The following is a 72,089-nucleotide window of genomic DNA, read 5'->3' as shown; positions in this document are numbered from 1 at the left end:
TTCGGAAGTCAGCGTGCTATCCTCTCTAGCATCGTTTTCTGATGTTACGTATCTGGGACAACAGTAATACGCATCCTTACCGCTGTCTGGACCAACGAAAAAAGAATGAAGAAAGAAAGAAAACGCGGCTCGACACGCGATGGAATCACCAGCATATCGCTGTTTTATATATACCCAAGAACTGCGCTTTCTTATAGCGAGCGTGTATACGTACGTCGTTTTCCGTGACTCGTAGGTAATACGAGAGAGCGGCGGTTTTGTCAAAGGCCGCAATATCATCGAAGCGCGCATCATCGTGCCGCACGCAACGCCGCACTATCAGTTCATTGCGCATTCTGAAGCCTGATCACGCCGCCAAAGGAACCGCTAAATGCCACCAGCAACGGTCAAACGCACTCTCCATGTTACAAGGGTTCGCAATGTTTATATTTTCACCGTTATATATTTTTTTTTTTACGTCGGCAACGATGAGACGCCATGTATGCGCCGAGCCGATTCGTAGACTTTACACAACGCGTAAAGAAAACACATACCATAAATCATCCGTGTCTTGTGACGCTAAGCCTATCGCGAGCTTCGCCCAAACATGACTGTAAAAGCGCATCGCGGAAGCCGCGAAAGTCTACGCTCAGGCAGGCGCTCGCGCATGGCTAGTGATAGCACGCAACGCGCCCGGCATGCACGTGATAGATCGTCGGCGAACCGGCGGCGATTTCATCTTTCACACATTTCCCAGCGGGAAGCTTCTTTTGTTGCCCCCTCCGCGGCCTAAGGTGTCACCCGTATATATATATATATATATATATATATATATGAGCTCACCGTGGGATGGCGTGCGTGAGCGCGGTGCTTCAACAATAACCCAGCGTACGACACACACACATACACATGCACACACAGACACACTTTAGGCAGCCTCTATACTCTCCCCAAGATGTAAGCTGCGATACGCGCCCCCAGCGAGACCCACGGCACGCTTCACTACTATTGGAAAGTCACACGAGGAGGAGTGGCACCTTCCACCCAGCCTCCTATAGCGAGAAAAAAGAAAGGTAACCTACCGGGTGCCCCCTCCACGCTGTGTGTGGTGCAACCGGTCATTTCGGAAGCCACACACGGCGACAAACTTCGTCCCATTGCCTGCATGCCGCTGCTCTGTTCCGATTCGGGCCTACCCGGAAAGCGAGCTTCTGCAAAGGATGAATGGAAGGGCGAGGCGCTGGAGCGACAGTCGTCTGGTTTGCACACTCGGGCGAGAGACAGTTAATTGAATACACGAGACGACCGGTTTGCCAACTCTTGTTGTACGAAACTTGCATAAACCTTGTGACCCGTGATGAAAGTTCTATACGACTATAAGCACGGGCAGGCTTGTCCACCTCAGGCGTGAAGCAGGTTTCGATAGTGCCGAGCGCAGTTTTTTTTTACCTCGGACGCGTGACCGACCTTCTCAAGCGCTGGAAAACATTGCTTATGGCTAGTCAGCTAGAGCTGAAGAGCTAGCTATGACTTCCCCTTTCTTTATTATCTGGCTGACCCTTCATCGAAAGCCGGCTTCGGATTCATCTTATGTCATTTCGAGAGGGAGCTGAATGAGTCTTCTATTCCACCCTTAAAGCATATATCACTATGAAATAAGTTCAAACATTCATCCATTTTGTGGTACACAGGAGGCGGTTGATTTCACATATAAAAAGAAGGCAGACGAAGAAGAAGAAGAAGAAGAAGCAAGACTCAATTACTTACCAGTACAAATGCCCCACAATTGACTAAAACGCAAGAAATCTGAAGACTAGAAGTGAGGACTTGCAACTGCCCTGATTTTAGTCAAAGATAAATATTCCCTCGTCATGCGGAAAGGTGAAATGCAGTACAGAACCACATACTGTTTAGTCACAACCCCCAGCAACGAATCCAGCAAAGTGAAAAGCTACTTATGTAAACACTCTTTTACAGTGAAACCGTTTTGCAGTTCACCTTCAATCACTTTTCAAAGTGAGCAAGCAAGTGCCACTAGAGTGTGAACATTGTTTTGCGCGAAGCCCGTATGCCTCACCAGCGATATTACGATTGGCCGCTATTGTCGTTTCGGCTATCATGGACAATTGTGCGCGGCGTTTTCCTCGTCTTTAATTCAAGGGCACACCGCACTCAGAGTAATCCAAACTGATGGAATTGAAGGGCTTGACAGGGACGATCAATAATGAAGCAGCTATTGTGAAGAATTAACACTACCGCCGTGGCTAATCATAATCTCAAAGTACACACTCACTGTCGGGCGTGGGCTAATAAAGGAGCTTAACGGCGAGGTAATAGGATTACGCGCGAAGATGATCGATTGGATCGCGCGCTCAAGAAACGCCTCTCATTCGTGCTTGACGATAAAAGAACGCCGCCCTAGAGAAGTTCGAACGACGCAGCCAGTTTAGTTTTACTTATGGAAGCATTTGTCTATACGCTTTAGTATGGAAGGCATATCCGTGCCGCCTTTGGCATGCAGTTCCGTACAAGTAATTCGTGATCCGTGTTTGTAACACGAAAGCCGCGTACCTTGCTCACTCCGTGTTCAGTAGACATTCGGCCTTAATGTCGAGCAATTAGCTCACCAGTGCTTCTTTGCAGTCAATTTGCACGCGGTAACATTGAGTGGATCGCTCTTTCCGCTCACGATTCTCGTGCGGCACATTGCAACTAAATGAATCTGAAGCACGACCGGTAAGAAGTGCGCTGTACTACATATCAGCTAGAAATGACGTAGGAATGTTACCAAACTGCTCGTTATCAAGTCATTGGAGCGTTCAGTTTCCGTCGAGCATCGGTACCGGGAAAGATCTCTTTCCAGGTACCGTATTTACTCGAATCTAAGCCGATGTTTTTTTTTTCAAAAAAAAAAAAACGATGTGCGAAAGTGGGGGGGGGGGGGTCGGCTTAGATTCGAGTACAATGAATAGGTTTCTTTTCTTTTCTGGCCTTGCGGATTTCGGAGGTCGGCTTAGAATCAGGGCCGGCCTAGATTCGAGTAAGTACGGTATTCTTCACTACCTCTGGTATAAGAGAATTACAGAGTTCAAATGAACGCAGTTAGAATAAAGAAGAGACGGCGAATGACAGCACTAAGACAGTACGTCAGCTTTATTCTTACCTTTTACATGAGCGGTATGAGGTTTATTTTTTATGCTAAGGATTTTCGCTTCATGAGGAAATACGACCTCATAAAGGACCGGTATATTTGCTTCGGTTTACTCAGTTCTACTTCTGGTAAACCTCTTTAATCAATGCTGATTTTGTTTCTTTTATCTCTTACATAATAAAAAAACTTGGCCAGAAGATATTCAGAATTCTTCAGCATATAAAGGTAAAGTACAAAAGCGACAGCGATAAACTACATGCATTTGCTACTGACGTCATCGACACTGCGACACGCCAGAATATTAGAAAATATTCGTGTGCTTTGTAATGCCATAAAGCAACACTTTTCAGCGAATGCTTGTACAGACGGTAAAGTCATCGGAGTTTTACTTCATATAGCAAAATAATCACCTTAGTCATTTTCATTTAAAGGATTCAGTGGCGGGCCATTTCAATAGGACGAACAAGTTAAACGCGTAATAATACAAGAAGTCCCACTCGCCAAAACTCCACACCATCTGATCATTCTGATGCATGATCGACATCCATTGATCGATAACAAAATTAACGTTTCGGCACTAGACCCCTCTCTCTCGCGTGCAAGCATAATAAGGAAGCAATCACACCTTTGTTGTTACACTCTTTTCAATGTGAGAGACGTCACAGCAGAAAAAAAAGTGGTCTTCTTTTTCTGTTATATTTATTATTTTTTTCAACATGTTTCGTCCTTTCACAACAGCAACTATGCTTTGCATAGCTATCTAGTGTCGAACACGGCGATGTGCTTACCACATGCTTCCGGGCAGAGCCGCATAATTACTTTTGCATCACCTTAATCGCCACATATTGAAATCAGGCTCGCAACCGGTGGGGGAGGGGGAGGGGGGGGGCTAGGGACCCCCCTTTTTCCACCTTCACGAAATTTTAGTGAAGTAGGTAATAATAAAAACACGTGTTAATAAAAAACACGTAATAACACGTAATAATAAAAACACGTGCAATTGCCCCCCCCCCCCCCCCGAAAAAAATTCCTGGCTCCGGGCCTGATTGAAATCTGCCGCACTGCCGCACTGGAGAGAATACTAAAAATTGTGGCGCTTTTATAATCACCGCGATTAAGCGGGCTAGCTAAAGAGCGGTATAGCCCGGCGAGATGTGAAGGTCACACAATCGTGAAGCTCAAGACTTCTAAAATTGCGCCTCTTTAACAATTTACGGCCTCAGATATTCGTCAGCTGCTATCAGCGCTGAAAATTTTTCGTGTTCACGTAGACTTAGTTTTACATATCTATAGCATAGCCTACAAAGCGTATCGCGCAGCTCCTGTTGTTACTGCGAAAAACAAATATCGGTGTAAATGCGTTATCAGCGGAAAAACCACACGGATGAATCGATATAGGTAAGCTATCAAGCCACTTGCACTTACAATGCGACTCCTATCACGCGCTCTTGTACGCACCACGCGGCACTTATGTATTTTTGTATAGGCTTCTCGAGTGGGTCATTTTCACATGAGAGTGCTCAAACACCCCATTGAATGTCCCGCTATCTCGGTAGGTGAACGAGTGTGGTACAAAACACTCACAGATAACGTAGTTGTCCGCCATAATCGCCGACCTGAGCCTATATACTCGACTCGAGCTGAGGATGTGGTGAACAAGCCCGCAAACAGGACTATGTTCTCGTCAGTTTAGAGTGTTACGACAACGGGGGCCAGGAAGAGAGCGATACTGCCCATACGCTGTGCGAGATAAGTCATGCGCAGAGTTCCCAGATGCCACCAGCTAACAAGCTAATCATTATCTCGAAAAAGTCCCCCCCTCACCCCACCCAAGAAAAAAAAACATAATGGCGCGACATGTGGGAATAAGCCCAGCAGAAGCGGGTGCTTAATAAGTTTTCTCACCCGAAAATATATTTTAATTAAAATAAGAATTCGCTTAGATACGAAGGGAACGTAAAAAAAAGAGGGGGGGGGGGGGCAACTACGGAGTAGTGGTGCGAAGGCTGAGGAGACGATGATGATGATGATGATGATGATGATGCTCCTGGGATGATTGGCACCTACCCACTCAGGGGGATCGGCCAAGAGTCGGGCGGATCATATAGTCTGAAATTTTTAAGAGCTAATAGACGTTACAGTGTCAATTAGAATGAAGGTATTTTTTAAAATAAATTCCAGTTTTAGATTAGACCGTGTTGCATAACCTCCCAAATGGCCAAAATGATTATGTCATTATGACAATTTAAAAATTATGAACGGTTGATGTGTCGAATAAGACGATTTGATTCGCATATGAATGTCTCGATAGCACTGCATATATTCCCGTCCGAGTGCCCCAGCACAGAAGCCCCAAACGACAACAGTATAGTTGAAGTAACTGGCAGACCAAGGTGCCGCATAATTATTTCGATGGTTCGTTTTGTGAGAGGAGAAGGTGGAGCTGGTGGCATTGCCCTCCTTCTTTTCATCCTCCCCACCCCTACTTCCCTCTCCCACCCCTTGCCATGCAATACTACACATGGATATGCTTGCTGTCTCTCTTTTTTTCTAGCTCTTTTTGTGTATGTTCCTTTGTATCCCTTTCTCTCCGCATTTATTTCTTTCTCTGTCTTTCTATTTTTTTCTCTCTTTCTTTCCTTTCCTTTTTTCCTATATCTCCTTTCGCTCTCTCTCTCTCTTTCTTTCTGCACTCGTTCTGTCGCCTTCTATATTTTTCCATCTTTCTTCGTTTTCTTTCTCTCTATTTCTCTCCTTGCTTTTCTTTCTAACTCTTCCGTTCTCTCGTCCATCAGAGTTATTTCCTCCCAGGCCGGACCAATCGGTGCACTTGTTCTAGGAGCGAAGCAGAAGAGGACGAAGAGAGCGCGTGCAGGTTCGTGGTGATGATAGTCTTCGGATTCAGGAGACACATTACGCCCGGCTTAAACAACGCCGCTGTTAAAAATAACTTTAGTTATTTTGTACCGCGACAATATGCGCAGCTATGAACGAAAGCACATATTCTTTAACATAGCCTCCAAGGTAGTCTCCACTCTGTTCATTGCACATTTGCCTGTACAGGAATAACATTACTTGTTGACTCCCCCAACGTGTGTTTGATTTCAACGCAAGCCGTACGTAAGGGCAGATGAAATATAGAGGAAGATGATGCTAACCAAACTACTCTCCTTTGAGGCAACGGTCCCAAAATAACGATGTCAGACCAACTTTCATCACGGTAACGATTACTACGACGATGATGGTGATAACATTCCGAGAAAAGAGGCGAAAATTTCCCGCTCCTAAACCCGGACCCCCAGGGGTGTTGCCAGAAATTTCTTTTGGTGTGGAGGGGGGGGTGGGGGGGAGGAGCGTCGTGTTTCGTTCAACTGTACTTTATGTATGTTCGTGCATATGTTTGTATGTGTACGGGTATATATACAGACGCAAAAGTGAGAAATATATGGAGGAGTTGGGCTCGGGAAGGGGTTTGACTCCCCCGCCCCCTTCTATTCCAGTGCTGACCTCGTCAATTTTGCGACGCTGTACTGGCTAACCGCGTACACGTTAAGGCAACGGTGTGTCGACGCCCCTGCAAAGACGGGGTATGAGGTCACATCATATAGCTCTAACGGTCTCGCGTACCAAACTGGGCGGGCAGTGTTGCGTCTATACTGCCGGCTTTCGACACGCGCGCGGCACGCACGGCATTTAAAGGGCGTTGGTCCAGAAGGCTCCTGCGTCCACCGGGGCGGCGGTAACGGGCTGCCGGTGCGCGGTCACTTACTTTATCTTTGCAGGAAAGCCGGCAGCAGAGGCACGTCCGTATCGCTCACGCGCCAAACGATGTGGGCCGTTTCGCGTATCCTTCCTTTCTCTTTTGTCAGTGGTCGTCCCATGCTTTTCGCACTTCCAGCGCGGGCTTAAAGTACACTCTCGCTTTGTTCTTCGCGCTCTCTCTTTTTGATCTTTCGCGACTTTTTCTTCGCGTTGCGAGGGGAGGGTTGCGCGATACGCGATCTCGCATCAGGGAATGGAACTGCGGTGTTGCGGCTGCAGCCATGAGCGAGGCAGGATCTCGCGACGGGCACCGTGGGCATAGAAGTGCTAGTACTGAACAGACGACACCGATCACGAAAATAAACCCTAAATAGAATGGCTAATTACGTTTCGGTTACTGTGCGGGATATTTCTAAATGGTTACGTGGGCTTTTTCGTCACAATTTCCGTGTAGTCCTCAAGAACACCAACAACACTCTTGTGTGGCGCTTCGCACAAGTGCTGCTTTGCCACTATACCCGTCAGATAAATGTAAGATATGTTTCTTTGACTATATGTTTCCTCGTAAGATATGGTTCCTTGATCATGTATGATCACATTGGAACCTGTGATCAAGGAACCCGTACGGGTCCCGAAACGTCTCTCGTGCTTTTTTTTTTTTCACTTTGAGTTGGTCAGTAACCACAATTTCTTCATCAGTAGGCAGAGCCATTTGGTGGACTAGAAATATCTTTTTCCTCTCTCTTCCAGAGTTATCGTGATACACTATGTATAAGTACAGCTGTAAGCGATAATTTAAGTCCCCAGCAGCAAAACAGACGTACAACAAGATGTTTATATGTTCCGGAGCATCCCTGACCAGTGCAATCGGGGCCACGGCGAAAACATGAGGCCAATGGCCTCTTGGTAGCCGTGAGATATCAGGCCACGCTCTTCCGTGGCTGCGCACTCCGAACGAAGACGGCAGTTTGCGCAAAGCACTGGCCGACCACACGCAAACAGGCGGGGCGTAAATTAGACGCCGAAAGATAACTAAGACATCTTTCTTTTTTTTTCTTTTCTTTTCCCCGCCTTTACCAGCCTACAACCTAAAACGCAGCTCTCAGATCCGGAAACGAAGCGTGCTTCTCTTCGCGCGTCCGGGTTAAGTAGACGGAAAGCAACAACCCGGGCAGCAAATTAAACGCGTCCGTGGCGCGCAGCGGAGCACGCGATCGGCACGCAAGAATTGCGCGACTCTGTTGCCGGGAAGACGCGTTTCGCATATAAAAACTTGTTTTATTATTTTGTTTCACCCTGCCAGAAACACGATAAAGAAACAAACCAAGAGAGCCGAAATACACCCGGAGGCGTTTATACGACACCTGCGCATCCCGCGTCCCTCCGGTAGCGCGCGCCTCTTGACTATCTCTCCGACCGGGCTTGGAGGAAATAGATAGCAGAATAGCGAAGCTCTTCTGGCAATGGCGATTCGGGCTGAGAAGGCGGGGCTTGAGGCGAGTGTGAAGCGTACAAAAAATGTTGAGTACTGTGTATCAAGAAGACCTTGGGAGAGGTGGGAGACGGGTCGAATGTTTGAGGAAAGCGTTCGCTAAGATTGAACAGAGTTTAGTACTAACAGACAATTTGGGAAGTTGGTTATGATCATAAGCGTGCGCAGGGTTCCCCTTCAGGGGGGGCGAAGGTTCGTCGCAGCGCCCCCCTCCCTATTATGTCAATGTATGCGGCTGCCTTTGCGCCCCTCTTCTCGCCCCCCCTACAATGTATAGGGCTGACTTTGCGCCCCCCTTCTCGCCCCCTTGCCCCCCCCCCCCCTGCGCACGCCTATGGTTATGATTCATATCAAGAGCAGCGACGGACAGCGACGGGACATAGCCCCTCTCGTTGTATCTCCCTTTGCCCTGTGTTGCTGTGCTGTTTTTAACATGAACAGAATTCGCGCGTGAGCGCCTTGGCCGATGGAGCTCGTAGACGCGTGGACGCCCGCTCCACACGCTGGTTCAGATATAACCTCACCTCCTCTCTCTTTAATTCTTTTATCATATTCCCTGATGACCTGACCCGCGCTTCCTTATCAACTGCATAAGATAGCGTTACTTTTCTTTACGATATGAGATTGAGTAATGCCCATTCATGTACTTATTTGTCTACTTTTGTAATGGTTGAAAACTTTACGATAGCAACACGTCACGTAAGAAGGGAAGTAGCCGGCGCCACACATGGGTACCAACCTCTCCTTAAATACATCCATATAATGAAAGAAACTTATCCCAGTTACATCCAGTGTGAAATCTGCAGAAACAGCAAAGCCGCGGTTCTCCTGTGTTTCCCTCGTGATTTTCTCTGATGTTTCGTGATCTTGTGTGGGCGTCTGTGATGAAGTTATTGGTAGAGTAGAGAAAGAAAGGACGTGTATGAGCACCTGTCACACCCGCCCTACTTTAGGGCCTATTCACTCTCGAGCCGCCCTTCCACGTTTCACTGTGCGGCTACCGCTTCGTCCGCGGCAGTTACGCCATCTATCGGTGTATCTGGGAAGCGGAGCGTGGCATGCGACGCGGACACTCATCTGTCGTCAGGCCCAGCCTTATAGAACAGCCCCACAGTTAAAGACACCCACCGAACACTCCTTCCGTTCACTCCCTGTACACTTGAAAAATGCATATTAACGGATTCCTCCAAGAAATGGTAAAGCTCGCCCTCACCAACGGAAATGTCTGGATTTGATCCCGGGTTTACATATACCAATGACATTATGCATATAATATAGGCTTTGTTCATCTTTCTTGCGTGTAAAATAACGACGGAAGTTCACAATGCATGTCGCAGCGTGATCTCTGAAGGCCCACCCATATATACTCAAGTGCACACTAGCGAAACAAAGACGTGCGCAGTGTAGCTGTAAGTACACATTGCCGAGGCTGAAGCGACGATGCAGGACTGCTTCTAGTTTTATATGTAAACGCTCCATGTATCGTAAGCACCTGGGCGTCTCAAAGGCTATACGCTCTACAGCACAACGCCGGCTCACGCGGGCACGTACTCTGACGGAGAAGCAAATCCCTTCCGCCCGTGCGCGAACACGTGCAGCCTGCGATTGTGCGCAGATTAGTGAAGACATATGGAAGAGCGCCCGCCCCTGCGGCAGGTGTTATCAGTGGAGCCCGTGGGCGAGTATTAACGTATTCGCTGCGCACCATTGCGCCATATCTTTGGTTGCGTATGGAATATCGTCTTTGTAGAAGCTCCGGGAAATCATATTAAGTTTAGATATTGTGACCAGATTACGTTCCTTAGATATGAATGTCACGTGTTAAAAACAAACGGAGCACATTGGTTTTGGTATCCGTAACAAACAGGGCTGATATGCCGGAAAATAATGCAACAGATGGGATGGTGATGACACTTTGAATATACCAGAGCTGGGGGTTTGTTAAACATTTACCGAACTTTTTGTTCCTGAAAAAATTCTGTTCGCTTGCTGCCAAAGAGAGGTCATTTAAACGGAGGCACACATGGTCCCCTTTGAAGGATTTATTAGCTATGTGGGTCAGCTTTCTGGTGATACAGGGGTGTATGTTTGTGAGAATGGGAAGGAATTGAGACTTTTGGGGGTAACCGAGGTAAATAAAAAAATAATAATAGTCAACTCAGTCATTCAATTGGCATTGAAAGAAGACAATCTTGGTGTGATAACAGCGGATAAACAAGATTAGCACTCATTTAACCATTTTTAATATCAAGAAACGTTGCAGCCTACATTGACTATCGCATAGTCAACACTAGTGATCGTTAACTAGTGCTAACGAGTGCCGGTAGCAGGCAAGTAAATGCTCTATTTGAAGTCACTGGGCTTAGTGAGACGCTCTGTTAGAATGCACTGCCTCCTGAATCCGCCGGTGTTTTCGGCCAGAAATCGTCACACCCCGTTCCACAACGTGGGCGTAAGACACCGACGAAGTCACTGTCTTCAGAAAAGTGTCATAAGCAGGTGGATAGCAAACTCGATCTCGAATCCCGGCCGCGGCGGCTGCATTTTCGATGGGGGCGAAAATGTTTGAGGCCCGTGTACTTAGATTTAGGTGCACGTTAAAGAACCCCAGGTGGACGAAATTTCCGGAGCCCTCCACTACGGCGTCTCTCATAATCATATCGTGCGATCCCGATATCCAACAAAAAAGTCACAGTTTCACCGCAAGGGCGAAGCAATGAATGCCATAGCAACAAACTGTAGTGTTAGACGAAGTGAGGCTGGCAGCTAAATGTTTTGTATCCGATCTCGCGTAACTACAAAACGCTGGTGTAAGAGAATACAGCCGCTCCAGGGAAAGATGCTCTCCGCATAGTCACTTCGCGTTGAGAGCACAGCACGTAAAAGGGTGTACGAGCCGCCCGCTGGGATGGCTTTCGAGATAGCGCGATCGCCAGCGATCGCGACCGCGCCCTTAGATTCAAAGTTCAAAGTGGTTAATCGCGCGACAACTGCCCCCCCCCCCCCGCCCCCCGCCTCGTGTCTTTTCATGGTCGTTAAAGACGGGCGCCGGGCCGTTTCCTGTCTCCTTCGACGGCAGGCCTCCCGAGCGAGGTGATGTTCTCGCATGCACCCTCCGAGCAACGGAAATGAGCCGGCTCGTTTGATTTCTGCTTCGGCCGCGTTCGTCGCCCCCGCTCGCGTGCTTTTACCCGCGATAGAACATACAATGCGCGAGGGGATTTTATCAATTCGGACTTCATACCGGAAGGACATGACGGCGATGGCGACGGCAACGGTGACGGCAAAAACCCGTCGAGACTGTCCATATAATTGCTATCGCAATAAAATGTTTGGAACGGGCAGACTAGAGCACTCTGCCCTGCGTGTTTCCGTACCCTTAAACAGCGTTACGGTGACAGTCACGTGCGAGGGAGTCACGTGACCTGAGCGGAAACGTCACGTATGACGCCGCACAATTGCCAAAATTCGTATGAAAGGGAAAGGTTCTGCCTGGCGTTGCATACTATCGCTATTTTGCCAGCGTCAGGGGTTGGCCCGTGTCGCCGGGTGGACCATACCGTACAGCTTCGCGGTTCTCATCACGTGATGACGTGACAAAATCATCACGTGGTGGCGTTTCACCAGCACCACTATACTGCCAGAACGAGAGTCGGCAGCAATGCCATACGCTCTAGCAATGATTCCATACGTGGCATTTCTGCTCACGTCACTGTGACTCACCCGCATGTGACGCCCTAAGTACCGCCGCTGCGCTCTTTAGGTTATGGAAAGCGTTGAGTTTCATACTAATACACTAGAGGGAAATCTGGCGCTAGTGCATATGGTAGCTGCAGCGCATGCATGGCGCTTCAGCCAGCATGGGAATGATGGGTAGTACATGGATTTGTCTATGCTCCGTTCTTTCGGCTTCGCGTGGCCTGCCGCCGCTTTGTCGCAAGACGAAGTTCAGCAAATGTTCAGCAGTTCCCACTTCCCAACTTGACCCTTTTAGGCCGACCAATTCAAATCAGCTCACGAGGTTCACAACTAGCCATTCTTGTATGCGATACAAAAGCCAGAACGCAACGATAAACAAAGCCACAAGTGCGTTCGAAGCTGCCAGTACGAAGACTAGGTAAATCCACGTACAGCGGCACTCAGTATGGGTTACAACGGTGGCCGTGCTTGAAGGGGCCCGAAGCCTGAACGGTGACATCGGCGAACGTTAAATTGTTTTAGGGAATAGCAGCAACTGAAACACCGTTTACGTGACTAATTTTTTCTATGTCGGCGTCGCTCTGCAGTGTTGGCGCCACTTAGAGCATGGGCAACTTGTTGCGATGCATACAAGGCTCGACTATACTACCCATTATTAAGGCAAAAGCCTTAATAATGCCTCATCAACAGCGAAAATTCACTGTCAGTGGCGTCGGCGTCAACACGAATGGTGCAAGAAATCATCAAGTGAAACGTCACCACGTCACAGAACGCCAGAATTTGTGACGTCATTATGACGTCATCATGCCGTCCCTTTGAGGTAACATGATGAGGTCGTCACATTATATCGTCGCTTGGCCAAAGGTGGGCCGATCACGGAGGCAGTGTAAAATCAGGTAAGTTGCAGAAAGCTTGCAATGCCTCCGATCCAGGGGGCAGCGCAAAACCACGTTGGGTGCAGGAATGTACCTGACGAGGGGGACGAGGGCGAATCAATACATCGATTGAGAAGAAAAGGAAGAATAAGATGGCTCGCATTCAGGTCGTCTTAGGTGAATTCATAAGGAACCTTACGAGCTTTTTCGCATGGTGGCTGAACTATCGCAGCGCCACAGTCCCCTCTAGTAAATATTGTGGAGACTTCTGTGATGGAAAGTACTTTCTGTCCTACTTTAGCGATCTGCAACGCCTCCTGCACATGAATTCAAAATGACACCGACCGATGAATATCGTGCACTGCCGCACTAACCGTACCGGCCGTGGCGAAAAAAAAAATAAAGAAAAAAAAAGCTGGAGCATTTCTGCATTGCATGCGCCGCTGCGACACCTCAATGTGGTCCTGAAATAGAGCAACGCAACAACGCTTCCGACACGCCTTTCCCCCGCCGACGCCTTTTACAGGACGCGGACAGTTGACCAGCAATCGCGTGACGCGACAGGGGAGGAAAGGGGTTCTCACCCGCACGTCCGTTGACAAACACAAACCTCGACGCCGAGCAAAGTGGACAAGCTTTATTTTGCTTTACTTTTTTGCCTGCTTCGTCGAAGGAGTTATATATAGCGGCAGCGAGTGTAAGTACGCTCACTCTGGCCGCGTGAAGCTGCTGCACGACCTGTTTTCGATCACTTTAATCGATAAGTAGAACTTTGAAATTCCAGATAATGAGCTTATTCGGGTTCATTATCTCTCGTTTTTTTTTTTAATGTCACCGAGGTTCCGCCAGAAACGTGCACGTCCGTAGATGATACGAATCGGAAAGTAAAAAAAAAATCGGAAATAATGTTATAAATATAAAACATAGACTTCACTGAAGTTTGACACCGTCAAGATTTCATTGCGGTGAAAATAGACATCTAGTGCGAACTGGTTTCGACCACACGATAGCCTTTCTTAGCCAAGCGGAAAGGTATTTCTGTGTTCCACATTCTATTTGTTTTGAGAAACGCGTTAAAGTTTGCAGGACACGAATAAATTATACTTGAAACAAGAATGCCATATGGCTTGATCTTCGCGAAGTGGAAAGCTAAGACTGCGTTTGCACTATAAGAAACCGAAACGACGCAACTTCGGATAACTGCACAGAAAACAGGAACGGACTGCGAATGAGACACGAGGTATATACTCATCTGGACAGTGGCGTAAATCATCGGGGGGTAGGGGGGGGGTCCTGACGCCCCTTGTGTTGGGCTGGGGGGGGGGCACTCCTTGAAAGTGTCCCCCCCCCCCTGAGATTTAGCTTTCGAACATCACATTTTACTTACTTGACAGTTAAATACAGCACACTATATATAGGCTATACGGCACAGTTCAATACAGCACTAGGTTATTCCTAAAAGGTTACACGACGGCGAATTGAGCTGATGTTAAACAAAAGCTGTACCTTAATGTGCTAGCATTTGCACTTGATTGTTTAACTCGATTGACATATTTACTAGAAGTATGCGAGGCCATTTGAGCTAAACTTCGAAACTTCACTTCACCAACGTACGTTTCTACTAGTGGCTGCTCATTGCTGTTAGATTAAGCTCCCTGGCCGGCGCCGAGGCCCATGCTTGCTTTCTTTATTTTATTTCAAGGCATGACTTTAATTTTTGCGTAATTAAAAATAAAACCTATATTTCTAAAAAATAAATTCGCCATGTTGGCGAATTCACTGTATGGTCAGTTCTGATTGGCCCAGAAGGGCTGCTACGGCCTTTCTCACTGGCTTACAGAATTTTACAATATGGTGGAATTTGATAATGTCCAGAATAGCACCAACGGTTGCCGCGAACATGAATGAATGAATAAAAAACTTTATTGGTGGAAAGAAATTCTCCCGGCGAAGGTGGAGCCCTCAGTCCAGGGCCCCTGTGACGGCTGTGATTTCGATCACCACACGTTCTATACCCTGCAGCGTCAAGCAGTCAAGAACCTTACGACTGAGTGCGTCAAGGGATTTGGAATGAGGGACTCAATATCGCGGCGCAAACTTACGATATGTGTCAAGTGGTACATAACCGTCGACTCATTTGTTGGTTGATATGTGTACGCATAGTGCTAGGAGCTCAGTATATGCATCTTGTTCTTCTCAACAAAACTACTCGCACGACGGTAAAGACAGCGTGACACAATGCACTGAAGCTTCACGAAAAGTGCTTACCATATGGAGCGCATTTCCGCTGCATTTCAGCACTGCCGCCCCTTCCGGTTTACACGGTGACGTCATCATTTCCGCCATTTTGTTGCACAGCCAGTACGGAGAAAAGCTGCCTGATCTCGATCCGTTTCCCTCCGCAGGCACAGTGGAAGCTGTGAATCGTACAGAAAAATGGCGTACGTTTACGTCACATGAATACTCTACTGTATACTATATGTGTGCGTCATCTTTCGTCCATCTGAATCCGTAGTCACGCGCAACTACTAGCACTTGTGCTAGAAAAGCTACCTGTCGCTTCGACGTTCGAGTATGCGTCCTCACGAATCAAACTAACAATTCCTTTCCTGCACTGCCTTATAGTTGCAAGTACGTGAAGCCACAAGCAAAACTTGGATTGTTTATGCATGCGACGGAGGGTTCTTCCTGCTGCAAAGAAATCCGTAAAACGCCGGCTAATGTGTGACACGGGCATCAGAATTCGAAGCCAGAAAGAACAATAAGAAGAGCTCGAATCTATACGACGCGGCATTGCTTTGTAGGGCGTGCAGTGACGCAACGCCTGATCGTCGCGGAGGTCTGGCAGGCTTCGGGTATGTGTGTGTGACTGCATAGCAGCTGCGCCGGTTTGCATTTCTCCTCCTCCTGCGGGCGGCGTGTGATTGCAGAGATTTGTTCGCCTCGAAGTGTGGCGAGCGCGCCTGAGTGCGCAAGCGCCCTCTATTAGCGCTTGCAACTTCCGCTCGCTTGATTGACAGGCTTCAGTGCGGCGGAACGCCGCTTGTCTCCGGCGTTGTTCGGTTGAGCGATGCCCACCGAGCTTTTGATTTCGAGCTCAACCGGCGAGAGAGCTGCCACTCTGCGTCCACTAACTGTGTGCACTAACTGAAAAACAAAACAAGCGTTTTTCACGCTCGGTGTGGGCGTTTTCGTGAGAGCACGACAGGCCAGTAATGTGGCGTGACGTGATAAGGAGTCGCAGTACGATACTCACGGGATCTGTAGGTTAAATTTGTACGTTTGCGTATGTATTGTGCAGAATCGCAGTAATGTGTGCTAAGAGTTCATATAGAGGAGGAAGCGGAGGAGAAACAGCTGTGAAGTGAACAAGCATCGTGTTCCCCATCCTTGCTAACAATCCATTTCATTTTGCTTAGGCTTCCATTTTGTACTAGACGTTTTGTTCCGCTTGTTTGTAACCACCTTTGCAGCGTGACGCGCTATGCACATTTCTTTAATTGTAAGCTGTTTCATTTTGTGTAAAATTTTCGCATTGAACACAACGTGTTTTCGTTTCTCTCATGTATGTAACCACTCCTGCTAAAGGCCTCTCATCAGAGGCTGGCAGTCTCTTTGAAATAAATAAATGCTATCTATCTATCTATCTATCTATCTATCTATCTATCTATCTATCTATCTATCTATCTATCTATCTATCTATCTATCTATCTATCTATCTATCTATCTATCTATCTATCTATATCTATCTATCTATCTATCTATCTATCTATCTATCTATCTATCTATCTATCTATCTATCTATCTATCTATCTATCTATCTATCTATCTATCTATCTATCTATCTATCTATCTATCTATCTATCTATCTATCTATCTATCTAATGTAATCTAATCTAATCTAAATGCAAATGTCATGCCAATTCCTATTATGTCGAAGAGGCACATTTTTGTTCAGCGACGTGTGACGTGTCCCCGTAACATTGCAACAGAACTTTAGGCGGAGCAATGGTCAGCCGCCAATCGCGAGGCTGCCTCAGCGCCACACTCCCATCCCTAGGGTGTAGGCTCCATACCCATCCCTGGCCACCACCGCCACGTAGCAATGATATTAGCCATGACGCTCGCTCTTAAATCGCATCGATGGGGGAAGTTGTCGGTGAAAGCTGGTTTCAGTGAGGCACCGTGGCAAGATCCCACATATACCTAAATACATAATGCAGCGGTAATTAGCGTAGCAGGTAGAAGAAATTATACATAGAGATACGCAGGAAGAATTTCATCGATTCACATACCATACAGTAAATTTGCCAGAAAAGTAGGCCACACATCGCCAAAAATACACATACCTGGCATATCTCTATTTTACAAACGGGCAAAATACGATGAGGCAATAATGAACGCAAAATCAATATAGTTATAAATTTGGCATACGCGACGTTCTCAATTCCATTGGTGTACATAACAAAAAAATTCAAGCTATTATTTGCTACATTTGTTGAACTGTGTAGTCACTATAAAAGACTATCTTTTTAATGTTATGTGTTAAGGGTTAGCACTGTCCACATTCCTCTGTGTCGTGTATTTAGTGATGTAACGTTTCTGTTGTAGATTAGGAAGGCCACGTAGAAAATGTCCCTTGTGATGTACCAACATACATCCTCTTCCAAACGTCGCAAACATTGTTCTTAAGTACATCCGCTTACGTCGTCAACGAGCCATCGACAGGGAAAGCCTCGTTGGTTCAACATTACCGTGCCAACTCGCACGGGCTTTGAGCGCTCTTCCTAATGCCTTCGGTGCCATTCGTGTCGAACCCGCGTTAGGCAACCTCGACGTCGCGTGTGCAGGCAAGTCGCCTCCAGGAATGCGCCATTACAAAGCGTTCAAGCGCCGTCGCATCCATCCGTCCTCGACTGACTTCGCTGTGAGCTCCGAAACACACGTTGACAACGTGCAGTACAACTGCCAGAATGGGAAAGTCACCTTGGGTCATAACTTATATGACGAGCATTCCTCTGCGGTGACATCGTACGTGCGGGCTTTTCGCTGTGCCAGTTTCGTCATTCGAATGCATGTGAAACAGAGAAATGTTCTTACAAGGCATGTTACAGCGTTTAATTGAAGTTCATTGATTATTAGATGAGGGGAAAAGAAAGTGCACCAAAATACAGCTTCGCATGAAACGCTTGCAATGCACCTTAGCTGCGCTGCTGCGACGGTTGTTCCCCCGTTCCCCCTGTTTGGTATTTGAACTTCGGAGTGTTAGCCAGCGATACTAGTGGCCGATGTGGAACTTTTTTTTTTTTTTGCTCAATTTCATCTCGTAGAACATGAGCATTACGATTAGGCGGCAGGCCGATAAGTCTAGCACGCTACATCAAGACATCATACCTGTCGGAGTCGAGCAAAAAAGGGCATCTTTTGGAGAAAAATATTTCTAGTGGCTTCAAAATGTATCATGTGATGTAACACTACATTAACAAGGCGACCTGCAGTGATTTTTTTTATGTTCCTAAGTGCTATGCATGATTTCCGCTGTTTTACCGCAGCGTGCTCAAGCATAAAAGCATGTGACGAGGCTGATTTTATTTTTGTTTGAAGCCACCTCACTCTTTCTCTCCTCTTTCCTTCCTTTCTGCCGATATTTAATTTTTATATTTCCGTTCTCTTTCTTTCTTTTTTTTTTTTGTTCAAGAACTTCAGAATTATTGAAGAATACGTAACGATGTGGAGAGTAAAAAAAATAAAAAAGTTTAATTCTTTGCCAGTGATAGCTTTTTTTTTTTTTGTGGCTGCAGCTCTTGCAGGGAATGAATTTATCCACCAATCCGTTCGCACCTGCGAAATACATTGCGGATTATCAGCCCAAACCATAATGAGAAGACAAAATGGCTGAAGCTTGCACTAAGCACTAAGCCGCGCGAGCCTTGAAACAGCGAAACTGGACAATTCTGAAGACTAATCTGGTTGCTTCTAGGTTGTTTCTAGGCCTTAGCTATAGTTGATGAAGGTTGTTTCTATGTTGCTTCTAGGCCGTTGCTAGGCTTTAGCTAGGTGATGCTAGATTGTTTACACGTTGATTCTTAGCGCAGAGTAGTTCGAGCTAAACCACAGACAGTCAAAGGCACGACACGGATGTCCAATCTTCAGAGACAGAAACTCGCGCTGAAACCGAGCGTTCGCACCTCTCATATACCTACGGGCACGTCGTCGTTGGCGTAGGCCTTCCATCGCTTCGGGGTCTCCTCGCAGCCGCTGTTGCCTTTGCCGTTTCCTAGTGTTGGGCTAACTGTTGCCTTCTTCTTTTTTAGTGGACCAGTGGGGAGTAGTGGGATTCACCCAATTTCTGTGGCACATACCTGACAGGCCACAGTGAAGGCCACACAGGATAGGCCGCACAAATTACGGCTGCCTTTAACAGCTTCGGTCTTAAAAAGCTCAGCTGATCTGACTCAGATGCAAACAACATACAAGTAGCAAAGATCAATAAGCCGGCCACATAAGAAAAATCAAAAAGCTCTTGTTATACTTGCAGCTGCACTTCCGTATTGGCTTCCTTTTCTGTACTATCCAGATGCAGAGGTTTTATGACTGCAAATTATCGTTGTCCACGCGGAGTTCGGAGCTATTGGTATCGCGAAGGGGGGCTTTCGAAAAAAGAATGCACGACCGCTCGACAAAGGGGAAGGATTCATGCGGCGTGCCTATTTTTCGACCCAACAACCTATATCAGAAGCGTCTATACATTTTTTTTTTACGATCTATACAAGCAACGTTTTGTACGACACGAGCGTCCGTAACGCGGCTGGTTCCCCCGTAATCGGTAACCAAACAAGCGTGCACTATGTGCCAGAAACGCGATCGCGGTTCTCGTACGGCGGTGTTGTCGAGAGATATAGAAGTGTGCCTGCTACTCGAAAGGACACCTTTCCCGTTGCACCGTTCCTCTTTTTTTTTTTTTTCCTAGCCTCTGTTATTCTTACGAGGAAATGCGGCGAGACAAAACGGAAACTGCAGTTCGGCGTCCGTCTTTCGGAGACAGCGCGCCCTCGCGGGCTCTTATCAGTGGTACGAGCACCGACTGGCACACTTGCTTCTCTTCAAAGCACTTCCGGTCGAGCACTTATTTCCTGTTTTCCGAATATTCATAAAGAGTCTTCCAAAAAATGATGCGGCCAGCTCCACTTCGCGAACGCCGTCGAGATAGCGAAGCCGATCCCCTCGTATACGTCAGTAGTAGTGGTTCTTGGGGGAAAAGGGCGCCGTATACGTCAGGCTCAACCTCGCCCACCGTTGGTGCGCCCCTCATTAGTTCACCCTCTCTGCTGAGCCTTGACACTCCCTATCTTGGTTCGCCTCTAATTTGTTCACCCTTTCCGCCGAGCCTCACCCTCACGAACGGGCACACGAAAGGGCGCACGAACGCATTGGCGCGAGTGCCGCTACTAGACACCTAAGTCACGGCAGCGCCTCCTCTATTGTTGTTCAAGGATTCGGTTCATCTCCCCCCCCCCTTTTTTTTTCTTTTTCTTGCTTCCATTATGATTTGGTTGTGCGTGCATCGTCGCGGCTGCCATGCTCGCGAATCCCTACATAGCGCGCTGAGAAATAACGGTATCGAAATACCGATCATTTTGCACTCGCATCAAACAAAAAGCTCACCGCTTTGCAGTGTAACCTCACGCCTAACCATGATCTGCTGCGACAAGCACAACGAATCTGAGGTATAGGCGTTCGAATAAATGGTTCATTGCCGAGGAGATGCAATTAAGAGTCAAACTTCTACAACTCACAATGAAGTACAATGCCCCATGTTATTTACTATTGCGAATGTGAAATCACGTTGTTTTCTGCGCTTCCTGTGGGTGACGCTGTGCTGCTTTCCTTCGCTCACATTTTGGCAACAGGTGTATCTGTCCCCTCCGCAAGTGCGTGTTTCATCTGTTATCTAAATAAGGAAGGCATTAGCGCATGAGTGGTGCGCCTCCAAACGAAAAAAAAACGAACAAACAAACAAAATGGTGACCATGATTCGCAACTGCAAAATAACGAGGTCGGCACTGGTTGCTTATAATACATTGTCTATATAATATATCGCCCCTATCGAAAATATTCTTGCACCTCCTTCGCATCTTATTTCGGGCACTTCAGCCTCGAGAGTATGCGCCGAAACTCCCAGGAATGTGAACTCTGAGAGGATAAAATACGTTTGACAAACGCGCTATTCAATCAACCACCTTCCGGGATTTGAAAGGCAACTCGAAATTAGCGTTGACGTTCGAAAACGCAATATTTGCAAACTAAGTGCACCGTTGAAAGTCGTTCCTCCGGTTTCGTATCAGCCGGCGTTAACAACCGTGGCGAATAGGATATTAATGGAACGGCGATCCGCTTTCCAAGCTCGCTCGGGCCGAAAAAAAAAATAAATAAATGTAGGAGGAATCAGAGAGAGAGGAAGAGAAAGGGAGATAGATTATGCTCAAAGAGGAAGTTTATTTTGCATAAAACAACCTCGTAGGCTGGAAGCCCGAGAAAAATGAATTGATGTGCTGTCTTCACGCACATACGTAAAGGGCCTCTTTCCGCACGAGCGGTTTTTGCTTTCACTCGAGGCTGAGCATGCAGCTGAAACTCTGACAACGCGTCATAACTTCATCTGCATGAACTCGACACGGCGCGTATTATGGCTAGACGTCAACTGCGACGTCGGTATAAGCTAAACCTTTTAATATTTAGAAAAAAACTCGGCCACTGGAGTGAGATCCAATGAAAAAGATGTTGTTTCTGTAACTGAGGATAGCGAACAGTGGCAATCTCTTATACCGGTGTCACACGGGCACTTTTGATCGCGATCCGGATCGTACTTCTTGATCGCGATAACAAGTTGGTCGCTGCTACATGGTACAGCCTAATCCGGATCGAGTGTGCCGCAAAAGTCAACCAAATCGCGATCACGGAGCAAGATCGCGATGCGCAGATCGCGATCTTCTTGATCCCGATCGGCCCTGATCGCGATTAAATGTGAGCGTGTAGCAGCACCTGATCCGGATCGAGCCAAATCAGGATCGGCCCTGATAGCGATCGAAAGTTCCTTTGTGACACCTGTATAAGCCATACTTCGCCAACATGAGACACCCTTCAGAATAGATTAGCTAACTCTAGCTTACATCAGCAATAATTTGGCAAACAATGCATTACTGGTCACTGCTAACAAGTTCTTCTAGTGTGAAAATAAATACGGTAGTTGAAGTGAACAGAACTAGTGAGATGTAGCTCATTTCGTGAGTCAGCTGGCTAAGTGAGCTGTCTGCAGCTTTACTACAGACTCGACTGTCTTTTCGACCAGCCATTTTTTCTGGTCAGAAAAAATTTCCCTTCACAATGTAGTTGGAACGGGCCAAGGAAGACCTTGTCATCAAAATTTCCTCCCCCCCCCCCCCCGCTCACACACACACACACACACACAGAACAGCAGGTCTATATATAGTTTTTATTTCTACGTCACGGGGCAGAGACGGCGTTGAGAGCCGAAGAGACGGCGTGTCGTACTGCCCGTGAATTGAGTTCATTCCGGTTTGGATTCTAAGCGTATATCCTATAGCTACGCTCTCTTGGACGATCACACCGCACGTACAACACCCTACACACACAAATCCTCCTCTTCATCTCTCTCCTGCAGACCCGGATGCTCGCACTGGAGGACTGCCTTCCCAGCGGGACGGCCACAGCGTGACGCAAGGTTTGATCGCCCCAGTTGAGAAAGACCCGCGCACCGGCCGTAAAATGATGTCCCCGCCGTAGTTTCCGCTTCTGCTTCGCGACGATTCAATAAGGAAGGTTGGCGTTTGCCGCAGCAACGGACCAATCAGAGAAGAGGCGAATCCGCGGAGGAGGCACGAGAAGATGCGGCAACTCTTTTTCCTTCGTTGTTTCGGTTTGGTACGATGTTCTCCCTTTGGGAAGTATAAAGCACGCCGCCCTCGCTTCCGTGTTCTTGAGAAAGAAAAACTTAAATAAGAGAAATAAAACCAGCCGCGAGTAATCGCACAAGCGCTTGCCCACAAACCAGGGCGGTCGATCTTCTAAGCGCGCCGCGTGAGGCGGTCTTCCTTTCACCGCACTCTGCCGAAAGCTCCACGACTTACTCTTCGAGAGTGTTGTCTCTGTACAAACACTCGTGCGGATTCACGGAAAGAAAAATGAAGAGTACAAGAAAACCAACATTCCTCGCTTCCGCCTACGTTTCTTCCGCGCCAACAAAGCGTTCGTGTTTTCTCATTGTCGAACACTCATCACCACATGCAGCCCGCGCATCTTGATTGTAAAAGAGCCGCGTGTTAGCTGTGGACATACAAAGACGCTCTTGATTGAAATTCAGAATTGCGGTCGACGAAACACAAAGGGAACGAGAGATGACGAGTGAATCAAAGCGTCGCTGATGCAGTTGCCATCTGTGGGAGAGCGCCTCGAGCGCATGCCCATATCGAAAGAGATGAAGAACCAGGGGCGTAGTGAGAGGGGAGGAGGGGGGGGGGTTAAATTCTCCTTGAAATTTTTCAATTCTGCATGTGTATGCAGCCCACAAGTGCACGCAAGAACATATTTAAAGTATGGTTGCACCCCCCTCCCCCCTAAAAAAATTTCTGGCTACGTTACTGTGAAGAACCATTACTTAGTTTATGTGATCTTAGTTTACTAATCAGGAATACGATCGTTGTTGATGCAGATCATATTCTGTAGTGTTGAGCACTTCACAAGTAACTTCTTTTTGCCCACGTACGTTAGAGCTGCCGCGGACAGTTTAAGAGCACCTTAATAATATTATAATACCGGCGACAAACGGTCACTTTTGATCGCGATCGTGCCTGATCCGGATCGAATTTCTTGATCGTGATTGGCTTTTTCACACAAGCTGCAGAAGGGAGCGAATCACGGTTGAGAAATTTGATCCCGATTGGGTTTAATCGCGATCAGCATTAAGAATAATAATAATATCTGGGGTTTAACGTCCCCAAACCACGATATGATTATGAGGGACGCCGTAGTGGAGGGCTCCGGAAATGTCCACGACCTGGGGTTCTTTAACGTGTACCTAAATCTAAGCACACGAGCCTCAAACATTTTCGCCTCCATCGAAAATGCAGCCGCCGCGGCCGGGATTCGATCCCGCGACCTTCGGGTCAGCAGTCGAGCGCCATAACAACTATAGACCACCGTGGCGGGGCCCGATCAGCATTGCACCGTGTGACGCCGGCGTAACTTTCACTCATTTATATCGTCATTAACTATTTCAGTTCCACGTGATGAACTGAATACAGTCAGTCTGAAAGTCATGTTCACTCAGTAAGAGTCGTCATACTGGAACCACAAATACTGATCAAATGTCATGCTTACCAAACGAGTATACTTGAGAGTCATACTACATTTTGTACGGATGTTAACGTTCTTATCCCTCGGCATACTTCGAGGCGTCAGGAAAAACGCGGCTTTTCCCACGCTTTCAATATTATCGCAACGACAGAACTCAGGGGAATCGGAGTGGCGTATTGCGAATAGAAAACTGCATAAGCCATTTGCAGTCAAAGCATGTGTACATATTCCATATGTCTCATATAAGATTGGCTTATAATTCAGTTTTCAGTGCGGGACAATTTCGCAGAATGGTGACTGTTTCCCTTTGCCACCTTCGAGCCCCTTCTCCACAGAATCGTGTGCGCAGTTGTCTCGAAACATTCGAGGTATCCTAATTTGACGGATAAAGCAGTGGTTTTGTTCTTTCGGGGCATTTATGGCGACTCTATCGGTCTTCTCGTCCGTTCATATATGTGATTTTGTTCTCGCCGTCTTCTCCATACCACCGTCGTCGTCACGACTTCAACACTAGTCGTCTCGATGTCATCGCTTTGCCGTAAAGGGTTCTGTTAATTATCGTGCCTTTTCTCGCGTGCGCCTCTTGAACCAAAGCGAATCTGCGGACGACCGAATGAACGTAAGAACGAACAACCGCGCTCAAAGAAACTCCGTACGGCTCGTAACAGCTGTTCGCAGTAAAACCTATATCCACGAACACCTTACCCCTTTCATTGTCGTTTTCGCTTTGAACTGCACCTGTTACGATAAAAAGAGTGCCTAATCGATTCGGGCTCTGTCGTGACATTCGCGTCCTCCGTGTTGATCACCTCGTATGACGCAGAGCCGACACCCGTGCGTGTATAATTAACAACCTTCGTGGTATCGGTAGCAAGGCTACGGGAAACTTATTGCGCCTCGAGGCAGAGACACTGACAAAGAAATCGTCCGAACTGCAAGAATATAAGGAGGGCAAAACTTACGGGGAGCTAATCAGATACGAGTGCGGTCTTTCCTCGGCGGTTGGTTTCGCGTCACTTAATTATAAACCCTCGTGAGACCACAACCGTCTTCGGCGACTGAGTATATAATACAGTATAGGTGCGCTGTCGCCAAGCTCAAGTTCTGTCCCCTGTCGTTCGATCCTGGCGATCGGCCCGTCTTGGTCAAGCGGTGCAGCCTTCGTCAATGCATACTCAGGGGAAAAAAAAGTAATCACCTTCGACGTTGCGTTTATCTTTCAGCAGTGGAGATCTCATTACGCCTATCATTCTCCCGTCCTGGCGATGTGGTTTCATTCTCACGCGGCCAGTGAGTATAGAGACATGTTTTTCGTCTATGCGGAGGCCAGACTACAAGACCCAAGGTTAAGGCCCTCTCTCTATCTCTAACATGGATACCAGCGTGTCACGTAAACACGTTTTAGCTGTAGCCGAAGAGTAAGGCTTGATGCGTAGCCAGAAAGATACGAAAGCGGAACGCGATTTGTAAAACACAGAACATCCACGACTTTCTTTCAAAAAAAAAGAAAAAACACACACACACAATAACTGGCAACTCAAAGGTGCTGATAGTGAGCAGGAGTATACACAAGTTGTGCCAGAGGATGGCGGAAAGACATCTCCAGATATCATACGGCGACATTTTCCTTATTTTAGTTGTCAATGGACCCTTCTAGTTGCATGCAAAGATGGGCAGGCCGGCTAAAAGAATAATAAAAAAAAACTAATGCGAGGCTTCTTGAAAAAGCTCTCAAGGACAACTGTTAAAGGAAAAGACGGCTCACCACCAAAAGCTGCGAGGCATCGTGCGAGCGACAAGCTTGCATAAATCGCGCCAACTATGGCCGTCAAGTCTTGTATTATTGTCCTTCATTGACATCGACTGACAGAACAAACACTTTTGAGGAGACAGCACTTCAGTGCAGCGAATTCGGGAATAACTTTTCTGCGCTGGATGACGATGCAAAAATACACATGTACGTAGAAAGACAAGGAGAGACAGAAAGCAAATAGACAACGGTAACGCCTTAGGTGAGTGGCTAGACAATGAAGCAACCGTGAAGCTCGTCTGCGGGGGCTTGCTATAACTAGCAAGACTGCCTGAAGCGCGGCTTGAGAGCGACGACTGAAAATAAGATGAAATAGCATCATTACGCTCCCGTCATCACACTATGGATGGGAAGACAGGTGGTTGTCAGTTTTCCTTTCCATGAGCCTTCCGCCGCTTTGCGGGATTCCGCAGAACTAACTTGCAGTATCCGGTGTCCATGTGCTTCCAGTTGTCGACTAATTAGGCCTTCGCCCTGCCAATTGCTAGCTTGCTGGTTAGCTCCATTGGTAGTGCGACCGCTCCGGAAAGGAGTTGGTCTGGGGTTCAACGCCGGACCAGGACGAATTTTTTGCCAACTATGAAGATCTTTTTTGCCTTTGTGCTACAAAAGCGTTTCAGCTTTCCCCTTCACGTACCCTTCCGCCACCTTGTGAGATTCCGCAGAACTAATCTGCACAAGGGATGCTACCGTCACATTTTAAGCTCGGTTGTAACTTCGCGAGGAGAGACTTGAAGACGCAAAAGTGTGGCTCTCCTGGACACAGTGCACATGGACGATCACTCGCGACAGCGGCAGCCCTCATTGGTGAACATTGTCGGAATGTCCTGACATTATGGAATATCGACCCCGCAAAGAAGTCCGTACGATTGTATCTTTGCCGTAATCACGGGCTGTGATAGCGAGTTTACAACGCCGGCAAACCGGTAAGTGTTGTCGTGTTTGGTGAACTGCAGTAGTTGCGCATCTTCTCTGTTCTTCTAGCTCTGCTGCCTCCTTATCCTTCTAGCCCCCAACACTGCACTCTAGTGTAGGGTAACCAACCAAAATTTCACTATTGGTTAACTTGTCTACATGCCTCTATCTTTCCAATTTTCTCCCTTTCTTTCTTTCTTTCTTTCTTTCTTTCTTTCTTTCTTTCTTCTTTCTTTCTTTCTTTCTTTCTTTCTTTCTTCCTTTCTTTCTTTCTTTCTTTCTTTCTTCTCTCTTTCTCTCTCTCTCTCTCTCTCTCTTTGTATATTACGTTACCTCCGACACCATAAAAACGATACAAAAACATCTGCATCAATGGTTGAAATTGATATTTTTTTATCGCAGTAAGGATCACATTACTCCATGCAATAGTTCAAATACATGAGACCATTCTCTCAGCCATATCGTCACACACACAGAAAATATATCTAGAAAACTGACATATTTTCTCGATATATTTTCTAGACAATAATATATCTAGAAAATATAGTCGTTGGATAATGAAACACAATATCAACTGGTACAATATGATAAACGATGAAAGAAACAGTGAAATCTAACGTTTCACCAATTATTAGCTAACTGCAGTGGAGTAGCCAGGGGAGGGGATACACAGGGTCCGTGCCCCCCCCCCCCGAAATTTTTTTTTTGCAATGGCATACAGAGCTCAAAATGACGCTCGATAAGATTTGCCTGCCCGACCCCCACATCAGATCAAAAAAGTCCCCCCCCCTGAAAAAAATTTCTGGCTACGCCCCTGGCTAATTGTACGGTTGAATGGCCTAATTACGACAATGAGCGAAGGAAAAGGAAAACAAATGTAAACACCGTCTATGCACCTGTGTCGACCTATCAGTTTGTGTGCAGCTAATTCCAACTTCAATTTTTTACTAGCTATCACAAGTTCAATTTTCATCTGCAGGAAGATTTTTTTCTCATAAAATACATGCATAACTTTAAAAGGACAGCTCTATAAAAAAGAGCACAGAAAAACTTGCTTCTGAGGCTCTTGCAGCATGTCAATTTTATGTAGCCTAATACAATGATCAACAGAGTGTAAAAAATTTACACCATCTCCCATTAAAGGGAACCATGTGGGGATGCGAAGCAGCGCATGGGTCGACTTAAAGTACCGTTCATCACAGGCACCTTGCCCGATGTTAACGCGTCCTTGCAAGTGGAGCACAACATGAATTCACTGTAGTTGCTGTTGCTGTTAACCGTCCCGAACTCTTGTTGGAGCACGCCACGCGGGAGCACGTGGGTTCATCGCGCGACTGCAGAATCTCGTTCCCCGACGCCATCCCGTGATTTCTGAGAGAGTGTAAGGACCGGGGAGAGGCCACAGCGTCTTACCCAGCCCCTTAAACAGGCCCGAACACGCTAGCGCGTGCCAGCGCGTTCTGACTAGGATACAACGCGTTGGTTCATCGCGTGTCTGCAGAATCTCGTTCCCCGACGCCATCACATGATTGCTGAGAGAGTGTAAGGGGGAGAGGCCACGGCGTCTTACCCAGCCCCTTACACAGGCCCGAACGCGCTAGCGCGTGCCAGCACAAATGGTCCCCGAGCGGACGGTCGCCGATGGAAGGACGGACACAGCCCCGAGCAAAAGCTGCTTCGCATCTAAAAGGAACAGTAAAATAAAAGCATACTTTTTTTATGCGTTGCATGTAACGCAACTTATTGTGGATATTACGGAGCGCATCATGCCGCCAACACGTTCGAACTCGACCAACGGAAGCGAAATGGTCAGAGCGATGAAACGTGCAGTCAAGGCTACAATTCACGCCTCTCTGCTAAATTCACCGGTACCTTACGATCGACGAATTTTGCAAGGTTTCGACGTTTCGACGTTTCGAAAAGCATACGTGTGCATTCTTTTCGATATTCGTGTTTCGATCGTGCTAATCGAACCTGCAACATCCGAGAGAAGTGAACTGCGCACGGCTAGAGTCTGAGCATGACTGTGACCTGAGCACTACTGAATGGGATGTTGAATGATTGCGTTCCGTTGAAGAAGTAACTCTGCGTTCCTGACTGTGCAAGTAATGACGACGGCCTAACATGTTGGGAAACCATCATCACGTTAAACATACGGCCCCGTGCCGCAACTATGGCGCTACTCGCCATCGGCCTATTACAGGGGCAAATCCGTCAGGCAGGCTCGGTACGTGCTACCTCGGAGTGCCGTTCTGTTCATACGTCAATTCTAGTTCATGCAGTTTTAGGTAGCGCGCTCAGGATTTCGCAAAGCATCGTTGATGCACGGTAAGGGAGCCGAAATATAACCTTCACACCGCGGCAAACAATTAGGTGGCGAGCATTTAGCACTTTCCATGATTTGGGCACGCATTTTGGTCTCATATCCATTTTAGTGCAGCTCATGACCTTATGCGCATGATGTGCACAAAACTACTCCATTTGCAAAAGCACGTCGATCCAACTTTGATTCAACACAAAGAAATGCAGCATATACAGCTACTCCCTGGCTGTTTCGCACGAAACTGATTCCCACAATGCGTGGAATCTGCCGAACTTTTTTGCTTCATTCATTCATTCATTCATTCATATATAAATAGATGAAAAATATTGTCGATACCATATGCAGTGCCCAGCAAGAACGCCAGGCCTGCGCGGATAGCGCAGCACAGTCACAGCTAAAGCTGGAAGAGCGGCATTTCCAGATCCCGTCGTAAACTCTCTCGGGGCTACTAATACAAGTACACTTGCAAGGTACCCACTACACCATAAATCATGATTTTTGTGAAGTTGAGAAGCCCCCACTACGTCATTATTCTTCCCTCTGCGGAGAAGCGAGGTACCTGCTAATCATCTGTAAGGCACTATGTGAACTATGTTGATGCGGCGGCTGATGACGATGAAGAATTATGGCTGAGCCCTTTGTAATGGGTTGGAAGCTTTAAACGACCCGCTAGTTACGTAATCGGCACCGGCATGGCTCTGGCGTTTCAAGCACCGGCATGGTTCTGAGGTGGAGCACTGGGCTGCCACGCAGAAGGCCCAGGCTCAAACCCCGTTCCATTCTCGATATTTTTTCTTGCTTCGTTTTTTTTTTTTTTTGGCGCGATAGCGGTTACGGATATCGGCGGCGGCGGCGGACAACTTCGGCGGCGGACAAAACGGCGGTTGTTGTGATCTCATAACAGCTTTCGGTGTAAAATAAGCCTAAGAAAAAAAACTGTACTTGCTACTTGCATTAGTAATCACCTTTATGACCACGTATTTTGCGGTGCATGGCTCCAGGATCAGCCAACCCTTTACCAAGTGACAATGTCATGTGTTGACGTAATCATATGACGTCACGTTATGTGGCGTAAGCTACATCATGATGACGCCAATATGATGCCGCCGATTTTGGCGAGCTGTGACGTCATATGTTAATGTCATCACATAATGTTTGCATCCCTCTGTCGTTGCAGACGCCGCCGTCGTCGGAGGTCACTTTTCGCGTTTCAGGAAGCATCTAAGGCTTTCTCAATTATTTGCGAGTGAATCAATCAGGAAGCGCCAGTCGTTCGTAAAATAATTTAATTTCGCCGAAAGAACCTTTCGTCACCCACGAGTCCACCGTTAACTCCTTCGCTCGCAGAATCCCTGGGAGCGCAACGACCCTTCTTCGCACAGCGAGGTGTCGTGCTATATAGCTTCCCGCGTGCGAAACGTGGACGAGCTCTTGACCGCGCACTACTGGTTGGCGTCTGCTGGAACCGCCGACTCGACTCGCTTCTCGACCTTCGCCTTCAGATCCCGGAGTCGTGCGAGCAGCGCTTCGTAATGAGACATTTTACGAGGGAAGACATCCGGGTAGTTAATTTCCTCGCCTTTCACACGGAGGTGACTCTTGACGGACTCTTCGTAGCTGTCGTAGTGCTCGAGGAACAGCTTCAGCACTGTCCCCCGAAACTCCGCCGGGTACGAAGAACCGCTCTCGAGGCAGCTTTCCACCGCGCCACACACCGCTACCCTGATAACCTCGTGACGTATGTAGACTTTGTAGTCGTCCGCAACTTTCCGCTCCGTTTCTTTGTCGTCCTCGACGTAGTAGTAAACTCGGTCGTAGAAAGGGTCGTGGGTGAGCAGCGACTGGATGGAAACGAGTAGGCTCCATAACGATTGAGCTGGACTCCACTGTGGTCCGGAGAAAGTGCCAAGAATGCTGAGGGACACCTCGCCGCTCATGTAGAGGTACGGGTGCAGCGCTACCCGGCCGGCGTCCGTCGTCAGGAAACGAACCCTGGGCGGCTTGATGGGGTACTCGAACGAGCACACGAGGTGGAAGAGCAGGAAGCCGCCTTCGTAGGGCGTGCCGGAAGGTCCCACCACGAGGGCGTAGATCCGGCTGATGTCGTTCTCCTCGGGCGCGACGTAGATTCCCGGTGGCGGGTCGCTCGCGATGTCCGCGATGTCCTTCTTGACCCTGAGGAAGCGTAGAGAAGGGACGTCATCGTCGCGTTTGAACGACATTGCAAAGCCTGGGTCTTAATGGGAATACCCTCGAAGCTTCTCTCGGTGGACTCGGCTTGCTAACCCCGAGGCCGAATTCGGCCGCTTCGAACGCTCTGTCGAGGCACGTGCTCCTCGTCTTCTTCTATCGGATGCCCACTAACGGGTCATTTATAAAGGAAGAAGAATTTCACTGAAACATAGTTCTACAAGTAATGATGACATAAAAATGAGCGGAGGTCTTTATGTATACCAGTGCTTGAGCGCAAAGTCCCTTTGGGAGTTGTCTAAGTGATGCGTATGCGTAGAGTTTTTCGGCAAGAATCTTTATTCTTGCGGCCGACCCAGGAATATTGTTGTCGTGCGGCATCGGCACCACGCCTTCTTTTTAGATGCGAAGTATCTTAAGGTGGAGCTCAATCCGGTGGTTGTGGTGTGCGGCGTGACCACCCTTACTGCGCATGCGCATACCCTCTCCACACACCTCCTCTCCACTTCCCCTCTCACCTACCCCTCTCACTCCCCCTTTCCACTCTTCCTCTGAAACGCGGGCTAGACATGCCGAAATTCTCTCCTGCGCAACGCCGCGATGAGCTCGAGCGCATGCGCGTCCCCTCCCCTTCTCTCTCCACTCCTACGCTGCCCCCCTCTCGCCCGCCTGTCGACCGCGTTCCCCGCTCGCCCTGTGAGAATTAACGGCCAGGCTAGATGGAAGATATAACGCGCGTAGCGTCCCTCTTCGCGTTCCACGATGCGAGGTCGGTAGCATGCCCAACGAACGCCAGCGGAACGCGATCGTGCAAGTGCTCCGGCTTCGCATCGCCTCATGGTCCCCTTTAGCGGGAGGTGGTGTAATTTTGCTTTGTAGCGTTTGTTAGCGTCTAAAACCGCCCAAGTAAGAATCATTCCTCGACCATGGAAACGCGTGTTAGGCGATAAATTTTCGCGAAGTTGGAATTTTCCTGCGGTGTACAATGGTCCAGTTGGATTTATATGCTGTCCAATGGTCCAATGGTGGGTCGATTGCGTTCTCTCCTCTCCCAACTCCTAAATTCTTCTCCTCAAGTGGTGTTGCACTGGATTCGGGATAGGCCCATCTTTGACTAAGCGAAGACGTCATGCGATTATGTCATCATATGTCATTGTTCATTCCAGAAAGATACAAAGCAACCACTGTATTGAACAAGGAGTTGTAGTGATTGTTCACGAGGACAACGTTCCCAGAATGTATTGGAAAACTGCTATGTTCAGCGAATATATGAAGGGTAAAGATGGGTTGCTTCGCATATGTGCAACGAGGTTGCGGAAAGGATCTGAAATTATGCGACCCTTTCAACGATGTACCCTCTTGAATTTTTCCCCACATGCCCCGGAGTGACTTAAAAGAGCGGAAAAAGAGAACGACGTGGTGGCACGTTGGGAGAGCTCGCGCTTGGTGTGCATAACTTACGCGCGATATGGGTGTGATGGTATCTCTTGGTTTGTTAGCACGAAACCTCATCAAACGTGAAAATTGACCGTTGGCGGTGTCAACGCGATCCTGGAGGCAATGCAAAACCGCGTTAGGTGCAGCAAGCTTTCGGAGGGGGCCGAGGGAGAATCAATACACCGACTGAGAAGGAAAAGAAGAAGATGGCTTTCGCCTTCGAGTCGCCTTAGGCGAGGGCATAAGGAACCGTTTGATGTTTTACAGCGAAGTATAAACTGTTTGTCCTCTCGTTGCACCTCTCGGTCGTCGCAGCTTAAACCGTTGGTCATCTCTTTGCACCTCTCGGTGGCCGCGAAATTTCATGGCGTCAGCACAAAACTCCTATATCGCGTATGTGCCACAGAAATTGGGCAAATCCCACTACTCACCAGACGCTCGCGTGCTCCCTGCTAGCAGATGCGCGTGCTCCTTGCGTTATCCCTCCGACCCACAACTGCAAGAGAGAGAAAGCTTTATTACAGGTATATACAGGGAGTAAGTGCGAGGTTGCCCGGAGGGGGCCACCCCTCACGACAACCACGTGGGCTCCTCATTACAGGAGCCCATTGGCGACGGCCGCGACTCGGGCTCGGTCGACCAGGGCCATCTGGCTTGCCAGGTCGGAACAGCCGAGGAGGGCGGCCTCCCAGTCCTCCCGGGTGGGGTTTGGTTTTGGGGCAAGGTATGCCCACACCACGTGGAAGATGTCCGAAGACTTCTCCGCACAGTGCGGGCATCTTCCTGTACAGCCAGGAACAAAATGTTTTAAAACTGCCGGGCACAGCAATGTCTTTGTGTAAAGGCGGAGGAGTGTGCGCTCTTCCGCCTTTGTAAGGCCCTTACACGGTTTAGGGTAAATTGCGTGGCCGAATTGGTATAATTGAGTAATCTCTCGAAACGTTAAGGCCGGATTGGGTTCGGGATCCATTTCGGAAGGGTCTGAAGGCGTTGCCCGGAGAGTGAGCGCGCGGGCAGCGGCGTCTGCCGTTTCGTTGCCTTCGAGGCCCTTATGAGTTGGAGCCCATATGATCATCCGGGACGCGGGGGCCCCGACGTAATTGCTATCTTGAAGGATGCGTCGACCTCTGGGTGGTTTAGGGGCCCTTTAACATATCAAGGCAAACGGCATATCTTTCTTTTCAATCGGGCATGCAGCACAGTGCTCAGTATTCCTTTCGGTAAAGAAAACCGCAAAACAAGCATCAAAACCGTGTGATGGATGATAAGGCGTCCTTGAAGAATGGGAACACCCTCCCACGGGTTCCCGGCAAAGATTAGGTTGCAGCTGTCTTGCACTTCACACTGTACTTCGCCCAATGCAGACGTAATGTCGGTGTAACGTCAATTGGGGTTGTAGTACTGGCTATCTAATTTTTTTACAAAGCAATAAACACTACATATGTACTCCTACAATAAAGGCGTCATGTCAGGTTAACGGCAGTCGTGGTTCCAGTGTTGGCTTCGTTTTTGTAGCAGTCTAATAAACATTACATTTTTATTCCTGCGATTCAGCAAGCTATATTCAAGCGTTCCTCGGCCCCGGAGGAATACGCTAACGAAAGTTACGTATGATATTCACATAATCACACCGTAAAGTGCATTTTATTTCAATAATGCTGAAGTACGTGCTCTAACGTGAGTGCTGACGTACGTCAGACCATAAGTTACCCTTTAAACGCCAGTGGTAAACGTGCCTGTTAAGCTCACGATGTGCGCACAACTACTACACTTACAAAAACACGTCGATCCACCTCGTAACGCTTAGCTCAAATCCACAAAGTTCAGCATACAACTACTCATGGACTGCTTCGCATGAAACCGATTCCCACAAGGCGTGGTATCTGCCGTATTTTTCTTGCCTACATATTTGTTCCGTAGTGAAGAGGTTAATCCGCCGTCATAATGACGTGACACGTTTCCTATGATATGTGACGCCATGATGACGTCTCGTCTTCTCATATCGCTTGTCTTATCTCGCACGACGTCGTACGACTTTTTGTACCGTTTGTGTTGACGCCGACGGTCACTTTTCGCGTTTCATGAGGCATCCAAGGTTGTCGCCATAATAACGTCAATGCACCAAAAGCCGGAGAAAAAGCTCAAAAACATTCTTCGGCCTGTGCAGCGTCGGCCTCTGCCACGCCCAGGCCCTGCGTGTGCACGTAAATCTACACCACGCAACAAAATACGCTGCCGCAGCCGTGAGCAAACCAAGCGGCGTCGTGCATGCCGTCGATGACAGTGGATCGCGGTCACGAAAAGACTCGCGCACGCGCGCGAGCGTTAATGAACACGTTGTCCGCATTTTAAACGGCACCCCGAGTGCTGTCGTGCGCACGACACCTCGCTGGTGTCCGGCAAGAACTCACGCAATCCCTTAATGAGGACAAGAATGCGCGGCTTCATTTCCTTCTCTATGCCTGATCGAAGCGCCATTGTTTGAGACTGGATGCCTGGATGGCCCTCTGTCGGTTGCCATATTCAGTCAAATTCTTATTTGCGGTATAGCTCTGGTGGGGCTCATGAGAGGGCAGAAAGTTCGACGAGAGACCAGTTGATCAGGTCAATGACTATAGCAGGGCACTGCGGCTCCTGCTCCTTTAAAGGCCCCTAAACTACTTTGCAAGATAAAAAGAACGAACGCGTTATTCTCTCCTGGTGTTTTCCGTCTCCTCGACACAATTCGTGACTCCAGCAGTCCGTTCACGTGACGTCATGAGAAAATGAGCTCTCGATTGGTCCACATACGAGGGATATCAGTTGTGAATTGTCTCCTTCCCTGATTTTCCATGCATTCGCACGCCTTGTCCCGCATGACAATGGTGAGCGATCAACAGATTTTACTTCGTTTTGTGCGTCTCGGACCACGCAAGTGGAGATAACAGCGTGTAGCCGAAAAGCGCGAAATCTAGGCTCAACGCTTAGCGCTGACATTTTCCACGTCTTTTATGAAGAAATAATTGGCGAGAAGAATATAGCGCCTGTAGGAAGGGTATCGAAGGCAAGAAATAAATCACTCTCTCGTCGTTGAAGTTGGAGGGGTTTAAAGGCCCTTAACAGTTAAAATTCGAGTAAAGCCCAATTCGATTCCATCGACAGACAACGTAGGCAACGGACAATATGATTGGGCGAGGGAGCCCATGACAGCTATCGCTAACACACACATCGATTAAGTAACGCGCAAAATGAATTGTGTGAGACCATGTGTCGTCTCCAGGAAATCATGGTTAGGGAGAGAATCTGTACTTACATTCATGATAAATGTTTATAAATCCACAGTTATAGCCGCATTAATGCACTGAGCATGGAAACAAACATTTATCTGCGAAAGCAAATCGTTCAGCAAGCGACAATCATTGGTCAAATAGCTTAATTTTATGGGAAGAAATTTTCGCCAACGACAAGTACGCCGCTTTGTCTTCAAAGCGCTGGGCCCACAAGGTCCCTGTGTTGCACAGCCAGGTATATTGCTATCTTTCCGCGCACGAAAGGTGGCCGAGTTCTTCACCGGTCTCTATACTGTTTGGCGTCCACAACTGCAGACCCACTTCGTTTCTCGACCTCAGCCCTCAGTTCCCGAAGTCGTGAAAGTAGCGCTTCGAACTGATAAGTGCTGTGAGCAAGGCTAAACGGGTTTCTCGTTTCTGCGCCGGTCAGGTGCAGGTAACTCTTGACAGGCTCTTCCTATCTGTCGTAGCGCTCTAGAAATAGCTTGAGCACTGTATCCCGAAGCACCGCGGGGTATGGAGAACGGTCCTGGAGGCAGCTTTCCACCGCGTCACACACAGCTACCCTCACAACCTCGTGACGTACGTAGACATTGTAGTCGTTCGCATCTTGCCGTTGCGTTCCTTTTGTAACGTACGGGCTTTCGTAGAAAGAGTCATCGCTGAGCAGCTATACCGGATGGAAACGAGCAAGCTGCAAAACGACTGAGCTGAGCTCCATGGATGTCCGGCGTAAGTGCCGAGAATGCTGAGAGACACGTCGCCGATCTGGTAGAAAACCGGGTGCAGCGCTACTACCCGGCCGGCGTCCGTGGTCAGGACACGAACCCTGGTCGGCTCGATCGGGTACTCGGGCGGGCACGCGAGGGGGAATAGGAGGAAGCCACATTCGTAGGGCGTGTCCGAAGGTCCCACCACGAGGGCATCGATGTTCGTGATGTCGTTCTCATTGGGCACGACGTAGATTCCCCGTGGCGGGTCGCTCGCGATGTCCGCGACGTCCCGCTTGACCCTGACCACCACACGTGTGTGCGCGTTGTGTGCGCGAGTCTGCACGAGTACGTTAACATAATCGAACTTTTGCATTCCATGTTAGGACACTCGTTCAAAAAAATAGATTTTGAAGTTTTACGTGCCAGAACCACGTAACCCACGTGATGCACTCAAAATGGAAGACTCCTGATTAATTTTAACCACCTGCAGTTCTTCAATACGCACTTATATCTGAGTTCACGGTCGTGCTTGCGTTCAGCGCCCATCGAAACGCGTTCTCCGTGGCCGGTGTTGGGTAACAGGTGTCTCAGCTTGCGACTGCTTCTGCGCAGAGCTGATAGACGGAGCGATCAAGGCGACGGTGAGTTAAGGCAAATTTATATACATATATACAGAGGCTTTACATATTCGGCGCTGGGGCCGACAGCTTATTGGGCTCGCACAGCGGTGCGACGACGACCCGGGACTTCTTCGTTCGCTGTCTCGCTGTCTCTCTCTCTCCGCGCAGCTTGGTTCTTTTATAGCCCTGGGCGATCGCTTACATCAGCCAGGAGCGCGAAGCCTCCAATCAGGAACCGCCGTTGGTCGCTGGCTCGAACCGGATCCGCGGATGAGAGGGCTTGCCGCACGTTGCGGGAGAGATTTCCTTCGGTTGCGTCAGACGCAGCGCCGGAGTTGCCGGGGATTGCGTAAGGCTCCCGCCTCGTTGCATCAGCTGGTGTTGACGCTGGTTGCGTCAGACGCATCGCCGGAGTTACTGGGGATTGCGCAAGACTCCCGCCTCGTTGCATCAGCGGGTGTTGCCGCTGGTTGCGTCAGACGTTTTACCAGCTTGAATGCCTTGTCGAAGCAAGGAAGTTTGGGTTGGGAGCCCTGACATAACAGCACCCCCGCCGCCAGACAATGCGCCGGAAAGACGAGCTGCTTGCACGTGGCTCGGATGCCGGGCGCGCTCGTTCGCCAGGTCCATCCAGGTTCACCTCCAGGGCCATGGGGACATTCGGCTCCACGCTTCGTTCCGTGAACAGATCCCAGTCGCCAGGCCGGATCCCGGCTCCAGTGGCTTGTCGCCAAGATGTGTCGACTTGCTTTGCTCGTCTCTTCTGACGATCTTTCGTATCAGCACTTGTTGATCGTTCTGCAACTTGTCAAGAACGGTCCGACAACAAACAACACACGACACAAGCATGTGCCCTCGGTCACCCGACAGAACACCAGACCTAAATAGAATAATACATTCCTAACTACGTTTCTGTCGAAATTTCGTTCCCTCTTTATCAAGAGGCACATGTGGGACACCAAAACTCTTAAAAGCAGAACTCAAAATATTACACGTGTAACAAACGCAATGAAACAGAATTCAAAATAATGTTGGCCCCTTGAGATCACTCAGGACGGAAGCGCTCAGCTGAGGCCGCAATGAGGACAAAATTTTGCCCCAATTTGCCTGCGAAAAACCGAAAGGATTGCCGAAGACGGCACTGATTAGAACGCGCGACTCAATGCGTCTGCGTTCGCGTTTAGCTTTCCTTTCTTGTAACGAACGTTCAAGTTGTGCTGTTGGAGTATCATGCTCCACCTCAGTAACCGGCCGCGTTTGGACGACATGTTATTCAACCAGGTTAGAGGACAGTGGTCCGTTTCGACCACAAACTTGGAACCGGAGACATAACAGGCCATCTTTTGAACGGCCCACACGAGGCAGGCACATTCCTTTTCAGAGGTACTATATGCCTCTTCCCTGCAACTCAGTTTTCGGCTTAAATACAAAACTGGTCTTTCGTGACCAGTGTCATCTTCCTGGCACAATATAGCTCCCATTCCGCGATCACTCGCGTCGCACTGAATGATAAAGCCCTTGGAAAAGTCGGGTGCCATGAGAACGGGTTTTTCGCTTAAGGCCTGTTTAAGCTTGCAAAACGCATTCTCTTTCTCCGAGTCCCATGTCACTTTAACTGGCTCCGACTTTCGAAGTGCGTCAGTTAGAGGGCTGGCAATGGTAGAGTAGTTTTGCACATAATGCTGATAGTATCCCGCTAGCCCTAAGAAAGCCCTTATCTCAGACTTGGTGGTTGGTCGTGGGTAGTTCACGACGGCGGCTACCTTGATCTCTGAAGGTCGACGCTGGCCACGCCCCACAACGTGTCCCAGGTAAGACACCTCGCCGCATCCTAGGTGACATTTAGCAGGTTTCGCTGTAAGACCCGCTTCTTTCAACTTGTTCAGCACGACTCGTAAATGTTCGACATGTTCGTCCCAGCTGTTCGAGAAGACGGCAACATCGTCGAGATATGGCAGTGCGAACTCGGACAGGCCATTAAGAACGCGGTCCATTAGACCCGAAAAGCAATAAGGCGCATTTTTCAGTCCGAAACTCAGCATAAGGGGACGATACGTTCCGAATGGAGAAACGAACGCGGCGTAGCGGCTAGCACGCTCGGTAAGAGGGACCTGCCAATAACCTCGCACGAGGTCTAGCGTGGAAATGTAGTTTGACCTTGACACTGTTTCCACCCTTTCCTCTAGATTTGGTATCGGATAGGTCTGGTCTCGAGTTATGGCGTTAAGGCGCCGATAATCGATGCATGGCCTAGGATCCTTTCCCGGCACTTGAACCAATATTAGAGGAGATGTATAGTCACTCTCGCCCGGTATTATGACTCCCAACTCAAGCATTCTATCGATTTCCTCTTTCATGATCTGCTTCTGCACAGGGGAACATCGATATGGCTTACTACGGACTGGTTCCTCACATGTCAGCTCGATGTCGTGCTTAATAACCGTCGTTTTTCAGGGACGGCTGGGAAACACGTCTTTAAACTCAGAAACAATCCTCCTCAAGTCCTCCTTCTGGACTTGACTTAACCTTGGCTCCAGGTTCAACTGTTCCAACATCACCTCTGAACCCCTTTCGCTTACATCGCTAGAAGTCAGAATTTCTGCTCCTTCCTCCTCTGAAGCATTCTTTTTCTTTACTCCCAATTTTACGCTTTCCATTAGCGCTTTTATGGAGATGTCTTCACGCTGCTCTCCAATGAGCGTCGCTCGATCAACCCTCGACAGCTCACACCAACTTTCAGCTACAGGCTTGAGCGTATTGCCCGCCTCGCCCAACGGCGCCACTTCGGTTTCTCCGCCGACGGAGACGACGCTACCCGCTTCAGCCGCAGGCGGCTCGAGTAACCCACCCCGAGAGTTTTCTGTCCGAGGCTCGCTCGACTCGCTGCCAAGGTCACGCAGCTCGGCCACTTTTGCCGGTGGTGGCGTACTACATGGAACGAGATCAAGTTCCTGTGAAAGCTTCCGCGCTTGCGATCGCGTGAGGGCCATGTACGCAACGCTGGGAAAGAACGATTTACCCTGCTCTTTGAGAAGCTGCTCCGAGTTGTTCGAAAAAAGATAAGGAAAACAATCTGGGAGAGCAGCAGACACAGCCGCTTCGGTGTGAAGCTTACCGAAAGAGCCTTCAATGATCACCGTAGCTATCGGTAAGCAAGTGCTCTGCTCCTCGGCGACTTGCCTGATCCATGCGCATTCTCCTGTCAAGTCATTCGGAGACACTAATGCAGGGTGGACAACGTCCATAGTTGCCGCTGAGTCTCGAAGTGCTCGACACGTTTTCCCATTGACACTAATCTCCTGAATATACGGTTCTAACAACCGCATGTTCTTTTCTGATTCACGGATCGTTGCGAAAGCAACCTTTTCTTTACAATTTACCGCGATGTGCCCTTCTTTTTTGCAATTGTAACAGATTAGCGGCTTCCGTGACTCAAACGCCCGTGTAGTATCAGTGCGCTGTTTGGGAAGCTCACTCGACTTGTGCGCTTCCGTCTGCCCTTCTCTCACAGTCTCCTTCGTAAAAGACGGGTCTTTTCTGAAATTACGGTGCGGATCAGGTTTCCGGTCATCAGGTTTTTTTAAAAAGCCCTCTTTTCTCTCAGCTTTTTCAACACGCACGGCCCTACTGTGCAAGTTTCTACGAGTGTAGTACTCTTCAGCTAACTCTGCTGCCTTGCTTAGCTGTACTTCTCCAAGCTTATCCTGCAGCCAAAGCTTGACATCATCATCCTCGATACAGCGGTAGAATTGCTCCAATGCTATGCACTCTACCACTTTATCGCGATCGTCATAGACATATTCGCCCTTGAGCCATTCAATTAAATCGGCTTTAAGACGAAACGCGAAGTCAACGTGTGACTCATTCCCCCTTTTTGCATACCGGAACCTTTGCCGGAAAGCCTCGGGTGACAATTTATATCTTCTCAACAGAGCCTCCTTAACCTCGTCATAGCTCTCAAACGCCTCCCTCGACAAGCACGTTATCACGTCGGATACTTCTCCGGGAAGTAGAGCTAACAGGTTCTGTGCCCAAAGAGACCGCTCGATGCCATTTCTATCGCAGACGTGTTCGAACTTTACGAGATACTTCGCCATGTCCTCGCCTACTACGAACGGTGGCAGTTGGTCCCGAATGCTATGTCCACTAGTCTGAACCGTCGCCGAAGGTACGCTAGGCGCTTGCGAACACTGACGGAGCGCCAATTCTATTCTTTTCATCTCGAGGCGCTCTTCGCGTTCCTCGCGCTCGCGGCGTTCTTGCCTTTCGGCTTCCTCGCGCTCGCGGCGTTCTCGCCTTTCCGCCTCTTCACGCTCACGAAGTTCTCGTCTTTCGGCCTCCTCGCGGCGTTCTTTGATATCCGCCCAGGCCTCATCGGCTTCCTCAGTCGTTACTCCCTCCTTCTGCATGATCTCAAGGATCGCTTGCTTTCGTTTCGCACGGCCCAGAGTAAGGCCGAGTTCTTCACAAATTTCGATGAGTTCCTTCACTTTAAGGTTCTCCATCGTTCACACTAGCCTCTTGCTATTTGCCCTCGTTAGAATCTACTTGCCGTATCCCCTATAAGTCTACTAGAAAGACACGCAAGCAATTCTCAACCTGCCGTGTTTACGCCCTCCGCATTAACTTTGGTTTCAAAGCGCTCCGACTTGGCTCGAAACAATCAAAGCTCACTCCAATGCTTCACACAACCTTCTCTAAACTACGATAACCTGTGCTAGAGAAGTCTGGTGAACTGAAGGGAAAACATCAGGCACTCACCGCATCGAGGTAGCTGACGCCGGCCGATCCCGCAGCTGCCATCCACTGTTGGGTAACAGGTGTCTCAGCTTGCGACTGCTTCTGCGCAGAGCTGATAGACGGAGCGATCAAGGCGACGGTGAGTTAAGGCAAATTTATATACATATATACAGAGGCTTTACATATCGGCGCTGGGGCCGACAGCTTATTGGGCTCGCACAGCGGTGCGACGACGACCCGGGACTTCTTCGTTCGCTGTCTCGCTGTCTCTCTCTCTCCGCGCAGCTTGGTTCTTTTATAGCCCTGGGCGATCGCTTACATCAGCCAGGAGCGCGAAGCCTCTAATCAAGAACCGCCGTTGGTCGCTGGCTCGAACCGGATCCGCGGATGAGAGGGCTTGCCGCACGTTGCGGGAGAGATTTCCTTCGGTTGCGTCAGACGCAGCGCCGGAGTTGCCGGGGATTGCGTAAGGCTCCCGCCTCGTTGCATCAGCTGGTGTTGACGCTGGTTGCGTCAGACGCATCGCCGGAGTTACTGGGGATTGCGTAAGACTCCCGCCTCGTTGCATCAGCGGGTGTTGCCGCTGGTTGCGTCAGACGTTTTACCAGCTTGAATGCCTTGTCGAAGCAAGGAAGTTTGGGTTGGGAGCCCTGGCATAACACCGGGAACGGAAACAGCGCTCGTCGCTTCTCGTCAGTACAAACCGCGTGGTCCAATGGGCCGGTCGCAATGGGCCGGCCGAATCGCAATACGACTTGAGGAAATCACCTGCCAGAGTGACAACACACACACAAGCGACAATCAATGATTGCCGGCTTCTTTTCAGTTATTGATGGCTTGTACGCGATGCGGCGCGGCTATCTACACATGTCCTGCACGCTGATAGCTGCACCCCCCCCCCCTCATTCACCCCTCTCCCACCCCCGGCTTCGACCGTCTCCGTTACTTTTGAACTTCACCCTTTTCTTCCTTGTGACCCAACAACTCGCGACGCGAATAGCCACCAATGACTAGGCAAAGGTGATGCACCGTACGTACAGCGGCACCACGTTCGCAGCGCGTGTATAGACGGACTGATGATATACGAGCCGCTAAGTTTCCTGGTTCACCTTCCCAAGAGCCCCCAAAGGTCGCGGCCGCTCCGTGGGCATCTGCTCTATGCGAGCGTTACGTGGACGAAGAAAAGCGTGCGATGGAGACGTGAGTATTACCTGACACCTCGGCGGCATTATCGCGTACACGTGATTGCTAGGGGGTCGTCTGCACAGAGCGACCACTCACAGAGGCATGTGCGGCGTGTACGCTGCTTGCTCGATGTGTCGTGTTGTACGCACCGCGTCCAGGAATGCGATAGCGACCTCTGTGGCAACATGAATCGCTGCAGACCCGTACGGTTGTTGCACAGCCCTCAGTACGCGGCTGCCTATTTCCCCGTAGTGTACGAGCTTGTTCTCTACACTACGCCGCAGTGGTACGCCACAGAGTGAATAGACGGACTCGGGAGGTACGTGGTCCGCCCCTCGATCTGATTAAAATGGGATCATTACTCTGGTTACTCATACTACCTACACGATCGAGTAACAAAGGCAGCTGATGCAGCTGAACTCCTGAACTAGAGTGTACTAGAACTGTACCTGAACTGATCAAAACATTGGCAGCCGAGAGCTACCCACGCTCGCGCGCTGATATGATTAAAGTTTGCTATCTACCCACCAGCCCACAAATCGCTGTCCCAGGCTGAGCAAATCGTTTGGCGCCGACTCCAAACGGGCACTTTAATATCCCACTTCATCAATTCCCAAATTCATCAGGGTGACACCTTACCCCAATGTCGTCTCTGCTCGAGTCCGCGAGCCGACTTTAATCACACGTATCGCCATTGTCCAAACAAGCCAAATCCCCCCTTTGAGGGGGCTGAGAGACAGGAGCGATGGGAGGCTGCTTTGCGCAGCTCACGACCGGACGACCAACTCCGGATAGTGTGCTGGGCCATGGGGGTCGCCGAAGCGCAAGGACTTTCGGCCACCTAAAGCGGCCCGAGGGCCCATCGGCTACCTTTTCCCTGCACCCATCCCCCCCCCCCTCACCTGACCCATTTCATGGCGTCAATAAAGTTATATCCTCCTCCTTGCTATCTATCTATCTATCTATCTATCTATCTATCTATCTATCTATCTATCTATCTATCTATCTATCTATCTATCTATCTATCTATCTATCTATCTATCTATCTATCTATCTATCTATCTATCTATCTATCTATCTATCTATCTATCTAATATATGTGTGTGTGTGTGTGTGTGTGTGTGTGTGTGTGCGTGTGCGTGCGTGCGTGCGTGCGTGTGTGTGTGTGTGTGTGTGTGTGTGTGTGTGTGTGTGTGTGTGTGTGTGTGTGTGTGTGTGTGTGTGTGTGTGTGTGTGTGTGTGTGTGTGTGTCCATTCTAGCGGGATACATTTCTTATTTCTAGCGAATTTGTACCTTTTGTTTCAAACAATGAAGCGCAGTCACGTAACTTGAAACCAGGTGACCAGAAAAAAAGGAAAGCTACCTTGCCTCTTACTGGCAGTGACAGCACTGTGGGCGCCGCAAGAACCATTCGACAAAAACAAAGGGAAGAAGGTTGAGGTCTTCAGGACATTGACTCCGCCTTTCTGCGACCGACTATACCTATCGCTTTTAGGTGAATGAATTCGTGAAAAGATTGCCCTTCAACGCGCTTGTATCATTCCGACAACCCCATTGCAATAGCACGCACGAACATCACGCCCTTTCCGGAAACGCTTGCCGCTTCCTCGTCACAACAGTGCGGCGGTTAACGCCTAGCGGAAGTGGTGTTCGAGATTTAAAACGATCGTGACGAAAGAAAAAGGGAGACATCGACTCAAGAAATCGAAACTCGAAGCGCACACGATGCGTCAAACAGGGGCACAGGTTTATCCCAGAAAAAAAAAAATAAAAGAAATGAGAGAAGCATAGATCTACGAGCTGCCGCTGCAGTTGCCAAAGGAGAAAGACAATAGACCTTGCCAACTGCCCGCACATCAGTCGAAACTCGTTCAAGAGTAACACAAAAGCGGGACTTCGGTTTACAGTTGGAGAGTCACACCCTTCGCGCCGGCCGCATACTGACCGTGCGTGCATAAACGTATCAACGATGGGTCCCTCAAGGCGAGCTTTTGTTTTCGTCGAGGCTCCATCTGCTCGCTCGTAGAACCGCCGAGGTGACGGCGGCGAACTGCGGGACACACCCACCGTTGCTGCCAGAGGCCTGCGCGCGCGCGCGCCGGTGAATGTGGAGCAAGCCCGCAGTTGATTGATCTCGGTCAATCACTTTCTCCTCGTGTGCTTTTGCGCCGTGGGCTCAGCGCTGTTTGTCGTGCTCTTTTTATATTTTTTATGGACCTTTTCTTTTTCTTCGGACGTCAAAACGTAGCGAGCTGCTGAACGGCGGCTCGCCAGGATACGCACACGACTCGCTCCGTTCACCGTGACGCGAAAATGAGGGGATATTGCGTCATTCCTAAGATGTACTGTTCCTGCGTGCTTCATTTTTGTGTTTTTGTTTTGTTTCCTTCTTTTTCATCGTTGTTTTTTTTTTCTACGTGCCTCGCTCTTTTCATTAACATTACCACATCAAACTATTTGGCAACGAGGTAACCCGTACTGATTTGCTGTACGCAGGGTGCCCCGTAAAATTCAATAACGGCTACGCGCTGGCGCGTTTATAAGGTCATGACTCGAAGCGTACGTCTTGTCGGCCGCTTCATATATGGAGCAAATAACGCAATATTCTAAATTCTGACTCATTGTGTACTATGCCGACAATCCTTAAATAACTGTGCACCTTTTAACTACGGCGACATATATTTACAACAAGAATGTCGTCCAAGTCTATAAAAGCCGACACCTGACACCAGCAAATAGACTGACCGTGCCCCATGCTTACCTTCGTTCTTTACGTCATGGGACACACACATACACTGACAACGGGGTACCGGGGCCGGAACAATGAGTACGACAACGAGGCCACTGCCACGTGTCTGTGAACAAGGTTCTGAAAGGGTCTGGCTTCTGAGTGATCAATAATACTTTACTGCGTGATCAACTGAACGTAATTTTTTTCGCTTTTTGTGAAATATCACTCGAACAAAGGAGCTCTCGTGGAACTCTTGACTATGCGTTCGTCACCTTAACCTACTAGTTATTGGGTATAGCGCTCCCCGTCGCAAAGACTACAGCCCCAATGTCTAAACAAAAAAAAGGGAAAAAAAGAAAGAAAGAGAGAGAGCACGTGCTCAGCGATCTTCGTGCCTGCCATTTATCATCGCTGAGACATGTTGCAAGAAAGAAACCGAATATAAGTTCTCTGTGTGTAGAGATATCTTAAATATACAAACTATGTGAAAGGCTTTTTACCGGAAGGGGTGGGAAAATTCGTTAGTTAGGTTGTTTTTATTAGTGTCCGACGGTTCCCTTTAGCATATTGGACCGGTATGTACATGCTTTCGTTCCTTTTATTTTTTATGGCGATGTAGCACTGGAAATTTTTTATATAGTTGATGTAGATACACCATTTTACTCATTGGAATAAACGCAAAGAAAAGAAAAGAAGAGAAAGAAAGAAAGAAAGAAAGAACAAGGACAACATTTTGCATGCCGGTGCTAAAAACGTTCTGTTGTTTCTTGCTTTTTTTGTTTTGTTTTGTTTTTTAGACTCTGTCGTAGTAAAATACACGGATTGCGATCCCTATAACCTTCATCATACTCATTCCGTCACGGGTGTGACAAATGACCGTTCACAATGGTGCCGTACTCGCCCCAAATCCCGCGGCCTCTATCGTACTCACAACTTAAAAGAGCCGTGCCGTACACGAAGCTTGTAGAGAATATGCGGGGAGGAATTAACGAACAAACGAATCCCGATGAATGAGATTTTACAATATCCAACCGCGCGGCCCAGAATATACGGGCAGTGCCTGCAGCTTGTGGCCAAGGAAGCGGGCTATATTCTTACGCAACTGCGGCTGAAATGTATTGGCTGTCCCTGGCGCGTGAGCAGTATTTTTTTTTTTTTCACGGAGCTTCGCCCGGGCTCCTGCAACGTACCCGTCTCACTCGTCGATCGCCGAAGTCGTAAAACGGCCGACGTCGGTGCGAAATCCATTAGGCGAAGGAACTCCGCACGGAACGCTTACTTATCTCATTTCTTGCTTACCTTTCTTTTGCTTACTTTTCATGGTTACTTTTCATGCTTACTTTTCACTCCCTTCTCGGTGTGACTTGTTTCACAACGAAGAACACCGTGGCACGCTCCCGTCCTTACGGCAACGATGTAAACCTGGAGGACAGCGAGGTGAACCTGAATGTGCGTCAGGGGCATGCAGAAATGGACGTCTCTTCGGTGCCGTTATACCTGTGGCTCACGGTGCGCGAGGCGCTTGGACACTGTAGCAACAGTGTTTCTGCGCGGGAATATGGCCCGAAGACAGACAGCTTTATAACGGTGCACCCAGAGATTTTGGCATATACGTAAACGCCTTCGGATGTCGTCAGTGCACATGCGTCATGCGCTAACCACCGCTCGGGTTAGTAGTCGGCCCTTGTTTTGCGGAAATTAGTGCGCATACCAAGGCACCTCTAAAGTTTAGTGTAGAACTCGTCGATGTCCTATGGTCGACATCCTAGTGAGTTATGCATATTTGGAATTATAAGGGTGCGCGAATGAAAAGACAGGTTCATAAGAGAGGGTACGGGAACAAGCGCACAGTCAGTTTTTTATTCACGGTCAAAGTCACTGAATAAGTAGGGAAAATATGGCACCAAGAGCACATATGTCCGAATACAAGAATGACACGTGTCATTGACATGACATGTGACTTGTGTTTCTAGATACACGTGCGAACACCTTCTCTCTGCTGTACAGGCTTAAGTTCAGCAAGTTTGTTTGTTTGTTTGCTTTTTCGTTAATCTCGCTGAGATTAATCGCTGAGCTCTGTCTGAGGTTTGGATTTACGGAGGACGAATCATATTCCGAAATGTCTACGGCGCGCTTACACAAACCCAACGAACCCGGGGCCTGTGTATCCGATTCTAAAACTTTCTAGAAAATATCGATTGAATCTCCCGTGAACCATAAAGCAGGAGTGTGCGAACGTTTGAAATTTCGAGCAGTAATCGAATTGTCTTTGATACTGTATAGTGTATTCTGTACAGGTCCTATAATAAATTTTTGAATATTAGTGTCAAACTTAAACTATAGTTCCTCAATACTATGCTTGAACTTAACGTTGAACATTCAAGGCACAGCATTCTTTAATCGAGTGAAAAAGACCTAACTCGATGCAAATAAGGACTAATACAGTATATATATGTATATATATACCGGGTGCCCCAGTTATCTTTAGCCAAGGGTTAAAAAACACAGTATTAGAGGCAGACGAGTGAAATCAGTGGCAAATTGCTGACAGTCACCTTGCGCACTACATACAATTTTTGTTTTGTAATTAAATAATTTGTTAATTAGGATTATTTAACTAATTGTTAAATATTGACTTTAGGTATGAAATGCGACTTGCAAAGTTCGAGAGCGCCTTCAGAAACTCCACTTGCATTATTTGCGATAAAGAAAGTTTCACGTATGCCATTTTTCCAAGCTGCAAAGAAAGCCCGCAAAATACAAAAAGAACCACGTGACTAGCGCATTCGCGCGCAGCGTATGTGCTGCTCTCAGCCGTTGTTTGAGCGAACGAAATCAGCTGCGGCCGCGACTCGCTGGCTCCGTTGCAGCGGTAGGCCGATAAGTTGGCGAAGGAACCGGCCCCCTACCCCTCCCCTCACCCCCCCCCCCCCCGAAAAAAATTCCTGGCTACGGGCCTGCGCCCATTCAATACTTTCTAGTCACTGAATATTGTCTCGTTTCTAGGCAGCCTATACGGGGATGGGTTTATTATAATTGTTTAGACAAAGCAGTTGGTCTAATAATGGATCAAGACAATAATTAATGGCCCCTATGTTTTCCCTGGCCTAAATGTCCATGGGATTCATTTGGTTTGTGTCTAACAAAAATGACTAGCCCCTAGAAAATGTTCCCCTTCTTTCGTTTAGTAACAGCTCTTTTTACCATTAGCTAAAGTGACTGTGAATTTGTTAATAAATTTGTGGGCGTTTGAAATATGTGACCGTCAATAGAATTATGTCCTTTTACTGTAGTTATTCTAGTATATCGCGCGAAAATAGACTTACCCGATTGAACTCTCGTTAGGTCTTCCTTTCTTTCATTTCTTTCATGGTTTTCTTTTTTCCGCTTGATGAGGAATTCCACGGGAATTGAACCGGAATGAAAAACGAGACGAACAAAATTTAATTTCGACAACCTTACAAACGCGGAGCGCGTGCTTATGCAAAGAAAAGCAACGAGTAATGTAGATAACACTTCACGTGTTCCGTCAGAGGGATGAATTCCGTCATTCGCGTTTGAGAATTTCGCGCCGCTGACTGCGACCCGCTTTTTACGCCTTTTTTTCGCTATCTTTATTTTTTCGCGTCTTCCGTTTTCAGCGTAATCCAGCAGGTGGCGGCACCTCGCTGCACAGACTTCGCGACATGGATGATTCGCGCGAAAAAGTGGGCTGCCAATATTTTCGTTAGCCAGGCGTGCCAAAACTTCTTCGCACTTAAATGTAGTTCGCTGAAGTTTCAGTAATTAGCTCGCCCAATGGAGGAAGGATGGGTTACTTACACATGCCAAAATGACCAGAACGAGAGGCTGGTTCAAATGCGGCGCTCTTAATTTCGGTGTAAGAGCGTCAGGTGGCGCGAAGAGCGCTCCCACAGTTTGGCGAGGTAAATAACAGGGGACGCCACGGCAGGAGCAACGCAACGCAAGGGCGGCTTTCCTGTTCCTTCCGCGCCGCGCGCAAATTGAACTTGTCATAGAAAATTCACTACAAGCATCTCTTAAGCGAATACAGGTGAAATTTGGCTACCTCTAATGAAGAACCCTGCGGACGCCTGGGTGGTACACAACCTCGTCGTCACGCCGGATGAAAATGTAGACGTAGAATAAAAAGTGCTTCTTGTAAGCAGATATGAGTCCGAGACAATGTATGATTTTGCCGTTGCATCGTGGCAGCTACAGTTTTAGTTTGTACTCAAGGTTAGTGATCACTGCGTATAATATTGATCGTTATTGCTGTCTGTAAACCATTAACACATTTCTCGTTTCAGTCGTCTTTATTAAGAGGCAGCGTATATATTGCGTGACATGGAAATGAGACGGATTCGCGAATAGTCATGAGCAGCTTTGGTGAACAGATTCGCCATTTGAAAACTTTCTTCGATTCCGCGGTGAGTTGGAACTCCCTGAAATACTGCGCGATGTTTAATCATCCTCCCCCTAATCATATAAAGGGGGGGGGGGGCAATTCTGCCCCATATCTTTACACGGTCGAACCTTTGACGTCATTTTTCATGCGCAGAGCTATGGAAACGCAAGTTTTTTTCTTTACGATAATGGCCACCGGCGACCCCTGGTGTAGCATTCAAAGAGCTGCAGCTTCCCGCCTTTACACCCGGGAAGCCAGGACCAATGGCCGATCGTTGTGAGAAGTACGTCATCGCTTCATCTTGATTGTTGCATCCTCTCCGGACCTTGTTTTCTTTCGGACTCGACCAAAGAAATGAGGGGAGGGGAGGTGGGGCTGCTGTAAAACTTGCCTCCCCCCCCCCTTCTCTTATTACCACTACTGGAGAACCCCTCGCTTGCCTATGGCTATTCTCTCACGGCTTACCGACAAGGCAGTAGGTAACTATAGCAGAGAATACACGTCGTCCAAAGCAGCGTGCAGTGACACATGGGCATATTGAATATGTTCTCCACCGCAGAAGTAGATAGCGTATTCGTAGACGAGCAGTGTTGTTCAGTTCCCGTCGAGATTGAACAAAATTCATTAGCAACACCACGTTGAGATTTTTTTTTTTAATGTGGCCGTGAAAGGGCAGCTCTGGGGTACCGGATGACTTAAAACGTTGATTTGCCGCATTTCTGGAAACGGGTCGGGGCGAAAGCGGCGTTCTCCTCGTCGTCTAATTACTCGAAGGCGTTCATAGTCTGCAGCTGCACTATAAGGTAATTCTGGAACGACATCACATCGTGTAGCATGGAAATAACCACTACGAATACGTAGATGTGTCCAAGTCATTTACTCCTAAATCATATCCAGCGCATTCAAGAAACAGTTGCCTGTTCGTCAGCTTCGACATGGCTGTTTTTGTAGGCATCTGCCTTTCGCGGGTGTTGACGATTTGGCAGTGGTGTCAAGATGCCTCGCGTTTCAAGATCTATGCGCCAGCCTATATCTCTTGGAAAGTCAGCTGAGGCTGTAGCTAGGTCGAGACAGATTGAATAATTATAGCCCCTTAATACCGTGATTCACCCATGATTCAGTATGGCCAACTATTAGTCGATAAAGAAGGAAACAAAACGCCAGGCTGTCCATCACATGTAGAGCCGAGTCATTTAAGACAGCATATTTCATAAACTGTATTAATACGTCCACCCTACACTGTTGTGAGATTGCGACATGCGAAGCCATGGTTCGAAGTTCATTGTCTTCGGAAATTCTCCACTGTCTAGTCGGAGTAAAGCATATCAACGACCTTCACGGTCAAGGTGCAATCAAAACACACACGTACACACAAAAACTTGGAGGACGCTTGAGCTTCGCCTTCAAGAGTATGACGCGATAGCGTAATCGGGCCCCGCACACATCGCCTTCAACCGTGCTGCGAGGAAAGGTATATTTGTGCGCGTAACATTGACCGTTTCAAACTATCCTAGATTGCCTAGAGAAAAAAAAAGAAGATGGCTTTCGCCTTCGAGTCACCTTGCCCAAGAGCGTAAGGGAACGCGCGACTTTTTTTGCAGCACTTAATGAGTGAATTGAAAACGCGGTGTTAAACATAAAAGCGGAAAATCTGAAAGTGCGTAGGATCGTGAGGTTCGCACTGCAGTCCGGGCCTTTCGAACTCCTTATTGTTAACGTATTGAAACACACGTGAAGCTAGCTCTGAGAAAGGGAAAATAGACAACCACCCTTTTGTAGCACGAAGCCACAAGGAAATCCATACGGATTTCTCAGAAATAAAGCCTCTATAAAGAAGTAAAGGCTTTATTTCTGAGATATCCGTAGGGATTTCCTTGTGGCTTCGTGCTACAAACGGGTGGTTGTCTATTTTACCTTTCTTAACACTTCCGCCCCCTTGCAGGATTTCGCAGAACTGATTTGCGAAGTTATAGCTCTGATTCGTCACTATGTTGATTCCGCACACCCTTTCGTCCCGTAACTGCGATTTCGCTTCCACGTGCAACCACGCCTAGCAGATGCAGTGGAAACGCGAAGATAACATTATCGAGGCCACTCGAAGCGCGCACGCCGACAGGATAACGTTGCGTGGGAATGACAAAGAGCTCAAAATGGCCGCCACTCCCCTTAGAAAAATTTGTTTCACCTGTCTGTCACCTGTGATGACGAAGAGCGGCACCGAGGCTCTGGCGCACGGGGAGCTAGCTGATCGAAGGAGAGGAAGAAGAGGTTCAGATTAGAACAGCTTCCCCGAGAAATACCATGGAGACGAACCGGCTCCGAAGGAGATTCGTCGTGCTGCCTGTCCTGGTGTTGACGGTTTCCAGGGTTGCGGTCAAGTAGCCGGCGGTTATTTTTATCTGATTTCCCTATCCTTTCATAGCTGTCTTTAGTGCACGCCTCATTTAAGTGTAACTTCCCGTTTTCTTTGATGTCTGTCTCTTCTCCGGGCCAGAGGGCTTCCCTCTGGTCTGCATCTATTTCCCCTCAGGAACTGCCCTTGGAATTGTTTCTCCGCGATGGAAACCGCAGCGTTCCTGTTGCTTTGGTGCCGACCAATGGTGGATTCATCCGTATGAAGAACCCCAAGGCCATTCAGACAGAGCTTCGTGCGATCACTCCTCATTCCCTACTGATAACCGAAGTTCGTCAGTTTGGACGCGGGGGGATCCTATGCTGTTCACCAGACCAGGCTTGTATTCAAGACCTACTGAAGTGCACTACTTTTGCCTCACATCCGGTGAGCTGTTTTATCCCACCTCATCTAGCATGTTGCAAAGGTTTAGTCCGCGGGGTAGACACAAGCCTAAGTCCAGCAGAAGTCTTAGACATTTTTTCCCCTGCAGGAGTAATTTCTGTGTACCGGTGTACCAGACAAGTAGATAATACGAAAGTCCCTACTGAAACAGTGATCGCCACATTTGCTGGGACAAATCGCCCTTCGGAGATCAAGGCATGGCCGCTTATCTACAGGGTCGAAGCTCTAGCTCCTCGTCCTTTACAGTGCTCCAAATGCTGGCGTTATGGACACAGTGTCAACGGTTGTCGTTCTGATACTCGATGCCGCATCTGTGGGGCCGAACATAGTGCTGATGAGTGCCAGTCAAGCAATGAGTCATGTTGCTTATGTAAAGCAAGTCACTCTGCTGACGATTCTAGCTGCCCTGCGAGATCGAAAGAACTTCAGGTGCTAGAAATTATTGAAAGGAGACGATGCTCTCGTCGAGAAGCGCTAGCAGAAGTTCAAAGCAGGACACAGGGATATGCCGGTGTAACAGCCCGTCAGCCTCTCGGCATGGACGCAACATTCTTCCACTCCATTTCAGCTGTGGTAGAGAAGGCGGTAGAAAAGGTCCTCGAAAAATTTCTACTAAATCTGTCCGACTCATTGACTCAGGTTATATCTTCCCAGTTGGCTGGTGTTTCTGAGGCGATCACAAAGCGCTTCCAAACTCCTATCGCTCCAAACACTAAGCCTGCTGAACATCAGATTGTTGCCCCCACCAATTATGGAGCAGGGCCGTCGTCCTCTCAGAAGACTGACCAAGATTACATCTCTGATTCAGATTCAATGGGCAACTGGGACGTTGATATGGATGCCCGTCATCTCAAACGCACCAGATCGCCCACTAACAAGATCCATAATTCTTCGAATCCAAAAACAAAGAAGTGTGTGAAGGAATCCGTGACTAGGACTGACCTGTTGAAAGAAAGTATTTTAGAGCAGGCAGTTTCCGCTGCTCGTCTATCATCATAGGGTGTCTTAGGGTGCTTCAGTGGAACTGCCGTTCAATCCTCTCTGCAGCTACAGATTTATTATACCTTACTTCTCAGCAATCTCCCGACGTTGTACTTTTACAAGAAACTTGGTTGTCAGCTGATCAAAACTTTTATTTAAAAAATTATCAGTGCTTTCGATTGGACAGAAACTCACGTGGTGGAGGTCTAACTGTTTTCATTTCTTCAAAATTTTGCCATAGAGCGAAGATAGCTTATAAAGCAATGTCGTCTGACTATGAAGTTTTGGTAGTGGAATTAAACCTTCCTGGCTGCGCTCCACTATCCATAGTTAATAACTATTTTCCGACTGGGATACATGATGAAAGTGCTCTTGATGTCACTTTGAGCTTCTGCAAAAAGAACATTCTGTTTGCGGGAGACTTCAACTCCCATCATGTGTCGTGGGGTTTCCGCACAGACACATCGGGAAAACGGTTATTTGACTGGACTAACACAAACAACTTTATATGTCTAAATTCCAAAGTTGCCACTTTTGTTCGATGTACCTCGAGATCCGTCCTAGATTTAACATTCGCTAGCTCAAACGTTTTAATCTCGTCTTGGACTGTGCTTGATGCTGCTACAAGTAGTGATCACCGTCCACTTGTATTTGAAGTCAAGATCCCAGTATTATCGGTAGACTACCAGGCGCAAAATTTTGTAAACTACTCCAAATTTAAAAAGAATTTACAGTCAACTTTGTCATCATTGTCCAGTATGGAGAGAAATGTTAAAGCTATGAGTCTTTGCTCAGTTTTAAAACGTACCATAACAAAATCACAGTTCACTATATCGTCAGCAAAAGGAAATTCAGTGTGTGCATGGTGGAATTCGGATTGTGCAAGAGATTATAGACGCCGAAAAGCGGCCTGGAAGAAACTTCTTATAAACCAAAGTCCTACTAATTGGCGAAATTATTTGTACGCTAAAGCTATGTTCAAAAGAACAGTATCATTAGCAAAAGATGAATATGACGAAAAACGATATAATTTTCTATCCAAGAGTGGTAATAAAAAAGCTCTGTTTAGATTTCTTCGTAGTCGTAAGGCTATTGCAGCGCCCGTAAACATTGACTCGGTTATTCTTTCACCTAAGGAATTGGCAGATTTATTAACTGAAATTGCATCGGGCCTTGAAAAGCGATTTACATCACAGTTACAACTAAAGTTTGTGAAGCATTCATGTTTGAACGATTTTATCGAAGTAAATATGGAAGAACTTGCGCATGTCATTCGCCTTCTCCCTAATTCAGCTCCAGGCCCAGATGGAGTTACGTCAGAAATGTTAAAGATATTATTTGATATCTCTCCAAACGATCTTCTTAACGTCGTCAACCACTCCCTTAGAAATGGCTGGATTCCTCCTGACTGGAGACTTGCAAAAATTGTTCCCCTTCTTAAAAAACAGGGAGCGGGAATGCAGATAGACAACATTAGACCAATCGCTCTAACGTCCCATGTCGTTAAATTAATAGAAAGAATTTTATACATAAGAATTATGAAATTTATCACAGATAAAACAATACTGAGCGCGTGCCAGATTGGATTTCGACCCGGTTGCTCGATTTGGTGTGCTCATGTCGATTTAGAGGCTCGTATAAAGCTTGCCCGGCACAGAAGACAATTATCGGCTTTAGTAACCCTAGATTTAGCCAAGGCATATGATAGCGTTGAACATATCATTCTCCTTAATGCCCTCAACGAATTAAATTTCCCGCAATATATTACAAATTGGCTGTGCGAATTTTTAAAAGATAGAAAATTTTATTGCTCCCAACGAGGCGTTTCTACGTCTAAGCATAGTCAAACGAGAGGTGTTCCCCAGGGCTCTGTTCTTTCACCTGTTTTATTTAATATCTTGTTAAGTTCGATTCCACTGTGTGATAAGGTACAAGTGTATGTATACGCAGATGACATTGCGTTTTTCGCATCTGATTATGATATACATTTACTCCATTCAACGTTGCAATCATATTTAGCAACATTAGACTCCTGGTTTGAAGATATTCGAATGCAATTAAACGTTACCAAAAGTGCCATAATTGTTTTTCCTTTACATATGCCTGTTAATATTTCTCTTCACTATCGGCAAGAAAGAATTCCCCAAGTGGACTGTATTAAATATCTGGGAGTAATATATGATGAAAAACTGAGCTGGCGTAGTCACATTGAACATGTTAAAGCTAAGGCTACACGCGCTGTCGGAATGATAACTAAACTTGGTCGGCTCCGTTCCGGGCTACGCAGAGATACCCTGATCATGATTTATCGTATGTACGTTCGCCCGATTCTTGAATTTGGTTGCGTGCTTTTTTCTGGTGGGCCAGCATACAAGATTACTCCTTTGGTTCTCTTAGAGCGCCAAGCTCTTCGGAGTTGTCTTGGTGTTCCTAAATTTACAGCTAATAGCGTGTTGTATCAAGAAGCTCGGGTACCCACTCTTGCTTGCAGATTCCGTATTTTGACAGTTAAAACATATTTAAAATTTTATGAAGCTACTCCAAGACGGTTGCAATTCGTATTTTTTGCTGAATCGAGTGCTTTTTTCAATGAGCACTGGTCCCGTCTTCATAAACCTCAGATTTTGTTTGTTCAAACATTGCTGGAACCCCTAAATGTTAATATCTCCGAAATCATTCCATTAGATAAATCCATATCCAATGTAAAAATAGAATTCGACGACATATTCCCAGAAAATGCGAAACTCTTGCCCTCTAAGTATTTAATTGGCGTATTCGAAGATCACCTCTTACAATTAGGAATTAATAATATAATTGCAACAGATGCATCCATGAATGATAAGAGAGCAGGGGTGGGTATCTTCTCCCAATCATTATCCTGGTCATATTCATTACGCCTTCCAGATTATACTCCTATATTTGAAGCGGAGTTAATGGCCGTTATTTTAGCCCTTCAAAAACTTCCCGCAAATCATTCGACAGCTGTTATAGTGACCGATTCACTATCTGTGTGTTCGTCCCTCACTACAACTTCGGAGTCAGTTATTCTAAACACATTCAGGTCATTAATCCCCATAAACATTCGCCTAGTGAGGCTCATATGGGTTCCAGGTCATCGTGGAATATTTGTAAACGAGATGGCTGACTCACTCGCGAGAGTATCCCTTGAAGGCCCAGTTTTGACAGTTATGCCTCCTACAGCTTATGTCACAGCGGTGAGGTTCAGAAAATTTTCTCTTATTGAAGATTCAGAAAAGATTAAAATACCAAATTCAGAATATTCACACTTGCAATTTGCGTGGAATAATAAATGGTGTCCCACGCGTAAATTGGAAGTATCCATCACAAAATTAAGATGTCGTATTCCACCGCTTAATTTCTACTTAAACAGGTCTGGTCTGGTCCCATCCCCTCTGTGTCCCAACTGTAACGAACCCGAAAATATCGACCATTATCTTCTAAGATGCCACCGTTTTAAAAACCAAAGAAAAAAATGCTTTGAAATTTTATTTAAAAAATTAGGAATATCACTAAGTACTCTAAATATCCTCTCCTTTGGGGCTGCTTCATTGGAATTCAGTAAAAGGAACGTCTGCGGGGCCCTCTGCGAATTCCTGATTGACACGATGAGATTACCTTGCTAATCCTTTGTTTATCAATTTATGGTTTCCCATCCCCTTTTCCCGAATACAAATTCTTATTTATTTCGTTATTTCCTTTTCTCTTATCACGAGAATCACCTTATTCTACTTGAAAAATGCCACCTTTCCCTTTCCCTGATTTTCCTTTTTAACCCAATATTTCAATTGACTGTAACCGCCGGCTTCTTGGCCAATCCCCCGGTGTGGGTGTGAGCCAAATGCAAGGAGCAAGCAAGCAAGCAAGCAAAGGATGTTGTCTCTGTCTGGTTCTTGACAATGGCGCAGCCTACAACGCAAGCCGAACCTTGCACCTGAAGCCACCTGTCATCGCGCGTCGTCGGTAGGGCGGCTCTCCATCCTAGGAACGCCGTCCACGCTTCCTCGGTCATGGACGCCATGGCCCGACCACTGCTACAGCTACCCATCAAACCATCCCAGGACGGCGTCCAGGCCTCCTCGGTGGCTCAAGGGCACGCTTACGTCGGCGCCGCCACGACAATGCACGGCCTACCGTTGCCCGGGAATGCCGCCCACGCTTCCCGTGGCGACACCCTCTCACTCAGGGCTCCATCGGCACCTGAGCCGCTTTGGGATGCGGTACGAGCTCCTCCGGACCAGCAGCCCGCCGTCGTGGGCCCAACCACCACCGCCTACTGGTCGGGCATCACTGGCTCCGTACGCGAGCCACCCGAGAGCGCCGCGCACCTGCGGCGTACCATTGCGCGACTTCGCGTCACGGCCAACGCTTTGACAGCGTCGAGCTCTGCGCTGTTTCCGCCCATCATTCCGGCACTGACAGCCATCAACGCCATGTTGGATGTTGCCACCTCGCTAGACCTCGAGGCCAGCTCACCTGAGCAACGTAGAGAGCTCCGGTCTACCCTCAGCCAGGTCTCTGTCCAACTTGGTGACTTCGCGCACACACTGTACCGTTTCGCGCCTGCCGTATCACCACCCCAGGCTACCTTCGTACTACCCGAATTCCACGGCTTCCACGACGACGCCGAAAAATGGGTGGCGACCATCAACGTCCTCGGCGATCGCGAAGCCTGGACGGAGGCGCAGAAATGGTCCATGGCGGTAGACCGCCTTCGGGAAGGTGCCGCGGCGTGGCACAGGTACGACGGCGTGAGGCAGCAATCCTGGGCCGAGTGGAGCACCAGGCTCATAGCTGCCTTTGGACCGATTGACCACCACCTCGCTGCCACCACCCAGTCCAACCTCCTCACCGCTACCGAGGATGGAGCTCTGAAGGGGCACCACCTCGAGGCTGCAGCTGCGCGCTGCAGCTCACCTGTAGACAATGTCTCAACCTGCCCTGGGACAAACGCGCAACTGAGACCAGGCATAACACCTCAGGTCACGGACACGGCGTCAGTATCCAACGCCAAAACATCCCTGCCGGTGGCCGAGATCGTTTTCCGTCCACATCTGTCGGAAACGCTGCCCCCATGCTCGTCGTCGCTTGAGCACTTGGAGGCACCGGCACTTGCAGTACTGGACGCTCTGCCATGCAACGCGCCGTACCTGTCCGTGGATTCCAGCAAGACCCCCTTTGAACAGACGAAAGCGGATCAGCGTACCTCACAGCATGAAATGGCAGAACGTGAGAACGTTTGCAACTTGCTGCGAGACGTCTATCCAGAAGCCGCCAAGGTGTCTGACACGGCTGAGATCGTTTTGATCGAAGACCTGCCAGTGCAGCACAAGTCTCTTGGAGTGGCTTCTGACGAGGATGTCTCGGCTGCTCGCAGCATCGCTTCAAGAAAAGGTCAGCGTCGAAGGTCAGCGCGTGAACACAGCTTCAAGTTGCCACAGACGTTTAATAAGATACCTAAACGCCCCTCGAACTATTGCAAAAAGCGCAGATGGCCTCGTTCGGTACAGCAAGTGGCGTTACAGGACCCACCACTTCCTTCCCTGTTCTCCCAACTGCGACGACATAAACGTGCGGGCTACATACGACCACATTATATCAACCAGGGTCGCCCGCTAGAGCACGCTGAGGCGCCCTCTCAAGCCAAGTCGTCGCGTGGCCTGGACCGACCACCGCCATGCAGCCAGTGTCGCCCACCAGAGGCACTTCTGGCAGGTCTCCCAACCAACTTGCAGCGTGGTTGGGACCGACCACCGCGATGCAGCCAACACCGCCCACCAGAGACATTGTTGACTGTTCCGCGCGCTCGCAGTCATGGCCGAGTGTGATGACGAAGAGCGGCACCGAGGCTCTGGCGCACGGGGAGCTAGCTGATCGAAGGAGAGGAAGAAGAGGTTCAGATTAGAACAGCTTGCCCGAGAAACGGGTGTTGTCTCTGTCTGACCTATGGGTCACCACCCAGTCACCCCAGTCACCTCCCTGTAGACTTGACCATTCTGCAGACCCCAAGCAGACGGCAAGCAGACTTTTCTGATAATGTGCACCCGGAGTGTGTGCGTTTGGATGTATATAATATATATGTATGTATCTATATATTCTGGACCATGACACATTTCATAATAATGATTAAATGAATTTCACCTTTCAGTCACCCACCAGTCATCCGATATAGATCTTGTCTGCAGATTTTCTGCAGACCCCTAGCAGACGGCAAGCAGACTTTTCTGATAATGAGAGCCCAGAGTGCGTGCGTGTGGATGCATATAATGTATATATCTATATATTCCGGACCATGACACATTTAATACTAATGATTAAATAGATTTCACATTTCAGTCACACACTGATAGGGGGTGACAGAAAGTCTGTCATTTGTCTTCATGTGCTCTGCACCTGGGTTGTTCATGGTCTGTAGAATTTCTGCAGAAAGGCTGCAGCTTTACTGGAGAACCATGTGACAGCCTGTGAGCTGGTAATTGGAAATCGCTAATTAAAATAGCGCTGCACATTTGGCGGGTGTAGATTAACAGATCTTTGTGTTTTATGGCTAACTAACATCCAGCATAAATTTACATGCATTCTGTGAACGTGTAAATTTAAAATTTTGAAGCGTAGGAATTTTCTCACTGGCACTGAATGGCAGGTCAAGATACCATGGCTATATATACCGGGTGGTCGGTGTTAGGTTATGAAGCGCGAGTGTGCGGTATTTACTTTGCTGTTGATGCGTGTACGCTGTGGTCCTGTGTCAGTGGGTGTATGTGCGGTATTCTACCCCTGAATGCTGCATGTTATCTGACTCGTGGTGCTAACGCAAAGGGTAGCTCTTATTATTTTTTTCACCCGCGACAAAGCTCCGCACATATTCTGCAGAAATGCTGCAGAAATTCTGCAGACGCTCTGCAGACGTTCTGGAGACATTCTGCCGGCATGCTGCATCCTGGCGGCTACAAATGCTCTGCAGACTTTCTGCAGAAAGGGTGTTCCAATTGCCTACTGGAAGGTGACAAGCGGTGACAAAAAATCTGTCACTTTTCTTTCCGCATTCCGAATCCGGGGTGACTCGTGGTCTGTAGAATTTCTGCAGGTATAGCTGTAAGTTTTTTTTTGTAAGGGTCGTCGCGACAGTATACCGACTTTCGAGAGCTGAAGATGAATCACAACAGCTGTCGAGTACCTAGGCGATCGTTCGGCTCGTCAATGCGAGTGTCACGGAGAGCGAGGCAGTCCGCCTCAGGGGTAAGCTTACCGACATATTGTAGCGCTGAAGCACATTCACACAAGAATTCACGCAGGTTTGGTCCCGGTCGGCGGGAATTTATCTTTTCGTCCACTTTATTTTCTTCACATTTATATCCTAATTATTACAAATCGCATTTATATCCTAATTAATACAAATAACATCCTCTATACTTTCCTTGGCATTATTGTCTTTTAGTTCTCACTAATATTGTGTCTTACAAAGAAAAACGAGCCCTTGAAAGTCGTCTTCTTTCCTTCATTCACACAGGAAGAAGCACAAAACGACAGACCAGCGCCTGCCCCGTCGTCCTGTGTTTTTTCTTGTGCGAATGTGCTTCAGCGCTACAATATGTCACTTAGGAAACACCGAGTTGCCCAGCAACACGTTCTTCTGCAGTAAGAGAGTGTGCTCTCCACGGCGGCCAACTTTCAGCGCTAGCCGAGTTTAAAACATAAATTTGAGGACGTTCATGTAGGGACAACGTGATGGCCGGAATAATTTGACGCACGCTATCATAAAGTCCGTTCATGCTAGAGACATCAAGAAGTATCACCGAGGAGATAAATTGAAAAACTGTTCGATATGTTCTGGCTACACCAGGCCACTATTGCCCTGGTAATAGTGCCCGTAGGATACGCTGCACGCTGTGTAGTAAGAGTCACAACGGGAAAGTGTACTGCATATCATTTTCGCGTACGGGCGCTGCAGTTACGCAGTGCTGGTTTCTGCGAGCGACCCGCCTTGTTACGACATTCCTGTGTATGTGCGTGTTTCTACTTATCCCCTTCCCTCTCCCATTCTTCTCTTTCTTCTCTGTCTCCTCTTACCCCTTCCCCAGTGCAGGGCAGCAAACCGAATAATTTTTCATCGGGATTATCACCCCTGCCTTTGCACAACACATTTCTGTCTCTCTCATAAATTCCAAAACACGCGCATTCGTTACAGCTAGCATACTGAAGCGAGTTGATCCTTGTTGCGTCCGGGTCTCCGTGCTTTCGAGCGTATATACAGTCAAACCCGTATATATCGAACTCGCGGGAAAGTGGGAATAAGTTCAATATAGCGTATAACTTTATGTAAAACGTTTTAAGCAATTTACGGTATTTTCGGTGTGAATTTCGTTGCGCAAGTTGGCTTCAAGGCCCTGCCTCACAATAATGCAAAGAAGAAGGCTTCACGGCAATGCGCGACCATTTTTCTTTTGTAATCTTTAAATTTCCGCGGCTTGTTTTTGGGAGTGCGCGTTACATGCAGGGGCGGCTTATACGCGAGAAAGTGCGGTATCGTTTTAAACAGCGCCTCAACATCTTCATAGGAAGCTGTGCGTATGAAGCCGCTCATCCGCCTACGCCATGATGTCGGCGTTGTTCATCAATACCGTACATATATTCAGCGTGTTTCTTTGGGTGCTGTACGGAGCGACGATGTCAGACTTCTTTAGTCCACGTTTGACAGAATTTATTAGGCAGTTTTAGATTAGCGTACGCTAAGTGAGCGTTAGCGTTTGCGGCCCGCTATTTCCGTCACTTAACGGGAGCCCACAAGTGGTTAGCGTACGACGCATGCGCAGTTGCGCGAAAAGCCAACGCAAAGCTTTGCGTACGCTATTCTAAAACTGCCTAATATGGCCACCTTTGCGAAGAACAGCAGCTACTTCCGTTCGACGGTAGCCATCGCATTATCTTGGGGGACGTAGAAACGCGGAGAAGCAGCGAACGCCGACCGCGCGCGACAGCCTGAAGGGCACGACGACAAGGAATCATGGGAGAATGACGTGTGGCAGGCGAAATGCATCCGCGAAAACGCCCTCTCGCTAGAAAAAGCCAACTTCCCGCACGAGAAAGCCATCTTCGAGAGCCGTCTCGCGCTGCCCCACGTTCGGTTGTATCGCGTGTTCTGGCTATTTTTTAGGGGCGAAGCTCCTTAAGGCGGCACCCGTTCGTCCCTCGTAGTCGTAGTAGTCGTAGTGCGTAACCAGTCGTAACGCTAGTACCATATCTTGACCTCCAAGGTGGTGCCGGTGGGAGATTTTTCCTGTGCGTTGTTGAACAATAAAAAATTCGCAGCGTGCGCGTTAACTAAAAGCCGAATTCTTCTGTCTCTCATTCCCCATTAGCAGCCATTGGCATGTTCCAGTAGGAAACGTTAGTAGAAGTAGAAGTGTAAGTGTTAGCTAAAAGCCGACTTCTTCTGTCTCTCATTCCCATTAGCAGCCATTGTTTACCTCCAAGGTAGTGCCTGGTGAGATTTCTCCTGTGCGTGATTAAACAATAAAAATTTTGTTCAAAACGCCGTTGATTGATGAAATAAACCAACGAAAGACGCCAGATGTTTTCTAAAAGCAAAACGAAAGAACGCCAGATGTTTCTAAAGCAAAACGAAAAGACGCCAGCTGCTTAACGAAAGACGCCAGATGTTTTCTAATGCAATGGTTTTCTAAACAATGAAAATTCACAACGTACATGTAAAATTAAAGTGAGCTGCAAGTCGTCATAACTCTCATCGAACCTTTAGTATAAACGTGCCCGATCTCACGTCGGTGATGATGTACTGGGCAGAATTCACGGAAGATTCACGGTTTACCGATGAACCTCCGCAGCTTCGCCCACTCATCATCATTCACTCCGTGGATATGCTGTGATTTTTTTTCTTCGGTGTAGCCTATGCATTGACGTTAAAGTATTCTCGTGTTCGAAATAGTTCAGTAAAGAGGATAACTGCATTTACCCGAGTTCGATATAGTCATGTTTCACTGTACTCTGTAGAAGTGCGCTTGAAGTGAGCTCATGATTATAGGAGGCCTCGCAAATGCCTTGTAAATACGGACGCACTAACGCTTAAAGTGTTAAAATGCAATACTAGTTGATCAGTCAAGCGCCTCTGGTAGCTGTGAAGGCATTGAAAGGGTTTCTCCAAGTAATCCAGGAGAGGCTATATCGGCAATCGGGAATCTGCAACGATGTCAATGTTATTAGACACAATATTATCCGTATGAACGACGCAAAAAAGACATGTCACTCGTTCAACGAGCTGGCGTGAACTTGACAAAATCTAAGCGCTTCATGGAGCATGTGGAAGCCTAAAGCGCCCTTCTGATAATGGTGATGGCGGTGACGATGATATTTGATGTTTAACGACGCTTACCTTAGCCTGTTTAGTTAATAGCACCCTTTAATATGCACAGTAACAGCATAAAAAGAGTGCACTGATTCAAGCACACTTCTTGAGTGATTTCAGCTATCGAGCAATAGCAGACGTCTTTCGGAATCTTCCATATGAATACATATCAAATCCGCGGCTAACTTCAAGGAGGAATGAAAAGAAGACCTCTAATTCAAAAAAAGGATGCTTCAGAAAAAGTTAACTTTGCACTGAACGATTGCAAAATATGGCTGAGATGCTCACAGCAGTGTATGCTAGTCGCGGTAGTATTTGTTCTTTCGGGAGTGTGCCAATAGTGATGTCTTTCGAATCCAATCCAATGTAAAGTATAAAAAAATGGGTCTTCGAATATCGGATCGAGTACATATGCCCATTTCCGTTTGTCTTTCTCCACCACCGTCTTTTTGAGCTGTTCCCCTGATAAGCAGGCACCGACCAGCAGGAATTATCTCATTGTTGCAATCAAATACGAAGCTTGCGTAGAGTAAATTGATATTAGTAGGAATCAAACTTATATGCACTCTTGCATACGCCAAGAACACTGACAATCTTGTAAATCATTAGGAAGAACTGTCTCGAATTATTCGGGGCAAGAGAAAAATGATACCGAAAAATGTTACCAGCTATACTTGTATACGGTGTTGCGTTCGCTGGAGGATAGAAGTGCGATACTACAACATCGCATGTGGTGAGAAAGGTGAAATAATAATTCGCAGTAATAACACGCAGCATTTGTTGCATCTAACTTCTACACGCCTGCGAACATGGAGCCGCTCGACTCGACCTTACAAAAGGGCGCATAACTACCCTGATGTGCTTTTGTGGACTTCCTTTCTTTTCAAAACTTTTTGTTGACGTGCAACTGACATGCGATTTTGTAAGAGCGACTCGCCGATTGAAACAAACTGTCTGTGCGTGCAGAGTGTTCCGTCGCCGATACTGCGCACGCATAACAATGCACACGTTATCGCCCCACTTGAAATCATGGTTACCCATCCTCTCGGCGGCGTTATCGCTTTCTCTCTCTCTATCTATCTATTTACCTCTCTTCAAAGTCAAGCAAAGGGTTACGCAGCTCTCCGGACCTTTCAGAATTCATTCGACGCAGATATCGCACGTACGTGTGTACACTGGTGCTTGGTCAAAGCGCGGCTGCAGTGGGCGCAAGCTCTTTAGGAGGCCAAGTCGGACCCACATTTTTCGTCGCACGCTTCCACACTCTTTCTCAGACATGGAGTTCAGCTCGGCCACGGATAATAACGCTCCTGGAAGCTCGACGACTGCTCCCCAAGAGGAGGTGCCCCCGAATGTCAACCGCGGCCGACAGCACATGTGCGGTGAGTGTGGCTACGCCACCGATCGTTTGTCAAACTACAAACGCCATTGTCATTCTCATCAAAGACTTGGCACTCCGCGTTCCTGCTGCGACACTCTCTTCGCGACACTGCACGATCTGAAGAAACACAAGCACGACGTACACGGAAACGGAGAATACCGCTGTCCACGAGACAACTGCACCAAGGCGTTTCGTCAGAAATCAGACCTCAGGCGACACCTGGCATCGCACGACCACGTCAGGCCTTACGTCTGCTCGCGTTGTCCTTATAGGTCCTCGACGGCGTACAACCTCAAGAGGCATCAAAAGTCGTCAAGGTGCCCAAAGAGCACTGCCAGCGTTGCAGTGGAACATAAAATCGTGCTGCCACTGAAGAAGAGACCCGTACCAATTATCACAGAAGACCCTGCCCCCGGCGATGCAGAGGTGTCTTCTAGTACGGACTGCGACGTACATGAGGGGCTGAGCTCAAAGGATTCACCTGGGAACAGGGTTGCCACTCACTTTCGAGTAAATGTCGCCAAATGGCGAGCAAAAAGTCGACAAAAGTCGCCATTTTTTTACAAACCTCGCCAAAAGAGTCGCCATTCTAGATATGTGCGTCATACCTAGCAATAAACGTTTCCTCTCACGTATAGCCTTATAGAATACAGTACCATCCAAGCCAAGACCCTTAAATTACATTGACGTTTCTCAATGCCAGTCGTATCGCCCGCTTCACCATGAGAGTGCATGGTGCTGCTTCTCCGACTAGCCGCAAGATGTGCGTGGTGGCGCAAGGGTGAATGAATGAAACGCTCATGATATCCTTCCATCCCTGTCCGCTCGTTTCAAAGGTAAAAGTGTCGTAAACCTTGGGTGAAAACCTTGAAAGCGTTGTTTGCAGACAGCTTTACGTACCCTTATATGAATTAAAAGGATTATAAAAGGTTTATTGAAGGTAACACGACAGAAGTCTTAGAGGAACCGATCATTAGTGAGTCTTACACCTTGTCAGTGTGAACTAATATGATACCGGACGCTACCGACCCTTTCTTACAGTCACTTATATCTACACGCGTCAATCCGATGCGTTATTAATGAACAGGTAGGCAATGTAAAATGTTGTATAGCAATTGTTGTCATTGCACACGCTCCCCGAGAACAGTGGAAAACCCCTCAATAAATATTTTTTTATTGCACAAATAGCCGCGTGTCCTCCTCTCTTCGCTATTCCCAAACAGTCTTTACCAGCTGAACTGGGGGTACTGCAACAGTGAATAAGTCGCCAAGCTATTCAGAACAGTTGGAGCATTGGCGGTAAAAATGGTCGGAACAGGCGGCCAACCCGTCGCCCAGCCCCTTCAGAAGCGAAACTTTTGAGAAGCTTAAAGCGCCGAAAGCTATTAACTTACAGTCAAACACTGCCCCCTCGCGGTTTACGTTTTGCTAGAATGTCTCTGGGGGACGTTCCCGTGCCTCCTGCTTCTAGATGAATTCCTCTGCTCTTAGGTCTAAAACCAAGAAAAAATACAGAGAATGTTGCCGCTCATTCGTTGCGAAGACGCTGAGCTTAGGATGTATAACTCAGCGGAGACCTAAGCCGAAAATCGCCAAAAATTCGCCACGTCGCCATTCATAATTTCAGGTCGCCACGGGCCCCTCAAATTCGCCAATTTGGCGAAAAGTAGCCACCATTGGCAACCCTGCCTGGGAACATCCCGGTGCACATCAAAGAAGATGCATCCAAAGCGTCAATCGAAGATCAAGACAACGGGCAACCATCGACTCTGCATATCGTGCCTCAACCAGAACGAGCTTTCGCTGACGTTGTGTCCCTAAAGGTGCAATCTCAAGGACAGCATCTGCCGCTTAAGAAGAGGTTCAAGGTTAGTGCTGAATCTTTAACACTTAAGCCGCAGCCGTACTGTTCCTTTACTTATGTCCTGTTATCAAGGAGCAGCACAGCTTCCGCGAAATATTTAAATGTCTTGGTCTCCCCTTCGCAGCCGACAGCTGGTGGCGACAGCCGTGCTAACTACATCTGCACCAGTGGCCCCGACCTTGAGAAACGTCTAACAAACTTGCCTGCAGCCATTCTACAAAATTCACGCCAAGACATCTGCGACCTAAAGAAAGAAGAAAATTTCTTCCAAGTTCATCCAGCTACTATGAATGTAATCAAAAAGCGCTGCGGTGAAAAGGAAACGTGTGGTCCACAGGACTATTCCGAGGTGACCAGTGCCGACTTGAAAGAGGGACTGCACGGTCACGAGCATCCTGACGTCGTCCAAGGGGCGAAGGATTTGATGTTTCTTAAGCATTCGCGTGTGGGTGTGCGTGAATCAAAGGAATGGTTCCGTGACTAGAGCGAAGCACCACTGATGCGAAGCTGATATTTCTAATCCATTGCACAATGAAGGAAAGCTGCAGTAGCTAGTTTCTTTTTCTGATTAGTCATTTTGTTTCCTTGTTATACCTCTTCCTGCAATTAAGTAAAAAATGCCAGCGGATGTTCGACGCATTGAAGCAAGAAACATAGAGCACATGCAGCTAAGTACGTCTGCTTAGGTCAGGCAGTAACCGCGGAGCCGAACCATGAGAGTGAAATAACTAGAAGAATAAGGATGGGGTGGGGCTCATTCGGCAAGCATTATCAAGTCATGAATGGTAGTGAACCACTGTCCCTCAAGATGAAGGTATATAACAGCTGCATCTTACCGGTACTTACCTACGGAGCAGAAACCTGGAGACTTACAAAGAGGGTTCAACTTAAATTGAAGACGACGCAGCGAGCGATGGAAAGGAAAATGATAGGTGTAACCTTAAGAGACAGGAAGAGAGCAGAGTGGGTCAGAGAACAAACGAGGGTTAAGGATATCATAGATACGGTGGCATAGTTGAAACCACCGTATCTATGGACACCTGGTTATCAAGGCCACTTGAAGCTTGCACAACGGCGTGGTGTCAAAACGCGATAAAGAAAAAAATAGGCATTCAGTGTCTCGCGACCACACCGACTATCGAGAGCTGAAGAGCAACGACAATGCAACTCAATGGCCATTGAACGTGTCAAAGGCAGCGCCAGTGGCAAAAGGGGCAATGATACTCACAAAGAAGCTGCGGGTTCGATTACCGTGCGTGACATTCGCATTTCGGCGCAGGCGGAATTCAACGACTGCAGTTTGTACAAGCTCCTAAGTATCCTCTACAGGCAAACGGGCAATCGGAAAATATCGGCGTACATTATTAATTACCACGTCTGTTTTTGTATGAATACATTGTAAGTACTTTTGGAAGGACAAGGAAATCATAGCGAAAAGCAAAGCAAACAAAAACAAAAAACGCCAGGCCTGTGCGGAAAGCGCAGCACAGTCACAGCGAAAGCTTGAAGAGCGGCATTTCTAGAGCCCGTTGTAAACTCTCTTGGGGCTACTAATACAAGTACACTAGCAAGGTACCCACTACGCCATAAGTCACAATATTTGTGAAGTTGGGAAGCACCTACAACGCCATTATTCGTCATTGTGCGCGGAAGTGAGGTTCCAGCTACACATATGTAAGGCATTATGTGCACTTTGTTTACGTGACGACTGAAGACGATGAAGAATTGTGGCTCAGCCCTTTGTAATGGGTTGAAAGCTTTAAACGGCTCACCAGTTACGTAATTCGCATTGTGCGACGCCCGGTCGCTATTTCACTCTCCCACTATGCAATATAACATACGTTGACGTGAGAAAGAGAGACAGAGAGAGGAAGGAAGAACTTTATCGAGACCCTGAGGAATGGATGAAGGGCTTATGGGCTTCCTTGGCAACCAATGCAAGTGCACTTGCGAGGAACCCACTGTGCTATAAATCATCATAATTTCTATGAAGTAGGGAAGCAGCCACTATGCCATTTTTCGTCATTCAACGGAGAGCCGTGGTACCCGCGAAAAACATGTAAGGCATTATGCGCACTTTGTTGGTGTTGTGCCTGATGACGATGAAGAATTATTGCAGAGCCCCTTGTAATGGGTTGGAAGCACCCAACAGCCCACTCGTTGCGCATTTCACATTGTGTGACGCCTGGTTACAGAATTCGCGTTGCGTGGTTGTTATTTTACTCTTCTACCACACTAAATTACATATGTTAATGTGGTTCCTTCCGGACATGAAGCCTGTATAGCGTCTTTTTACACCGTAGTTCCAAGCACCGGCATGTCTCTGAGGTACAACACTGGGCTCCCAGGCAGAGGCCCCAGGTTCGAACCACGTTTCATCCTGGAAAGTTTTTCTTATTTCTTACTTTTCTCTTATATATATATATATATATATATATATATATATATATATATATACTGTGCCCGCAGCGACCGTATAGGCAGTATATGTGCGCACAGAATAATTCGGTGCTCTCGCTGGCGCAGCACGCCGGTGGAACAATACAGACAGTCTACGCGTGCGTGGTCTACCTAGCAAGCAAGACTCGATGCCTAGTGCACCTGTAAAACGGCATTGCCTTGCGCTAGAAGACTTGCGCGGGGCGCTTGCTAGCGTTCTAACAGAAGGATTGCACGGATGAGGTCTGTAACAAGCTGCGTGTGGGCGCGCGTTGGAGCGCGCTCGATCGTGGGCTAGGGTGCCTTTATACTTTAAAAAAAAGTTACGTCGAGTGCCATTTATCTTCTTCGACACCACTGGCCTATTTGGTCGGTATATTAAGGCGACAGCCTCAGATGCCTCATCAAACGCTAAAACTGACCATCGGCGGCGTCGGCGTAAACGCGAGTGATGCAAAAAAAAACATGGGATGGCGTGATGTGACGTCATAATGACGCCACAAATTGTGATATTTGTGACATCATCATGACGTCACATGATGTCGTCATGATCTGACATGATGACCACTGACACGACCCAAGAGCACATAAGAACACACCCGACAACCGCCTCCGCCAGTGGCAACATAGAGATCATGGCTGACGTGTCAGGGCTACTTTCCCGCGTAGACCGTGCTTATCGTATACTGCTCCCTCCCGGTACTGAAACAAAGATACAGCAACACACGGCCGCGTCCTGATAAGCCTTTCAGTGGCAGCCTGCGGGAGTCCACTCTACGCGAACTTTCTTCCACTGAGGCTTTCTTCCTCACTTTATTGTGATTTTTTTTTTCGCAGCACCGCGGCTATCTCTGACTCGTGAGGCCAGACGCATGTGATGAGGCTCACTCACACGCCGGCGCAACGACTTGGTTACATGAGGTGGGTCGATAAATGCGTAAGCTGTACGACACGGCACATCTTGCCCTTACTGTCATCTCCTTGTGTCACCGCAGTATGTTTGCTCGGGTCTCGTTTTCGCGCTTGGTGAAACGCCAGCAGGATAGCCTAGCGCAGTAAGCGGGTGCACCCGATCGGTCTTGCAGAGTGCCCTTTCAACATGTCGCGACTCTCGCACTGGGTTGCGTCCCGGTTTCTTGGTATAAGTGTGGGGGTGGGGGAGGGGGGAGAAGAAGGGGTGCTCGCCCCCCCCCCCCCCCTCCCGCTTCTGACAGTGGTCACTATAGGCTGCACGCTGGGAAACCAACAACTCAGACGAAGTTTTACTTCTACACAGTAATAATTTAATTATATAATGAGATTTGTCCTGTGCTTCTCCTGTGGAGATTGTTTCCCGTGTCTAAAGACCATGCACTGTAGGTTCTCTGCGGTGTAGGCCGCCTATGCGACGATTTCGTGCTTTGCGCTACAGCAATGCAGAGAAGGCTACCGCTGAGTAGAGGCTCTTAACGTTAGAGCACTCTGTCATGATATTATTCTGCTCTGCCTGGCCTGAAATTTACATAACAGACGACGCATATACAGGTAGGAACCAGTAAACGTCTTATGGACCGATCAAACGCTCTTATTGTTACAG

At 48.0% G+C, this 72,089-nt stretch overlaps 2 protein-coding genes across 2 annotated transcripts; both read right to left on the bottom strand.

Moving 5' to 3' along the window:
- Positions 1-30,821: 30,821 nt before the first annotated feature.
- On the bottom strand, positions 30,822-31,601 carry LOC119397483 (ubiquitin-conjugating enzyme E2 Z). The gene has a single exon (XM_037664909.1). The coding sequence runs from the start codon at positions 31,599-31,601 to the stop codon at positions 30,822-30,824; it is 780 nt and encodes a 259-aa protein (XP_037520837.1).
- A 2,000-nt stretch (positions 31,602-33,601) lies between these two features.
- On the bottom strand, positions 33,602-37,361 carry LOC119397482 (ubiquitin-conjugating enzyme E2 Z-like). The gene is made up of 2 exons (XM_037664908.1): positions 36,914-37,361; positions 33,602-33,789 (listed from the first exon to the last, which is right to left on the bottom strand). The coding sequence occupies exons 1-2, from the start codon at positions 37,359-37,361 to the stop codon at positions 33,602-33,604; spliced, it is 636 nt and encodes a 211-aa protein (XP_037520836.1).
- Positions 37,362-72,089: the final 34,728 nt, after the last annotated feature.

The sequence above is a fragment of the Rhipicephalus sanguineus genome, chromosome 6, assembly GCF_013339695.2.
Source record: "Rhipicephalus sanguineus isolate Rsan-2018 chromosome 6, BIME_Rsan_1.4, whole genome shotgun sequence".
NCBI classification, from domain to species: domain Eukaryota; kingdom Metazoa; phylum Arthropoda; class Arachnida; order Ixodida; family Ixodidae; genus Rhipicephalus; species Rhipicephalus sanguineus.
The sequence above is the reverse complement of the archived record's forward strand: the minus strand, read 5'-3'. Positions and strand labels throughout refer to the sequence as shown.

What these genes read in the sequence shown, in the direction of transcription:
- LOC119397483 (XM_037664909.1), bottom strand. Translation starts at nt 31,601, where the DNA reads ATGTCGTTCAAACGCGACGATGACGTCCCTTCTCTACGCTTCCTCAGG.
- LOC119397482 (XM_037664908.1), bottom strand. Translation starts at nt 37,361, where the DNA reads ATGCAAAAGTTCGATTATGTTAACGTACTCGTGCAGACTCGCGCACAC. An exon ending in GACTCTTTCTACGAAAGCCC is followed by an intron (nt 33,790 to 36,913) that starts GTACGTTACAAA and finishes CTGGCTGTACAG; the next exon opens with GAAGATGCCCGCACTGTGCG.